The sequence below is a fragment of the Somniosus microcephalus genome, unplaced genomic scaffold (assembly GCF_052327205.1).
Source record: "Somniosus microcephalus isolate GS21.2 unplaced genomic scaffold, FLI_Smic_1.0 unresolved_chr1, whole genome shotgun sequence".
NCBI classification, from domain to species: domain Eukaryota; kingdom Metazoa; phylum Chordata; class Chondrichthyes; order Squaliformes; family Somniosidae; genus Somniosus; species Somniosus microcephalus.
In genome coordinates, this window is record NW_028225179.1 from 92,648,936 (window position 1) to 92,714,739 (window position 65,804).

The 65,804-nt window shown below is 45.1% G+C and overlaps 1 protein-coding gene across 1 annotated transcript; it reads right to left on the reverse strand.

Annotated features, from left to right (window-relative positions):
* Nucleotides 1–14,288: 14,288 nt before the first annotated feature.
* On the reverse strand, nucleotides 14,289–49,252 carry LOC147095596 (class I histocompatibility antigen, F10 alpha chain-like). The gene is made up of 9 exons (XM_085973668.1): nucleotides 49,217–49,252; nucleotides 44,104–44,362; nucleotides 32,754–33,029; nucleotides 32,260–32,526; nucleotides 29,581–29,688; nucleotides 28,377–28,381; nucleotides 25,035–25,147; nucleotides 16,080–16,225; nucleotides 14,289–14,413 (listed from the first exon to the last, which is right to left on the reverse strand). The coding sequence occupies exons 1-9, from the start codon at nucleotides 49,250–49,252 to the stop codon at nucleotides 14,289–14,291; spliced, it is 1,335 nt and encodes a 444-aa protein (XP_085829794.1).
* Between the last annotated feature and the right edge of the window lie 16,552 nt (nucleotides 49,253–65,804).

Genomic DNA, 65,804 nt, shown 5'->3' on the forward strand with positions numbered 1-65,804 from the left:
TTTTGTTCTTATAAATACTATAAGCCCCAAAACATAACTAAAACTTCAAATATTTTTTTTAAATCACATTTTTAAAATAACTATAAATTACATAAAATAACTATTTTAAACAAGAATTTAAATTTTTGAAAAAATTAATTACATTTTCTAACGGGGCTAAAAATAAACTTACCTTTCCTTAAAGTATTTAAAAATAATAAACCTGTGGAAAAAATGTTTTAATTTTAATTACTTCACCACTTACCTTGTTAAAAGCAGGCCTTGCACCTGCTTTTTAACAGTGTAACTCCTGAAGACTTACCCTCCCGGAGAAAGCTGCAAAGAATCCGAAAGTTCCAGGCAAATGCGCTGCCTCTCTGGCGCATGCCTTCGACCTCTGAACCCCTTCCTTTAAGGGAATGGAAGTTCCGGCTTCCCACGCATGTGCAGTGCATGCACGAAACCGGCACTTGTGTTGGGCCTACGGATGAGTACCCCGTGCATACTCACCCGTGGAGACCCAAATTTCTGGACCATTAAGAATAAAACCGGACGGACCACTTGGCATCAACCTCGGCAGCGGCTTCTGACATGGAAAAGGCACACCCAAACTAGTCGAATCAACATAAACCTGCTCACTGATACTCAGTTTGAGTTCAGCAAGGACCACGCTGCTTCAGACCTCCTTACAGCCTTAGTCCAAACATCGCTACAGGAATTCACTATTGAAACATTCCAGGTCCAATTATATTCAGCTGTTCCACCAATGACCTTCTCTCCATCATAAAATCGCAGTTCGGGCTGTTCACTGATGACTGCTCAGTATTCAGCTCCATTTTCAATTACTCCGATAATGAAGCAGTCTGTGTCCACATGCAGCAAGACCAGATGTGATGTCATGGGCTGAGAGGATTGGCCTCCTGCGACCAGATCCATCTTCTTTTCTGTTAGGTATGACAGCATCAAATGGACTTTTCCCCGATATCCCTATTGAATTCAATTTTACTAGGGCTCCTTGAGGCCACACTTAGTCAAATTCTGCCTTGATGTCAAGGACAGTCAGTCTCACCTCACCTCTGAATTCAGCCCTATTATCCATGTTTGGAATAACGCTGTAATGACGTCTAGAGCAGCGTGGTCCTTGCAGAACTCAAGGTTTAATCTGGTTAGTGGTAAGTAACCTTCGCACTAAACAACTGCCAGGCAGTGACTATCTACAAGAAGAGAGTGTAACCAAATCCCCATGAAACTCACTGGCATTACCAACGCCGTTACCCGCACCATCAACTTTCTGGGGGCTACCATTGACCAGAAACTCAACTGGGCCAGCCATATAAATTTAGTGGCTACGGCAGCAGCTCAGAGGCTGGGGATTCTGCAGCGAACGGGCAACCTCCTTACCCCCAAAGCCCCTCCACGAACTGAAAGGCAAAAGTCAGGACTTTGATGAACTACTCTCCTCTTGTCTGGATGTGTGCAGCTGCCAGAACACATAAGAAGATAGACGCCATCCAAGTCAAAGCAGTCCACTTGACTGACAGCCCCTCCACCACCTTAAGTATCAACCCCTTCACCACCAGCTCACCATGGTTGCTGTGTGTACTAACTACAGGATGCACTTGAGCAACTCGCCAAGACTTCTTCGACAGCACATCCCAAACTCCCAACTTCTACTTCGACAAACGACAAGGGCATTAGTTGTATAGGAAAACCATCACCTCCAAGTTCCCCTCCAAGTCACACACCATCACGACTTAGAAACATATCGCTGCCCCTACATCGTCGCTGTGTCAAAATCCTGGAACAACCTATCTAACAACATTGTGGGATTACCTGCACCACATGGACTGCAGTGCTTTAAGAAGGCTGATCACCACCTTCTCAATGGCAACTAGGGATCGGCAATAACTGTCGGCCTGGCTGGAGATGTCACATCCCGAGAATTAATTAAAAAATGAATTTTAATTCTGTTTGCTACTCGTCCCCTAATTCAACACCCGGTAATCTTTTCTCGTAATCTCCTGCGTGGCACCTTCTCAAAGACCTTCTCAAACTCACAGTATACCACATCCGCTGCATTCCCCCTCCGTGCCAGGTCTGTTACCTCCTCAAATTATTCTATGGGATTTGTCAAGCACAATCATCACTTTTGAAATAGTTGCTGGCTACTTCTAACTATGTTTCTTTATCTAGATACGTGACAATGTCATCATTAGGGAACGATTCTAAAATCTCCCTACCACAGATATTCGTCTAATAGGTTTGTAATTAGAATGATCACCTCTATGTCCTTTTAAAAAAAATTGGGTTCTACATTTATGACTTTCCAGTCATCGAACCCAAATCCATACTCAAAGTTGCCATGATGTAGAATGTCTAGGACGTCTGCAAAGACCTCCCTCATCTCATCAGAACAAAACAAAATAGGGACACAGGAACAGGAGTCGCCCATTCAGCTCCTTGCCCTTGATCCACCATTCAGTGAGATCGTGGCTGATCTGTACATCAACTCCATGTATCTGTCGTTGCTCCATATCCCTTAATACACTTATCCAACAAAAATCAATCGATCTCAGTCTTACAATTGTTAATTGACCCCCAGTATCTAGAGACTTTTGAGTGAGAGAGTTCCAGAGTTCCACTACCCTTTGTGTGAAATGTACATCCTGATTTCACCGGTGAATGGCCTAGTTCTAATTTGAGGATTCTGCGCCATAGCTTATCTTCCTTATGATCCGAGGATGGATGGTGGTGCCATTTCATTTAAACACCAGCAGTGATAACCCGCGTCACAATAGTCACATCATGAACGTTTTGCGAGGGGAAAATTCTGTTTGTGTGAAGAATATCAGTAAGCCGCCGATAAAAGTTTTGGTACTAACCGTCCCATTGGGGGTCGAGCCCATGGGTTTGTTTCTCTAACTGGTCCCCAGTTGCACTGCGGAGCAGATCAGTGCACCAGGCTCATTCAGCGTCCAGGTGTCTGACTGGTAGAGAAGTCAGGATCGAGGAGGCTCCCATCATGAGAATTGCCTCCCTCCATCGCACCTCCATCGGTGCCTCACGTCCTACTTGAGGCAGACAGAGTACTTGCCCCACTTAGGCCCACTGCGAAATACGCAGGCTAGTTATGGAGCCCCAGTAATTGGGTTACATCTAATTTTCCTAAGGCTGTACTGTAGTCTGGGATGACTTACGCCAAGGGGGTACAACTGGCCCGGTGAAAATTCAGGGCCGATGTATCTACAAACATTGCTAGTGCCAATCAAACCCTTATATCATCAATATCAAATATGTGTAATTGATAATATGAAAACATATGAATGAAAGTCTCGGCTTAGATTGATATGACCTATGACTCAGTAACTGCATCTTTCAAAATAGTAGAAAAAATCTAAAATAATTTTAAAAGATATTTTCCTGTTCGTGTTCCTCATTACCACTGAGATATGTGAATAACAAGGTTCTATTCCCACTGAGCAGTGGAGTAAAATCAGCTGTTTAATCATTGTTTTACGTGACTGTGACTAATATCAATTATTACCTGACCTAATTGCCACACGTGAGCTTTCTCAAAAGTAGAATTCGGTTTCATTTAAATACATCCCATCAGTGTAAGAATCACAACATGAGCTAACTTCGCCTCTAAGAAAATGGAACGAACTATAATTCCACAGATAGAAGAAATTTGCTATCCTATCCTTGCACTGGTTGGTTTTCCTGGTAAGTTACTTAAATCAGTTATTCCTTGCTTTCCAGAGTGTGACTCTATTACTGCTCTTGCTGCCGGTCTAATAATGTCATCTGTTCAGATGTATAGTTCTAATTACTGTCAGTGAAATAGTTTAATATAAAGTAATCGCTACGGCCTGATATATATGTAAACATAGTTTGATTAATGTGAAGCCGGTGCCACTCAGTGTGGGTCAGTAAACCTGTTACATAGGACCCAATGGTCGTCCCACAATCCTATTGCTGTATTAGTTATTCAGCATTAGAACTCAACTTCATTTCAATCTGTATTTATGTTTTGTTAACCCAGGTTATTACATCGTCAACAGTTTTGCATGTATTTAATGCCTTAACGTAGAAAAACATCCACAGCGCTTACAACATCCATGTTCCCAATACAAACTTTGAAATAATGTTTTATACGGTGCACACCTGGTACATCTTCGGGAATTCCTTTTCCAAAGTTGTGAACAGAATGATTTTCCATCGTTTGACGTTTCCCTTTAATGTAAATGACCCAGTGTGTTTGTAATCTTGGCTTTTTGCAAAGTGAAATGTTTTCACACATTCCTAACATTTGATGGAGGCGGTTCTTTCATCTAATGAGTGGGGATAGGAGAGCGGCCTCTCGAACCACACTTCTTCGAACAGCCTCATTCTGTAACAGCCAGTTCCATTCAAGGAACCCGAAATAGAGGAGCACACTCTCAATAATCAGTCAACAAACCCTCGCTTATCCTTGTGCCACGGCGATTATAAGCCTGCCCAGTAGGAAGCCCGATATATTAGGACTGTTTCCCCTGTTTGATCAGTTTGCACTGATCAGTATGACCCAGGGCAGTGCCGTGAGATTCCTTCAATGAACATGCGCTCCTGTTACATTCCTCAAACAGCTACTTAAATTATCTGCAAAAGCTCTAAGATCTGGGAAATTCCTTGCTATTTTAAGTAGTTTACTGTCGTGTAAAAGTTAACAATTTGAATTTATGTTCTCGGATATTCTTTATTGTTTCTCTAAAATTATGCACCTTGTAAATAACCTCAATTGAGAATGGTGGCCCGAGCTGTACAATTTGAAAAAGAGATGTAATCCGCCCCATACAGAGCACAGGACTGAGTGACGGACAGACTCCAGTATAAAACATCACAGTAAAAAGCGACTGCTAACAAACGATGGACTGAATATTCAAGACGGTTCAATGGCGAGATAAATTGGGAAACTAATAAAAATTAATCATCTACACTACAATTTCGACGTAGGCCATATATAGGAGGCGAGGGAAAACAAGAAAGTTTAGTCAAAGTCCCTTAATGTATTTAGGCTAACTGTGGGAATTTCAGACTGTAGAATCGCGCACACAAAGCATATTCAGCACCTGCATTAGCATTTTGCAATGTTCTGAACATTCTTTGAACGATTCAATAATTTATTAATTCATTCATTCATTGATCGTTGATTCTTGATTTTTTGATTCCGCAGATTCATTGATTCATTTGGGTCGTTGTCACTTTGGCCGACAGAGTAAAGCGAGCGATTTCGGATCTAGCGCCTGATATAAATCTCTCCCGATTTTTACTTCCGTTGACTTCAATGGAACTGAATATTGAGAGAGAATTATAAGGGGCAGCTGATCCGATATCGCATGTTTTACGCTATCACCCAGTTTTACATTTCTCCCGATTGTTATTTCCATTTGGAAAGGGTAATTGGGAGAGGTGTAAAATGGTTTGCCTGCTTGCTATCATCCCTTTACACTATTGCACAGAGTCAAGATCTACCCCCTGGTCATCTCAGCTCACTTCTTGTGTGGTCTCCTTAATTGTATGGACGGTGCACTAATGTGTCTGATCACCGCATTGTCTGCGGAACGCCGTGTTACCTGGGCAATGTCACTCCATTCTGCAGCAGTTACTGATTTTACAGTTAACATAAACTGGGTGCGGTGTGAAACCGGCTGCTGATTCGCTGTGAGCCGGTTTGGCGCTACCGCCCGAGACCAATTTCACCCCATTACTGAGTTAAGCGACTGCACAAAATATCCCGAGATAATTGACATAAAACATATTCTCAAACTGATTATTAATTGTGAATTGACTGTAATTAGTATGTTTCCCTTGTGATGTCTGTTTCTTGTAGGTAATCTAGTGGCAATTGTGATTCTCTCCCGTGGGAAATGCGGTCTTTCCAAATGTACCACTCGTTACCTGGTGGCCATGGCAGCGGCAGATCTACTGGTGATAATATTTGATGTAATATTGTATGAGATTAATGACATTTATTTCCCAAATTCTTTCTTGAACTGCACTCCCGTTTTCAGTCTCAATATCGACCTGGTTTTTGCAGCGATTGATTGTTCCGTCTGGTTAACTCTCGCCTTCATCTTTGATCGAGTCGCCGCCATTTGTTGCCAGAAGTTGAGAGGAAAATATTGCACTGAATGAACTGCGGCCATAGTAATACCGACTGTGTTTGGACTGAGTTTTGTAGAAAACATTCCCATTTACTTCGAAAATGAACACCTGGAAATTATTGACAATGTGGCGTGATTCTGCAGTGTAAAATCAAGCCTCTCTACTTTACCTATATGGGTAGCATACTTCTTTTTTGACATCATCGTAAGTCAATTTAGACGATTTGTGTTGATTGTGCCGTTCAATGCCGTGACCATCAGGCACATTGTCCGGGCCAGCAGAGTGAGCAGGGGACTCCGGGGAAACAACAATAGTGAGGATCACAATGATCCAGAGATGGAGAACCGAAGGAGATCGATCATATTACTGCTCGCCATCTCGAACTGTTTTATACTGTTATGGATGGTAACTTTTGTACATTTCATATGTACACAATTTGCAGACACTCAGTTTCTGCCACAGATTACAATGATCCATTCGCCATCAAGGAACAGACTGGATATATGCTTCAGTGTTTGAGTTCATGCACATACACATTTATCTATGCAGTGGCTCAGGCTAAGTTCAGAGAGGAACTGACGAATATCTTTAAATATCCCTTGACTCTAATTGTTAAGTTAGTGGCTTCACAAAAAGTGAAACTCAATGTCATCAAACCTCAGCCGGAAATTACCCAACATAGATCACAATATATTCTCTGAGTCAATTCATCATTATATGGTACATTGTTTTTCCCGCTTTCTTTCTCTTTCTATGCATATTTTCATGTAAGATAACAAATATACCGAAGACACCACATTTCAAAAGACCAATAGCACCAGTCCTCGGTTGGACAGGAGGCCGATAGCACAGGCCCAGAAATAAAGGGTAACATTCGAATCTCTACCATCTATGGCTCGATTGGCCAATAACAATCCCAATCCAACATTATGCAGCCCCTGTGGGGCCCACGCCCTGTTATCTCCATTTTAATTAAATAATCACTCTCCATGCATTTGGCCAGGATCACCATCAGGTGAAACGGCCAGTGACAGTACAACACTGCCACACTCCCAGTACTAATTTATTTACTGATTGGTTTCTTTCAGGGCGGCTGCTGAAGGCATTAACTGGAGTTCAGGTATTAAAGCTCTCGGCCATATCTCCATATTCATGGCATACCTTATTCCGATACAGCGGAGCGAGCAGATATTGCTGCCGCCCCACGGCCGCAACTGGTGGAAGCTCCATTCAAAGGGAAGCCCCGTGTGTCCTTTATGTGGTCAAGAGGATGGTGGCGCGATAGTGAATTACACTGTCCGCCATTTGGCTCCGATGTGTCTTCTGATACCCGCTCTTCATCAACTCATGGACCAAACGAGCGATCGGTTTTCCAATGAGCAACTGGGTTCGACTTTCGTTACGGGGAAGGTAGGTAGGATGTAATTCCAGGATGACATGCCTGAGTGGAGGTTCAGAATCACGTTATTGCTTTGTGATCTTTAGTATAATGGTACCTGGACCAGGTACGTGTGCTCTCCTCTGGTACTCTGTTGACGATTTGTCAGCTAATATGGATCACTGGTGGTCCCCTGATGGGTCGATGTGTTGTTGGAAGTCACGATTGTTCCTCAGTTGGCACCAGATCACCTGGCATTATAAAGTCCTAACAGGGGAGGATTTCATACTCTGACAGGCAGAAATAATATTGCTGCCTTGGTGCACTGATAAAATGCACGGATTTATTTGTTAAAATCCAGAAGTAACTCAGAAAGGCCTGTAAACCATGGCTCTACTCACTCTGTGCCTAACTTTTCTGAATTTGGGTCAGTCGGTGTGTTCCCGTGGGCAAACGTTGTGTAGGTTCTGTCAAGCAACCAGAAGTTCTGCAAGCATAGATATTTTAGTAAGTTGGTTTGGAGACACTTAGACATAATGATCGATTTTTGTGTTTGCCAATTGCGTTTCTACAGTAGTTAAGTATGGATCCAGTCTGGGTTCAGCAAGATCTCAATAACAGCAGTGTGATGCAGGACCGGTTAATCTGCTTTGGTGAGTTAGATTTAAGGACGTGTTTTGACCATGAAATGGAGAGAGCTCACCTCTCTTTTCATACTGTCAGACGGACTTTAACGTGACCCAGAACAGAAAGGTGGCTCCTGGGTCAATGTATCACTCCATCAATTTCCCCCGTGACAAAGTGGCGCTCCTTCAGTGAGATATCCGTTCAACTCCTGGGCCAAGTTTGAACCCACAGCCTTCGAAGCCTGTACTGAGTGTTCTACCGGTTGTACAATGCTGATTTATAAACAGACAAGATGTGAGAATTTACAGGATAATTTCAATGTTTAAGTATTCATTTTGTTCAACATTTTAATGATTAGGATAATCATAAACCCGCCCTGGTTACCTCCTATACTGAGGCACTGAGAAGAAAATGAACCTTTTATAATTCACAAGCAAAATACTGCGGATGCTGGAAATCTGAAATAAAAGCAGAAAATGCTGGAACTACTCAACAGGTCAGGCAGCCTCTGTGGAGAGAGAAACAGAGTTAAAGATTCAGGTCCGACAGAAGGTTATGGAGCTGTTGAGTATTTCCAGTATTTTCTGTTTATTTCAGTAATCACCTTATAATAGTTTATCAGCCCCGACTGTTCTTTAGCAGTGATAAATGGCCTGTAATTTCCAATAGGAGGCTGCCTGCGTGCGGATGCCTCCTATCGGGAAAAAATCCAAGCCCTTGCCTGAAGGCTCCCGCGGTCCGGCCATATGCGATCCTGGGCCTCTCCTGGTCCGCGCGCGCAGAGGCCCAGGTATCCCAGGGGCGCAGGCGGTTCACAAGGACCCTGGGATCACGTGGGCCAGGCGAGCCAATGGGAGAAGGGATATCCCCCTTCATACTTTTGACATCAAATACATTATTTTAAAAAATCACGTTTTTAAAATGAGTTAAAATTTACATTAAATTTAATATTTTAAACAATTTTTTGTTGAACAAAGCAATTAAAGTTTTTTACGCAGCTATAAATAAACTTGCCGCTTTTAAAATTATTTTTAAATTGTAAATGAGTGAAAAAAAATTTTTTAATTTTTTTTACGTTCTTATGCTGGTAAAAGCTGGCCTTGCATTACCAGGCATAAGATTTTTAAGGGATTTGAACGGGTGGAGGTTCTGCAGAAAGCGGAACACTCCACCCGCAGAGGCCCTTCTCCCAGGCAGGCATCTTGACAGATCGGAAATGCCGGTTTTCAGCGCATGCGCTTCGCATGCATGAAAGCGGCACTTGCGAGGTCCCTCCGGGTGTGTCCACAGCGCGTACACACCCGGAGAGATCGGAAAATAGGGCCAAATCGTTCCAGCTGTATTAGATCGATTTTAGCCAAATTGACCCTTTGAATAAAACCTGATGAAACGGGTCTGGTAACGGAATGTCCAGGCGTTTTTCAATTTTCCTTCATCAAATCTAATGTAAAACTGCACCTGTAGCCGCAGTAAACTTCACATTCTTCATAAGGAGTTGTATATTTCATTCCGTCTCGCAGGAAATATTAACCACCAGCTGATGTACTTTTGACATGGGAGAAATTGGGTGAGTAGCGCCACCTGTTAGCGCCTAAAGAGGCAGTCAGTGGCTGTAGCGCCACTGGTTGCGTCTCGGGCGATATTCAGTAGGGGCGCTAATGGTGGCGTTAGGCATTTGTGCTGTGCCACCACCGATGAAGTCATTGGTGTGCGCAGCACCCCATTCGTGCCCCGTTCACGATATTTGGTAGCGAACGCCACAGTTGCGCCGCTCGCTACCCACGCCCGGTTCACGGGGCCTTACTCTGCCGGCAGCGGCGCAAGTTAAGGTGGAGGTAAAGCGGCCGCCTGCCAGCACCTCCGTCCCCGGCCTCCTAAACAGCATTGCCGGCTGTTTCCCGAGAGCCGGGCACTTCTCCTTGATGCCGGGCTCATTTGCCGGCACTCGCGATCGGGGATCGCGCTGTTGCAGGCACCACCCCCTGAACAGTGGGAGGAAGGCCTGCACTACCGCAGCGTGCTGTGCCGCACATTGTGGCGCTGCGGCACGTTGCACTGCGATAATCAGTTTCAGTGCGCTAAGAGGGGCGTGGAGTTCCTCGAGCCTCGCCCCGTCTCCCTCGAGGGGCACTGAAACTGAATTTCTGGCAATCAGTATCACTCCGATCGCTGCGCTAAATCCTGCGCTCAGGCGACTTTTGCGCCACTTTGGCGCCCCAACCCAATTTCTAGGCGACAAATCTCCTCTAATTTCATTTCCCTGCTTGAGCCCATTCGGTTCAAATGTTCCCTTTTAACCAACGCAATTTCAAATGAATGATATATTGTGATTTATTTAAATGTTATATTCAATACAATTTACAAAAGTGAACGAAGCACGGATTTTACAACAGGTCTTATCATTTAATGATGCTTCTGATTTTAAAGCTGTGAGTTTCAATACGGACATAAGAATAAATACACCCATTGCAATCTCATCGATCTTTCTTTCAATATTTGGAAATCTGTAAATGAACTTGTCGTGATTTACAATCCCTAGCAGAGATTTGAATAGCCAGATTATAGTTCACTGGCCCAGTTTGATGACCGGCACACAGAAATACCCATAATCTGAAGATTCTCTCTCTTCCAGTGTAGTAACGCTTGTAAGTTGTAAGTTCCTGCCCGGTATAAATAAATACAAGAACTTGCATTGATACAGCGCCTCTAATGTAGGAAAACGTCACACGGCGCTATGCAAGAGCGTAATCAAACTAAAATTGACACTGTGTCAAAGAACGGGATATTAGGGAAGGTGACTAAAAGCTTGGTCAAAGAAGTAGGTTTCATGGTGTGTCTTAAAGGGCGAGAGAGAGGTGGGGTGGATTAAGGGGAAATTCCAGAGCTTAGGGCCTCTGTGGTCGAGGGCACAGCCGCCAATGGTGGAGCCAATGAAGGGTGGATGCGCAAGAGGCCAGCTTTGGAGGGAGAGAGTAAGGTCTTTACTTGTGACAAGACCATTAAAGGTGATGATATGGGTGTGACTGAGTTGATCAGTAGCTGCAGAAGCATTGTGATCAATGGAGGGTCAAAGGCCAGCCAGTGGGGAGATTGAAAGTGCGGTTGTAAGTGATTTTGGGGACAGTTTATTCCAGCGATGAACACAGAAAGAAGTGTGCTTGGAAGGGGAAGGTGGATGTGAGTGGTGAGTTATACAATGAAGTGATCAGAGATGGTCTTGTCTGTGATTGAGATGACAGGAATAGAGAGTTGGAAATTTCGAGGGAGTGGCTGTGAATATGCGTAGGAGAGTTTAAATGGAGGCAGAGGTTAAGGGAGGACAGGAGTGCAGTGAGCACCAGGGAGAGAGGGCAAGGTGAGTTGAGACGGAGCTTGAAATCAACAAGGATAAAAAGTCGCGCGGTGCCAATTCTGAGGGAGGAAAGCAATAAGGATAACGAAATGTGATTCTGGGCTTGTGTGGGCGGTAGAGAAGGCGGCTTTAAAACAAGAGGCGATAGGGCTGGACCAAGCTGAGCTGTTGAAAGGGGGAGATGGTGCTAGAGGAGTATCGGGAGAGATCAAGGTGAGATTTAATGAGAAGGACCACACCGCCCACAGCAGTTTGGGTGACACAGGTGTTGGAATGTATAGCCAGGCTGGAATGCCTTAATAAGGGAGGAGATGCCTTCAGCTATGAGCCAAGTTTCCATCAAGGTCATGATATCAATGCAATCATCCTCAATAAGGTCAAGGACATCAAGGGCCTTATTTTCAAGTGAATTAACATTCTGTAGGGAGATGCGGAGAGGGGCAGTGATAGTTGATCGACTGGCAGAGTTCACAGGGTCAGCGCTGCGAGGAGTGCGTGGGACGGGAAGGAGGTTGGGAAGATTAACCAGCAGCCAACATGCTGAATGAGAGGATCGAAGAGAGAAGAAGACGGGGGAGTTGGCGATGTGCTCATAAGGCAGAATCGAGTGCTTCGATGGGCCCTTCAGAGAATGTAGAGAGAGGCAAAGTGGGAAGCTTTCGGCTTATCCAAGAGGGTGTCCATCCTGGGGGGCAGCAGGAGAGAAGGAAGGTCCAGGAATAGGGAACGATGAGGGCAGTGGTTAGGGGGTGATGGGCAAAGTACCCGGAAGAGGAGAAATGAAAGGAAGCATGACTAGGTAACAAGAAAGGGAGGAGACAGGAGAGAAGAGTCCAAGAGACAGAGAGAAGAGAAAGAAAACGGGAGATAGAAATGATGGGCTCTGGGCCGGAGCAGCAGCCAAAATACTCAGTCACATGGACACAACTAAACTCAGGTTACACAGGCCTGCCAAAGGTTAGGATAGAAATGTCCTGATTGTAAATGTAGAATAGGGAGGAGACAATAAGAGAGAGTGCAAATTAAAGCCAGAGGTCCCATGGTTGTTGATGGGGTGGAATCACCGTGGAGGACCGACGAACTCACGTCCGGGTTCGGAGACAGGTGCGGAGGGCGAGTGAGTGTGTTTAACAGGCAATGTATCAGTGGGCGCACTGCTAGAGGTGCTGCTGTGGTATATGAAGCCAATGGCTGCAGCGATGGAGGACTCTCTGTCAGGACACGGTGCTGCAGATCACAAAGTCAATTTTTTAAAGCACATATTTTGCTCTGCTTCTGCCAATTGACTAAACAGTCTCCGACAGATTTATGCTTCCATGACTGTCGATTCATGCCTATTCTTTTTAAAATCCCGTCACAATTGAACGTCATTGATTGCTCTTCCGTAGAACAGATTTTACGTGTAATATTCAGTTTCCACAATTACCTAAATAATCGGAAGTGAACTTTCTCCGTTGTTAGTCAATAGTCCTTTAATTGAATACACGGCACCTTTCAATGTTATTTGTTTTCTAAGCCTATGTTTCACTAAAGACGTTTTGTCTCAGATTTACCAGTTTTCGTGGATTGTTGTCTGAAAGTGCAGAGATATTACTGTCATGCTTTACAACATAAGAGAAAGTAATTCCATTCCAATTGATTTAACACAGAGCACAAGCGTACTTACGTAATTTGCAGCTCCATTTAAGTCATACAATTATATTAAACAAATGAACAAAACAACTACTTTAGGTAATACAAAATATGATATAAAATAAAATTATGCATCACAACATCCCTGTCAATCCATACACGTGTCAGTAAAATGGCAGGTGCAGCACTGCAGGTGTCTATTCTTAGGCAGTCTCTCTCTCTCTCTCTCTTAGGCAGTCCCTCGGAACCGAGGATGACTTGCTTCCACATTAAAAATGAGTTCGCAGGTGACTGATTAGTCCAATGGGGGACCTATAGTCTCTGTCACATGTGGGGGAGATGGTGGTTGAAGGGGCGGGTGGGTGGGGTGCTTGGGTTGACGTGCGTTCCTTGCGCTGCATGCGCTTGGCTTCAACTTGCTCCCGGTGAAGAGACTTGAGGTGTTCGGCGCCTTCCCGGATGCTTCCCAGTGTAGTCTGTGGATGGCCCTTGTTAGGTTGCAGGTCACCAGATGAGAAGGCCACATCAGACAAAGCCACCAGTATTTGGAATGCGTATTCAGCCACCTCGAGCAAAACAGGCTTTTAGAAAGAAGAATGAGGTTCTAGCCAATAGAAAAGCAATTACAGCCACCAAGGGCAAGAACAGATTGTTTTTCACTATTGTGCTCAAAGAATATGGGGTGAATTTTCACTGGCAATTAAATTCGGGAGGTGTATAAAACAGGCGCATTATCCCCGGCGGTAAAAGTGACAAATCACGCCTAAATATTTAAAGATCTCTCGGAATCTGATGCTTCAGGCAGTGTTACTAATTGCTACTGTACATGTGTACAGCTTGGCGAATGGGGGCTCTGTGTGCACAGTGCAGCGAGTGCAGAGAAGGGTCATTTGATTTTAGAAACAGTGTCAAATATCTGTCAGTGTCTCAGTGGTATGTCAGATGCACTTTAAGAGAAGATATTGCTTTTTAGGTTACTTATTGGCGCAGAATTTGGAGTCAGCGGTGAAGCAAAGGCGTTCAACTCCGCCCCCAAAGAAAGCTGCCCACAAAGATCTAGTTATCTCTGCGGCGAGAAGTTTGGCTTTTTCGATGTGCAATTGAGATCAGTTCAGTGTAGTGGGGATCCCATAGTGCCATGCTGCTGTAACGTCAACAAACTGTCTCAGCAGTCAATCACAATGCAGAATTATCACAGACCTGGAACCAGGATGTGAACAATTTGCTTTCATTCTGACCTCTTAAAAATGTTACAGAGAGCAAAACAAGGATCGGGGCTCTCTCATAGGGGTAACGTAAACCTGAAATAAATATGAACAAACTTAGAATAATTTTTTTTTTTTAAATTTCTTAAAATTTTTAATTTCTAGTATAACGAAGAAATGTGTTGCTACATAAACTAAAGTTAGTTTTTAGGGCCATAACGTTTCTTTAACAGCCAATACGTTGTTTAAACACGAGTTACACCTAGTCCAACAAGGTCTAACGTTTAATGTAGTATTTAACGGCGATATTACCGCGGAAAAGCCCAAGTTTTCATCAGTTTCACTGATTTTCCCGGTTACACGGATTGCCGGTTGTGGGGGCAGGTTTGGCCGCACAGCGCAGCCAGTAAATGACTGACCGCAACTTCAGAATTTCTGCGTTAGGATGCGCACGTGTTTATTCCTGAAGCAGCGGTCACATTCAAAGTGATAATATGTTATTAAAAGGTCAGAATGAAAACAACTTGCTCACTTCCTGGTTCCCTGTCTGTGAGAATTCCGCATTGTGATTGGCTGCTTAGACCGCTGGTTGACGTCACAGCAGAGCCCACAATGAATTCCCCACTACACTGCACTGATCTCAACTGAACGGGGAAGACGCCAAACTTCCCCCCAAAGAGATCGGGAGATCTTTGTTGGCAGCTTTCTTTGGCGCCAGCGGTGAACGCCATTGCTTCGCAGCTGACCGCAAATTCTGGACCATTATGTTTCAGACTATGGAGGAGTCGTTGACATCAGGTTTTTGTTGGACTGCAAAAGGGAATCTTCTGCTTCTTCTTGTAAATAAATTTAAGTTCTCAATGGTGGCTTTCAACTAGGCCGAATGCACATCTAGAAAACCGAAGAGAAACAGAACCGACACCTACTCAGCTCAGGACAGCCCAGTTTCCCAGAATGGTCCTAAAACAGGCGTTGGGCCCTCATTAGCATATGTAAGCGACCGAAAGCCTGCTTTAACAGATAGGAGGCCTGAGAAACAGCGGATTCAATTTCAGGAACGACATCCTTGGGGCGCAGGCCGTTAGTTCCTGAGATTGGGCCATGTTGCACCTTTATTTTGCCCGTTAAATGCACACAACAAGATCTAATTGCTACACCTGGATCTATTTCTCGGCTGTAACTACTGACAACTGGATGTAGAACATCACAAATGTCGCCGATGTGGACCTGGAATGATTCAGAGCCATTATAAATACTCGCGATCATGCCTGTCACTGCTGCAGGAACTGTGGGGAGAGTTCAGAAGGTCAGGCGGAGGTTCTCAGGGAATATACAACAACCCACTTCCATTGTCTCTTTAGGGAAGTGAAGGCTCTAAACTCATTGTCCCGAGTCAGAGTCTGAAAGGGTCAACTTGTCAGGTATCATCTAGTGTCTGGCCACCGGCAGGTGGAGATTGGCTGTCTTCAGAGCAGCCGCACCCACCCTCTATTCCCTATTGCTCCTGGTCTTCACCCCATTGCCACCAAGTGCAGGGAGATGCTCGCAAAGAATGCAATATCTAGCTGGAAACTCCAGTGGGAGCTGGGATGGAAAACAATTGTCTCCATCAAACTCACGTTCCAAACCAAACTTCCAAAGTAGCTCAGAAACAATTTTCACACAGTTCTAAGTCTACCAAGAGCAGGCTGTCAAAATCAAGGCCTATAACTGCCCATAGTCACCAGCGGCGTTCCCTGCGGGCGGGGACACATCTTCTTACGGGTATCTCCAATATCAGGCACTAATTCCTGCATAAAGGCGGTCAAATGACCACTGTAATTTTCAGGCTGGGCTGTTTTGAATCCCACCGGCTGCCTCGGGAAGCAGTTCATTGGCTGCGGCACCAGTAGCCGCTGTAAGTAGGACCTAGAACATAAGAACATAAGAAATAGGAGCAGGAGTAGGCCAATCGGCCCCTCGAGCCTGCTCCGCCATTCAATAAGATCATGGCTGATCTGATCCTAACTGCCAATCCACTATCACAGAACCATCTCCTGCATCTAACAGAATTAGACACACGAAATAGGAGCAGGATCAGGCTACACGGCCCCTGGGCCCGCTCCGCTACCCACAGGACCATGACCGATCCGAACCTAGACTCATGTCCAAATTCCTGCCCACTCCCCGTAACCCTTAATTCCCTTTACTTCAAGGAAATTGTCTATTTCTGTTTTAAATTTATGTAATGATGTAGCTTCTACAGTTTTTTGGGGCAGCATATTCCATGGACCTACCACCCTCTGAGTGAAGTAGTTCCTCCTCATCTCAGTTTTGAAAGGGCAGCCCCTTATTCTAAGACTGTGCCCCCTAGTTTAGTTTCACCCATCATCGGGAACATCTTCCCTGCATCCACCCGATCCAACCCCTTCACAATCTTATATGTTTCAATAAGATCGCCTCTCATTCTTCTGAACTCCAATGAGTAGAGTCCCAATCTACTCAACCTCTCCTCATATGTCCATCCCCTCATCCCCGGGATTAACCGAGTGAACCTTCTTTGTACTGACTCGAGAGCAAGTATGTCCTTTCTTAAGTATGGTCACCAAAACTGTACGCAGTATTCCAGGTGCGGTCTCACCAATACCTTGTACAACTGAAGCAATACCTCCCTATTTTTATATTCTATCCCCCTAGCAATGAAAGCCAACATTCCATTGGCCTTCTTAATCACTTGCTGCACCTGCATACTAACCTTTTGAGTATCGTGCACCAGGACCCCCAGATCCCTTTGTACTTCAGTACTTTCCAGTTTCTTGCCATTAAGATAATAACTTGCTCTACGATTTTTCCTGCCAAAGTGCATAACTTCACACTTTCCAGTATTGTATTCCATCTGCCAAATCTCTGCCCACTTACTTAGCCTGTCTATGTCCCCTTGAAGGTTTTTTATGTCCTCCTCACTCACTACTTTACCCCCCATCTTAGTATCATCTGCAAACTTTGATATGTTACACTCGGTCCCCTCCTCCAAATCGTTAATATAGATTGTAAAGAGTTGGGGACCCAGCACTGACCCCTGCGGAACACCACTAGTTACTGATTGCCAGTCTGAGAATGAACCATTTATCCCAACTCTCTGCCTTTTGTTAGATAGCCAATCCTCTATCCATGCCAGAATATTACCCCCAATCCCGTGAATTTTATCTTAAGCAATAATCTTTTGTGTGGCACCTTGTCAAATGCCTTTTGGAAGTCTAAATACACTACATCCACTGGTTCCCCTTTATCCACCCTATATTTTACTTCCTCAAAGAAGTCCAGCAAATTTGTCAAACATGACTTCCCCTTCATAAAACCATGCTGACTTTGTCCTATTAAATTATGATTATCCAAATTTCCTGTTACTGTCTCCTTAACAATGGACTCCAAAATTTTACCTACCACAGATGTTAGGCTAACCGGTCTATAGTTTCCAGCCTTCTGTCTACTGCCCTTTTTAAATAAGGGTGTTACATTAGCAGTTTTCCAGTCTGCCGGGACCATTGCCGAGTCCAGGGAGTTTTGGAAAATTATTACCAATGCATCCACTATCCCTACCGCCACTTCCCTCAAGACCATAGGATGTAAGCCATCAGGTCCAGGTGATTTATCCGCCTTGAGTCCCATTATTTTACCGAGTACCACTTCCTTAGTGATTTAGATCGTGTTTAGCGCCTCCCCCCCTTTAGCCCCCTGTTTGTCCAGTGTTGGGATATTTTTAGTGTCTTCTACTGTAAAGACTGATGTAAAATATTCATTCAGTGTTTTTGCCATCTCCATATTTCCCACCATTAATTTCCCGGTCTCATCTTCTAAGGGACCAACATTTACTTTAGCCACCCTTTTTCTTTTTATATAACTATAAAAACTCTTACTATCTGTTTTTATATTTTTTGCTAATTTACTTTCATAATCTATCTTCCCTTTCTTAATCTATCTTTTTGTTATTTTTTGCTGTCTTTTAAAGTTTTCCCAATCCTCTATCGTCCCACTAGATTTGGCTACCTTATATGCCCTTGTTTTTAGTCGAATACTATCCTTAATTTCTTTACTTAGCCACGGATGGCTGTCTTATCTTTTACACCCTTTTCTTCTCAGTAGAATATATATTTTTTGGAAGTTGTAAAATAACTCCTTAAATGTACACCACTGATCATGTATCGTCTTACCCTTTTAATCTATCTTCCCAATCCACTCTACTCAATTCCGCTCTCATACCTTCATATTCTCCTTTATTCAAGCTTAGCATGCTTGTTTGAGATCTAACCTTCTCACCCTCTAATTGAATATGGAATTCAACCATGTTATGGTCACTCATTCCAAGGGGATCCTTTACTAGGTCATTTTTAGTTAATCCTGTCTCGTTACACAGGACCAGATCTAAGGTTGCCTGCCCCTGGTCGGTTCAGTTACATTCTGCTCAAGAAACCCATCCCTAATACATTCAATGAACTCATCCTCAAGGCAGCCCTGCCCAATTTGATTTGTCCAATTAATATGATAGTTAAAATCCCACATAATTATAGATGTTCCCTTATTACAAGCCTCAACAATTTCCTGATTGATACTCCGTCCAACAGAGTTGCCACAGTTCGGAGGCCTATAGAGTGCGCCCACTAGTGTTTTTTTTCCCTTATTATTGCTTACCTCCACCCAAACTGTTTCATTGTCCTGATCTTTTGACCCAATATCATTTCTCTGTATTACAGTGATTCCTTCCTTTATTGACATAGCCACCCCACCTCCCCTTCCTTCCTGCCTGTCCTTCCTGATCGTTAAATAACCTGGTATGTTTATTTCCCAGGCATTGTCACCCTGCAGCCATGTTTCTATAATGGCCACAAGATCAGACACATATGTAGTTATTTGTGCCATTAACTCATTTATTTTGTTACGAATGCTACGTGCATTCAGATAGAGAGCTTTCAAAGATGTTTTGTGACACTTAGTTCCTGCTTTTGCCCTTTTTATTACTTTACCTTTTACTCCATACCTTCTGCCCCTTCCTGACATGCTCTGGTTTTTAATTTCCCCACTGCTACCTAAATCTATGACCTTCTCTGTTGTCATTTGTATTATTTGCTCTCTGTGAAGTGTTTGAGGAGGCGAGGCCGAGGAGGGCCATTGCAGGCCGGCAGTACTTTTCTTACACCCAGAGGGTGCACTTTCTCCACAATGTGAAATGTTCCTTTCCGGGACCTCGTCCGCTCCAACACTGGTAGAACTGGTGGAAGTTGAGCGTCCAACTCTCGGACTAGTTCTCTCCAACAATGGCAATCGGGTCTCATGTACATCATAGGGCCCCAATGGTCAACCTAAATAAGCCTACCGCCTGACTCAGTGATCACTCTGGCCATCCAGCGTTGGCCCATGGAAACATTGCCACGGCCACAGTGACAGCGGTAATGAGCTGGTGGCTCATTCCCCATCATTTATGGGGTTCTTACTGTCTTATGTCAGCTGGGTGGTAGGCCTGAATACTGAACCCTATGCAGTCCATCTGGCATCTATCAAGAAACAAATGGCCATCAATTGCCTATCCCGCCGATATTTCTCCAAGTTTGTACATTCCTCCACAGAACCGAATACCATTACCTCCTTTAGCAATCTGTCCTATATGTTCACCCCACTGTTAAATATGTAAAACTAAAATTTGAGCGCAAATGTCCTCTTCAAACTGGTGCTGAAGTCAATGGAACGGAAAACTGCGTGTTGGGGTGGGAGGCGGATGTAAAATGGGCGACTGATCTGCTACAGACCGTTTTAAGCCACCGCTGATATAGACAGTACATATGGGGGCAGAAATTCATCTCAGTCCAAGCGCTAAACGGGTGAGATGATATCGGCCCGCTGTTATAGGCCCCGTTTGATATTCAGTTATAATGAAGGGAGCATTACTCTCAGACATATCTGTTCCAAACAGTCCATGTTCATGATAAAGATACTGTTTCATTTGGCAAGAATATTATGAACATTAGCTCCAAATGATGTTCCATGAAAATCGGATGTCATTGAAATACTGGATATTGCTGCTTGATATAAATGATGGAGTAAGTGGTGTCAGACCCAGTTCCGCTGGTGAGGCCTCTCAGCAGCTGGGCAATCTCCTGTCGGTTACAATTCTCGGGCAGTAAATGCCGCCTGTTGGTCTGCGGGTCTTTTTCCATCAGTTTGGTCTGAAACGCCGCGAACTGAGCAGGGTCTTGTCAAGTTTACTCCTGTCTTATGTCACAGGCAGAATCATACGCTCCTGCCATGTTTAGGAATCAGAAAAGGAAAAAGTGTAGGGAACTAAAAGGGTAGCGAATTGAGGAAAATCAAGACGGCTTAATTAAATTGCAGATTATTGATGTTGGTTGTGAGTATTAAAGTCCGCAATTTACTGAACAACACTCAATGATGAATTCATTATTAAACAGCGTCAATTATTCATATTTTATTCACACTATTTCATACTGTAAGTTCACAAAAAGGATCAATATATATATGAAGGAACAATTTCATTGCTACGTCTATAGGCGGTTGCTGCGATTTTAATCATCAGGAAGATGGTTATCGGCCTCAAAGATAAAAAAAAATACAGCTGGAGCAGATGGAGTTGCAGTGGTTTAGCACTGGCCAGTCACCTTGGGAACCTGGGTTTAATCAGCCCAGTCTAATGGGGTGAAATTCTCTGATGTGTGCTGGCTTCACGCGTTCTATGTGGAATGAGTCCATCAGGTTCCTCATGGGGTCGGGAATACAGCAGAAAGTTGATGCTAATGCATCGGCAATTCCACTCAAGGAATTGACCTGATGGCTGGACCAGGAAATGGGAATCTGCCACACTGGTGCTGCCAGGATACCCTCCTGTGGGGGGGGGCCTGTGTGTAATGCGGGGCTTTCCTCTGCACAAACCTGACCGGCGAGTGATTCGAGCTGACAATGGGTGCGTGAAATGAGAAGGGATCCACTCCCGAGCACCAATAGCCCTCACCTTGATTACGAAGAAGAAAACATCAAAACTTTAACGAACACATTCTATTCCAATATGGGTTTAACTGTCACTTTCAAGGCATGAAACAAAATGCAAAGCTTGTATTTATTAAAAACTAAGATAGACATACCATAAGAGAAACTCTGTGCTATAATGTTTAGTAAAGTGAAGCCCAGTTTAGGATTACTCTGTTTATTGGTCTGATGTGACGTCGACGCCGACGGCACCAATTATTACTGCACCACAAACAACAGCTGTGAATGCTTAAGTCCCAGAAGGATCTGCACCAGTTAATTTAGATATTTCAGAAATTATATTCTAAAAATGATCAACGTGACTTTCGAACTGTTTTTAATGTGATGTTTGCAATACCATTGGGATGCAAAGGATCGCCTAAACAGTATTGAACGAAGGGCATATTCTTATGCTTATTCAAATAGCTGTAACTAATGTCCATTACTGTGTGATGTAATTATGTCAGCAGATCTCTCTCAGATATATATGAGGGCTTCATTGAAGATATCTCGTCTGTGGGTCGTTAACACCAACAAGCTACGCTGCTTCTCATCGAAAATGGGACGTCCAATACTTGCAATGATAGAAGAAATTTACTACCCTATTCTCGCGCTGCTTGGTAAGTTCCTGGTAAGTCACTATTCTCAATTACCGTTTATCTTTCCCAGTGTTTAACTGCACTACTGCTCTTTCTGTATATGTGATGATGGCATCTGATCATTCTAACCTATTCGCTTTTTAGTTACTTTTAATGATATCAGATAGACGACAAACGTGCGTTCATGTTCCCACATATTTTTTTAAATTACTCACTAAGTAAGACTTGCTCTGATCTTTCAAAATCAGCATTCCTACCGATTTTATTCCCCTGCAATGTTGTGCTGAATAGTCCTCTTTTTGGCAGGTTCGAGGGAGGCAAGACTGGCGCCCGCCCACGGCACTCCCAACACTAACCCGCCGAAATTTCCTCCTGGAGTCCTCATTGGTGATATACTGTTTAGTGTGGCAACGCAGCTCCTTACTGGCTCACTGCTATTGGGATCGAGCGACATTTAGTGTTGATGCAATTTTAAAAGGTCGAAGCTAATTAAAGAGGGACATCACTTTTGGAGCTGCAGGAAGCATAACTGCCCGAGTGCCTTGAAGGGGCCAGAGGTGCTGGGCGTGGGATCAACAGCAGGAAGACGCTCAGATTTTTAAATTTGGCCCAGAAATTCGGGTCTCCATGGGTGAGAACGCACGGGGTACTCACCCGTAGGCCCATGGAAGTGTCGGTTTCCTACATGCACTGCGCAAGCGCGGGAAACCTGCACTTCCGTTCCTCTGAATGAAGAGGTTCAGAGGTTGAACGCGTGCGCGGGGGAGGCTGCGTGTGCGCTTTGAACTTCGTTTTTTTTCCCAGGTAAGTGGTGAATTAATTAAATTAAATTAAAATATTTTTTCCACTGCTTTATTATTTTTAAATACTTTAATGCAAGATAAGTTTATTTTTAGCCCCGTTAGAAAATAAAATTAATTTTTTCCATAATTTAAATTATTGTTTAAAATAGTTATTTCATTTAATTTATAGTTTATTGAAAAAATGTGATGTTTCTTTTAAATTTATTTGAAGATTTAGTGCTATTTTGGGGCCGTAGTATCTACAAGTCTTGACAGCACTTTCTGTCAGACTTATGAATGGAGCATTCCCTGCTCCGATTGGCCCCCCATGGCCCACATGATCCCAGGGGATGCATCAAACTAACTGCGCCCCTGGGATATACAAGTGCTGTGCACCGGCAGCTGGACCAGGCCCAGGATTGGAATTCCACGGGAGCCCACAGCTCAATGGCCAGCGCGCAAGGTAAGTGCAGGTCGGGGGCTTACACCCGCGGGAAGCCCCCGACCCAAACTTCTGGGCCAATGTCTAATTCCTGGAGACTTACCTTCCCGGGAAAACCTGCAAAACAAAACGTAAGTTCGGTGCGCACACGCAGCCTTTCCCGTGCACACGTTCGAACCCTGAACCCCTTCTTTCAGGGGAACGGAAGTGCCAGTTTCCCACGCATGCGCAGTGCATGCAGGAACCCGGCACTTCCATTGGGCTTACGGGTGAATACCCCATGCGTACTCACCCGTGGAGACCCGAATTTCTGGGCCATAGTTATGTGCCATACTCATGATTTCCACTTTAATGTGGCACAGACAGTGTATGAGTTGAGTGAATTGTAAATCAACATAAATTATCACATGACTTTGTTGTTCGAATTTCTATTGATTACCATAATCCTGATTTCTTGCAGCCCCCCACCCCCCAATGCTGGTAAAAGATGGCCATACACCTGCTTTTAAGAGTTTCATGGGCATTCGCTGCGCAAAAGTTGGGCAAATAGCCAACTCTCCGCCAACGAATGTGCATTTCCTGTGCATAATTCTTGACAAATCACATGTTCAGAGTTTTCACGCATGCGCAGCCCATGTGAAAACTTGGAACGTGCGAGACACTAATGGCCATGTACACACCATTTACGCAGTCTTCAGCGACAGAACATCCAGGCTAATGGCCCAGAAATTTGGGTCTCCACGGGTGAGTACGCATGTAGGCCTAATGGAAGTGCCGGTTTCCTGCATGCACTGCACATGCGCTGGAAACCGGCACTTCCGTTCCCCTGAAAGAAGGAGTTCGGAGGTCGAACGCATGCGCAGGACAGGCAGCGCATGCGCATCGAACTTACGTTTTTTATGCAGGTTTTCCCGGGTGGGTAAGTCTCCAGAAGTTAGGCATTTATAAAGCAGGCGTAAGGCCTGCTTTTTACAATGTAAGTGGTGAATTAATTAAAATTAAGACATTTTTTCCACAGGTTTATTATTTGTAAATACTTTAAAGCAAGGTAAGTTTATTTTTAGCCCCGTTAGAAAATAAAATTATTGTTTTCAAAAATTTAAATTATAGTTCAAAATAATTATTTCAAAAATATTTTTTTTTTCACAATTATTTGAAGATTTAGTGATGTTTTGGGGCTCATAGTATTTATAAGCTTCCTGTCAAACTTATGAATGGGCATTTCCCTGCTCCGATTGGCTCCTCATGGCCCACATGATCCCAGGGGACAACAAACTAAGCCCCTGGGATACGCAAGCACTGCGCACCGGCAGTTGGAGCAGACGCCGGATCGGAATTCCAAGCAGACCCACAGCTCAATGGCCAGCGCGCAAGGTAAGTGCAGGTCGGGGGCTTACACCCGCGGGAAGCCCCCGACCCGAATTTCTGGGCTATTATATTGGCCTCGCTCCCTTCAGTTACAGAGGGAGAAGTGGCCTCGTGATTTGCTCCGGACCCCTGCGTTGTCGATGCTGCTGGTGAAATGTGAGTGTGTGGACAGGATCGGCTTGGCTGTGTTTCCAGTAACTAAGCAGTGTTTCCATAATCGCTTTTTCTGCTCACAAGTGGAGACTGTTTACCTGAGGCCAATGTTGGAGCCAAGCCTTCAGGAGCTGAGGGTAGAAAATTGAAAATGAAATCAAGTTTGTGCTAATTAGGAAAGTATCAATATTGACAAAACTTCTTTTTAAAATCCCTTGCGTGCCTTTATTCCGCGCAGCTGTTAGGTAATGTCTAGAGCGCCAGCTTGTGCAATTGTAGATGTTCCTTCAATGTTAAGCAAGTTAGTAATCTTCTAATAGTGACTGAAACATAAGTCAGGGGTGAAATGTTTATGCAAATACAGTTGCATCAGTAATAAAACAATTGATTCACGATGATTATTCCAGCATCTTCTTGGATCCAATGCAAGTCTCGTGCTTGAAACTCTCAGGTTCTGATTAAACAACATTGTAATCTAGGGAGTGAAACACAAATGTTAGAAAATCTAGAGATGACAGTGCAGAGCTCAGAACAGAGAATGCACTGACTTGTTCATTAACTTTTCATGGTTCATCCCCTTACATGTAGCTCAGTGGCAGTTAGTTTAGCACACAGGAGTAGCGGGCCTAAAGGGCGGTCGATTCTCACTGCCTTCGCCCGGAGTAAATGGAGTAAATGGCTTCCAATTTGGGCCGGTAGCCTTAAGATAGAGGAACAGATATGTAGGCAAATCTCAGAGAAATGTGCAAATAATAGGGTAATAATAATGGGGGATGTCAACTTCCCCAATATTAACTGGGATAGTCAAAGTGTGAAAGGCTCAGAGGGTGTAGAATTCTTAAAGTGCATCCAGGAGAGCTTTTTGAGCCAGCATGTAGAAAGTCCTACAAGAGAGGGAGCGGTACTGGACCTAATTCTAGGGAATGTGGCCGGCCAAGTGGAAAAAGTGCTAGTAGGTGAGCACTTTGGTGACAGTGACCATAATATGGTGAGATTTAAGGTGGTCATGGAAAAGGACAGGGATGGGCCGGAAATAAAGGTTCTAAATTGGGGGAAGGCCGATTTTAATAGGATAAGACAGGATCTGGCCAAAATGGACTGGGATCAGCTACTTGTAGGAAAATCCACATCGGAGCAATGGGAGGCTTTCAGAAGGGAGATTGAGATCATACAATGGCCACATGTTCCCGTAAAGGTCAAGGGTGGTTCCAAAAACCACAGAGAACCTTGGATGTCAGGGGATATACGAGAATGGATTAGGAAAAAGAGGAGGGCTTTTGGCAGATACAAAAGGCTAAAGACGGAGGAAGCCCTAGAGGAGTACAAAAAGTGCAGGGGGATACTTAAAAAATAAATTAGGAGATCAAGGAGGGGCCATGAAATAACACTGGCGAGCAAAATAAAGGAAAATCCTAAGATGTTTTATAAGTATATTAAGGGTAAGAGGATAACTAGGGAAAAAATAGGGCCCATTAGGGACAAAAGTGGCAATCTGTGTGTGGAGCCGGAAGATGTAGGAGGGGTTCTAAATGAATTTTTTGCATCTGTTTTCACTATGGAGGAGGATGATGTAGACATAGAAATAGGGCGGGGGGTGGCTGTGATATGCTCGAACATATTAACATCGAGAGGGAGGAGGTATTGGCGGTTTTAGCAGGCCTAAAAATGGATAAATCCCCAGGCCAAGATGAAATGTATCCCAGGCTGCTGTGTGAGGCAAAGGAAGAGATTGCGGGGGCTCTAACACATATATTCAGGACCTCTCTGGCCACAGGGGATGTGCCAGAGGACTGGAGAACCGCTAATGTAGTACCATTATTCAAGAAGGGAAGTAGGGAAAAACCGAGGAACTACAGGCCAGTGAGCCTAACATCAGTGGTAGGAAAATTATTGGAAAAATTTCTGAGGGACAAAATTAGTCTCCACTTGGAGAGACAAGGATTAATCAGGGATAGTCAACATGGCTTTGTCAAGGGAAGATCATGTCTGACTAATTTGATTGAATTTTTTGAGCGGGTGACTAGGTGTGTGGATGAGGGTAACGCAGTGGATGTGGTATACATGGATTTCAGTAAGGCCTTCGATAAAGTCCCGCACAGGAGACTGTTCAAGAAGGTAAGAGCCCATGGAATCCAGGGTGCCTTGGCACATTGGATACAAAACTGGCTTAGTGGCAGAAGGCAGAGGGTGATGGTCGAAGGTTGTTTTTGTGACTGGAAGCCTGTGGCCAGTGGTGTGCCACAGGGATCGGTGCTGGGTCCCTTGCTGTTTGTGGTCTACATTAATGACTTGGATATGAATGTAAAAGGTATGATCAGTAAGTTCGCGGATGATACAAAAATTGGTCGGGTGGTAAATAGCGAGGAGGGTAGCCTCAGTCTGCAGGACGATATAGATGGGTTGGTCAGATGGGCGGAACAGTGGCAAATGGAATTTAACCCGGAAAAGTGCGAGGTGATGCACTTTGGGGGGACTAACAAGGCAAGGGAATACACAATGAATGGTAAGACCCTAGGCAAGACGGAGGGGCAGAGGGATCTGGGTGTGCAAGTACACAGATCCCTGAAGGCGGCGGAACAGGTGGATAAGGTGGTAAAAAAAGCATATGGGATACTTGCCTTCATTAGCCGAGGCATAGAATATAAGAGCAAGGAGGTTATGATGGAGCTGTATAAAACACTGGTTAGGCCACAGCTGGAATACTGTGTGCAGTTCTGGTCGCCACACTACAGGAAGGATGTGATCGCTTTGGAGAGGGTGCAGGGGAGATTCACCAGGATGTTACCAGGGCTGAAGCGCTTCAGCTATGAAGAAAGACTGGGCAGATTGGGTTTGTTTTCCTTGGAGCAGAGGAGGCTGAGGGGGGACATGATTGAGGTGTACAAAATTATGAGGGGCATAGATAGGATGGATACTGAGGAGCTTTTTCCCTTAGTAGAAGGGTCAATAACTAGGGGGCATAGATTCAAGGTAAAGGGCGGGAGGTTTAGAGGGGATTTGAGAAAGAACTTTTTCACCCAGAGGGTGGTTGGAGTCTGGAACTCACTGCCTGAAAGGGTTGTGGAGGCAGGAACCCTCACAACATTTAAGAAGCATTTGGATGAGCACTTGAAATGCCATAACATACAAGGCTACGGACCAAATGCTGGAATATGGGATTAGATTATACAGGGCTTGATGGCCGGCACGGACATGATGGGCCGAAGGGCCTCTATTCGTGCTGTATAACTCTATGACTCTATGAGTCTATGACAAATTTATACCCCCATAGGTGCCAGTGTGATTGTTGGCGTTAATGTAAACAGGCGATATCGGATCGGGTATCTGTTCTAAACCTCCCAAATTGTCCTTTCCGTGAAGTCAATGGAAAGGAAAGTTGGGAGAGGTGTGTAACGGGAAGCTGATCCAATAATGCCTGTTTTACACAATCTCCAAATCTGAAACTGACTCCCAATGTCTCTCCACCCTGTCTTGCCCCTATGAAGGTGCCATGACCGCAGTAGACATGGGCAATAATTGCCCTAATGATGCAATCTGGGAACTCAAATCTGACGGACGGTGTTTAACACCTGGGAGTTCCAGTCAACTTTGTAAACTTCTTTTTATATTTCCACCTTTTACCTTAATGCCACTCGGAAACTATTAATGTCACAACCTTAGATTTGGTTTGAAGGAATATTCTGGAGGAGGCAGTCTCCCTCTACTTCACCTGGTAGTCAGGTGGGGTCCTGAGTCGGGATTTACACAAAAACATCCGGCGTTAAGCCAAACCAGCCCTCAGGGATCCTGAGGCTGCAGTTTGAATGTGGCTTATTGGAAGAGAAAGTAAATGCTCTGATGCAAAATCAGGAAGGTTATTAAACCTTTACCACTGGAAGCAGATTCTGCAGCCTCACAACCCTCTGTGAAAAGAATCGTCACCTACCCTCTTTTCTATCTCTCTACCATTTACCCTGGTATCTATAACCCTGCATGCTTGATCCTCAACTAATGGAAACAGTCTGCTTCTATCTACCCTGAGCCATCATTCATCATTTTAAACACTTTTATTATATCACCCGTAATATGCATTCTTCTAATAAAAATGCGCATTTTCCAAGTCTTTCCTTCTATTTGTTTTTCTTTCTATCGGGCAGCATCTTAGTGAATCCACCTTGTAGCTTCCCGAAAGCTCAAGAGCCCACCTATCTTGTGAAATTCAATACTGCACACAGTGCTCTAACTCAGGGCATTTTAAGGTTTTATAGAGGCTCATAGTTACTTCTTGGCTCTTATGTTCTGTACCTCTTGTGATTAAACCTAGAATTCCATTAGTAAACTTTCCCTCTATAAAATCCCAGTTGTTCTTACACAAGTCAATAAATGAATCAATTTAATCCCACTCCAGAGACTTGAGCACAAAAATCTAGACTGACACTCCAGTGCAGTACTGAGGGAGTGCCGCACTCTCGGAGGTGCCGTCTTTCAGATGAGATGTTAAATCGAGGCTCCATCTGCCCTCTCAGGTGCATGTAAAAGATGCCATGACACTATCTCGAAGAAGAGCAGGGGAGTTCTCTCCGGTTTCCTGGTCATTAATTATCCCTCATTCAACATCATTAAAAACAGATTATCTGGTCATTATCACACAGCTCTTTGTGGGAGCTTGCTGTGCGCAAATTGGCTGCCGCATTTCCTACATTACAACAGTGACTACACTTAAAAAGATAGCACTTAATTGGCTGTGAAGCACTTTGGGACGTCCTGAGGTCGTGATAGGCGCGGTATAAACACAAGCTTTTCTTTTACTTTCTTTATAACAGATATTTAAAATTCAAATATAATCCTGGGGCAGGACAAAGGATTTTCTGCAAAGCCGCTGTGTCATACTTCTACAAACAGGAGTGTGACATTATTCCCTCTCCTTACCTTTCCGTTTTCTCCTCCACATATAGATTAAAACTATAACGATAGCCAGCGATACCAGTACACACACGGCAATCAGCCCCACATGCTTGTCTTTCTCTACTTTTCCATCTGAAAAATATGAGCAAGAGTTGTATGCGCAGATTGACGGTTATATATATAATCAGTGGAAACCTATGGCCCTGCTCCTGGTAAGTAGGATGTGGCGCTGTTTTATATGGACAGTATCCCCACACCATATAGTGCACACAGTATTATTTCACTGAGGTGGAACCAGGTTTCTTTAAAGCTACAACGTTCACTTTTTGTGAATAAACACAGGTTCTGGTCAACGAGAGGTGGGCAGGCTGTAAAGGTGACTGGGGTGGTGGGGGAAGAAGCAATGGCTGTGAAGAGTGAAGCATGGTTTCTAGACAGATCGGGGCTGGGCCAGCGATAAGAATGTGCTGCTGGGAGGCCAATGGAAAAGGGTTTTGGTCGTGGTGCCCAGCGAGGCAGGGGGAAAGCTAGCAGTCCCCTCCACCACAACCCCCCATGGATCGCTGGGTGAGGGGAGCCAGGTAGGAAAGCGGCAGAGGCCTGTGTCTGCGGGCCTGGTGAATGGGCCAATATGAGGGGTAAGTAATGGCAGCTAAATAGATGATGTCACTGTGCCAGATCCCAGGGCTGGGGAATCGAGCTTCTGACCATCCCCACAGCTTCGTGTGATGGGAGGTCCTTGGATCGGAGCACAAGGTTGCAGCTCGTGAGAATTGTAAATAACTAAACGATATAGATAAACGTTTACATTTAATTCAGATAGTTAGATGTTTACTTTCTTTTCGTTATCGATAACAACATGGCTGCTGTCTCCATAGCCCAGTCTGCTCCACAGTGACACTCAGTGGTCAGAGTCTGTAACTGCACTCAGACGCCGTTTCTTTAATGCTAATTCTCAGTGTACTGCAAGGGAAGCTGTGGCTCAACAATACGCGGCACCCTATCATTTTCAACCTGTCACGTAATGTTATGTTATGTTGACAACGCTCATCGCTGGTGCAGCAGCTTTGAAATCATGACCGCCCTCAACGAACATCCAGACAGACAGACCTGATTATATGAAGCTGTGTATATGCAGTCAATGAAACATACCGTTAATGAACCGATGGTCAAATTGAAGGGATTGTGTTAAACAACTGGGACCTGCTCAGATTGGGCCACAACGTCTGGAAATTGCCCTCAGCAGAGGATCAGCGCAGTAACCGACCAGAAACACATTTCCAGATCATAAGGATCATCGTACCTGTTCCCTTGAGGGAGGCACCTTTACATAGAGAGACCTGAATGAGCAGCACCGTTATCTATTAAACAATTTGTGGTAGATTTTCACCGTGCCGCTCGGGTGTGAACCTGCCGCTGTCGATCAGCCGCCTGTCACAGAAACTGCTCGTTTTCATTCTCATTGGAGGCAACTCCGGTCTTAAACCTGGACAGCAGGTTGGAAATGCACCCCGCTGTGTCGAAACCAATAGCAGGAGGTTCCCCTGGAGGTATTTGGTGACGCTGTTAATCACCAACAGCAATTTCTAGGCTGATTTCCTGGGGTTCCGCCCCCCCTCCCCCCACCCAACCCAGCCGCCCCGATCTTTATTCTTGCTGCAGATTCTTGCTTTCTGGGCAAAGCCCACCGCCCCCACCTTCCCAACCAGCAGCTCCCAGTGCCCGTCGGCCCATCCCTGCCTCAGGAGCCCAGCCTCAGACTCACCCTTACCGCCAGGCCGCACTATTTTATCACCCCTCCACCCACTGCACTACATTTAAATGAACTTTCCTCACAACACTTCCCCTCTCCTCCTCTAATATCCCAAAGTGACTCGTCCCCTCATTCCCCACCAGAGGAAAGAGACAAGTGAAGCAAAACCACACTGAAGCTGAGAGTGAAATAGCTCAGCACAGTGCAAAAGGTTCAAGTTCAGAAACCGAGCAGCTCCATCACCACAGTGAAAGGGAACAACAATGAGAAATCAGAAACAAAGTGTGAAGCAACAGCAAGTCGAACAAATAACGAGTCTGATGTCTGAGAGTGGGTGGTGAACGTAGATTCATCCATTCTCTAACCCAGATAGACTATGAACAGGGATTCATTTGTTATCTAACTCTGAGATTGTGCGGTGTGTGTGGGGTGTGGGTATAGCGTGGCGATAGACAGCAAGAAGCAATGGGAAAGGTATACAGAGAAAGTAAGTGTGTGAGAAGCACACAAGGGGGGGGGGGGTGAAGATTATGGAAGAGTCAGAGAATAACAGGAATGGACTAAGAGAGAGAGAAAGAATGAGGAACAGTCACAGGCAGCCTGACGTACAGCGATAACAAAAGTGTGGTCTGATTTATAATTAACAGAGAGAAAGAGCAAGACAGAGAAAAGTGATGGACAAGAAAAAACAGTTACTGGGAGTGAAAGATTTCAGTTTTCCTGTTCTTGTCCATCAGCAACAGCACAGAAGACCCAATAGTAACCAATAAAAATTACCGGGAGACAGAGTATCCGGTTCATTTCTGGAGGATTAGAATAGAAAAGCAGGGTGGTAATGTACAATTTGTTTTAGTCATTCATTTCATTGATCTCTTTCTGCTTTCTATCTCTGTATGGGTGAGTGTTGCTATTATTGATGGATTGTTCAGTATCGCTGCTCATGTCCTTACCCCAGGAGACAGCCTTCCCACCCGGCAAGCTGCTGTGCTCAATATGACAGGAGTATTGTTCCCCATCATACGGATCAAATTCAAGGGTTGTTGTCAGTTGATACGTCCCATCTTCATTGGGTAATAACCCAGTAGAGTTGGTCTCAGGCGCATGTTCTCCATTCTTCAACCAGGTCACGCTGATGGACTGCGGGTAAAATTCAGTCACAATGCAGTGGAGAAACCAACGATCAGCAGCCCGGGCAATAACTGAGACCTCGGGGGAAACTACATGATAGAACGACAGTTATTTTCAACTTCAATAAAAGTCACACATTTCACAATAGAATGAATGAAGTCATTTTAACTTTTGCCACTAGTGTAAAACAAGTGATATCGGATCAGCTGCCTGGAAAAGGTGAATGGGGAGCGTGTATAACGGAAACTGATCCAATATCACCAGTTCTACACTGTCGCCAAACTTTAAAATTACCCCTAGGTTGTTCTGAACTTACCTTTTCTGGTTAGTGATGCGTTTCCAAGTGAATAGTATGTCCTCCATAAATCCACACAGTCCTTTTCTAACAAGCTCTTGAAATAAAGGTTCATCTTTGTTTCCTTATCCCATTTCACTTTGAAGGTCTGAGCTACTGGATCATGTACAGTCCAAACCAATTTGTCTTTATCAAAACTAAATGCGTATCTTCCATCAAAAGCCAACTTCAAAACCCCGACACTAGGATTGGTATCATTCAGCTCACAGCCAAACAGTCCTTGAATGTAGTGAGTACCTAGAACAGTAATTGAATCGATCAATAGCTACATAATTATCGAATCTATTCACACAAAGTCTGAGAAGTTCAGTTATTTTTTAGTCCCTTCACATCCAGTCACTCTTTCCATTACTAAGGGTAGAAATGGAGTTCAGTTTCGAAAACAAGCATCATCACACAGGGACATAAAATTCACAGCCCAGAAAGAGAACAATTGGCTCCAAAGTTAAATGGCAGCTCTCTGCTTTAAACCCATTTCCCTGCCAATGCACATTTCCTTCCATAATCCTCCTTTTCATATATTTATCGAGTTCCTTTTTAATTATGTTGTTGTAGCTGCCTCAGTAACATTCCATATTCTAATGGCGAAAATCCTAATTTTTACCGTTGTTCTTCTAGTGACTGTGTGCCCCTTATTAACAATTCACCAGCCAGGGGATCAATCATTCATTGTTCACCCTCTCAAATACCTACGTAACTGCGAAAACCTTTCACATCCGCCACTAATCTTGTCTATTTCTGTGAAAATACACCATTTTCAAGTCTTTCTTTATAATTACAATCATTCGTTCTAATGAAGCACTTTTCCATGGTTTTAATATTCTTGCTATAATATTTGCTCAGAACTGCATGTAAAATTCCAACAGTGTCCTAACCAATGTCGTCTGTAAATCAACATCAAGTCCATGATATTACATACAATGCCCCTATAAATGGGCTCAGAGCGAGTCAGCAGCCCGGTTTACACTGCACCCATTTTTCTCTATTGATTTCAAAGATGTAAAATGGGCTGTCAATTCACTATGGCCCCAATGGAAGGGAAGATTGGGCGGGATGTGTAATGGGTGACGGATGCAATATTGCTCATTTTACACTGTCACAAAAAGTTAAATTACCCCTCACCTATGCAACGCCACAGCAAATTGAGTATAAAATTAAACAAAGTTAGATGTGTGTGCAATTCCTGTCCACAAAAGTATACTTCCTGTTGTCGTATTTCTGTTACATTTGTGCTAACATTTCCCTTTATAAATTCCTGTGACCACCTTTATAATGGAAGCTGCCACACAAGCTGGTCATGCTGTAATTACACCCTCCCACCGGTGGTGGCACTGTCGGACTTAGCTTTGCATTTCCCAGGGAAGCTGCTGTGCTCCAACCAGTTCTACTGCTCTGATTCCCAAATTGAATAAATGTTGCTGTTTAACTATAAATCTATTAGAAGGCCTTTGTATTGCCTGTCCAGACAGCCTTACATGCTGTTGTCACATTTTATACCAATTTTGTCCATTATCAATTCCTATCAATTCTAAGTGCTCTAAGTGTGGTCGAACCAAGGTTCGATACAGGTTTAGCATAACTTCCCTACTTTTCAATTCTATCCCTTTAGAAATAAATCCTAGTGCTTGGTTTGCTTTTTTAATGGCCTTGCTAGCCTATGGCGCAACTTTTAATGATTTGTGTATTTGTACTCCGAGATCCCATTGTTCCTCTACTCCACCTAGACTCACACCCTCCAAGTGATAAGTGACCTCCCTATTCTTCCTACCAAAATGCAATCCCTCACATTTATCTGTGTTGAACTTCATTTGCCAATTATTTGCCCATTCTGCAACTTTATTAATCTCCTCCAGTAATTCTTTGCAGTCCTCCTCAGTATTGACTATCCCTCCCCAATTTGGTATCATCCGCAAATTTAGAAATTGTTTGTTTGATTCCAAATTCTAAATTATTAATGTAAATTGTGAACAGCAGTAGTCCCAGCACTGATCCTTGTGGAACACCACTACCCACCTTCTGCCACCGTGAATAGCTACCCTTTACCTATACTCTCTGTTATAAATCTCATCATTCATCAAGAAACTACTCATGAAATAATGCTGGATGGCCAGCTGGTGACACCGTCCAAGGAGTATAAATACTCCGGCGTGGGCCCAGCTTGCAGGGACATTTTGTAAGACAAGGAACTAGTGAAGTACAACTAGACCTTCATGTTCTGAAACAAGTTGATTAAAGCCTTGCTTTATGCTCAAACCAAGTGCGTAGTGAGTTTTATTATGTCAATTTAATCAACTTGATATCGACTCCACGCTTTGGGTGATTTCGGGAACAGTCAGCTATGACTTGAACCGTAGAAGGGAACTCAGACAAGTAATCGATCCATCATGGAGAAGCTACTCAGACCTGCACATCTCGACCCGGACCCGAATTCACTTACAGCCGCTAAGGTATGGAAACACTGGTATCGTACTTTCAGCAACTTCCTCAGGGTGTGTGGTGAGAATGTTCCTGATAAATTAGAGATACTTGCTAATTATGTATCCTCTCATGTGTTTGATTATATCGAAGACTGTGTAGACTATGACACCGCTATCCAAATACTACAGCAGCTATATGTCTAGTCCGCAAATGAAATTTTTGCTCGGCATCTACTGGCCACAACTCCACAACAACCCGGGGAATCACTTGACGAATTCCTTCCGAAACTTTGCAGGTTCAGCAAGGACTGTAATGTTAAAGCTGTTACAGCTGAGCAGTACCAGGAGGACTTAATTTGTGATTCCTTTATTAATGGTATTGCATCTCCCTTCATACGTCAGTGTCTGTTGGAGAATAAAACCCTCAAGTTATAGGCTGCCTATGGCCAGGCATGTTCTCTGGACTTAGCAAAGAGGAATGCAGATACCTATCTTTCACCATGTGCACGGGCTGCTGCTATCACTTTTGGTGACTCCTTCGATAGGCCTCGGGCGGAAGCCCTCACCGATGATGACACCCCTGCCCTAGAAACCTACACTGATGATGACCTCGCCCTAGTGGCATCCTAGCAATCTGGAAGGAAGTGTTTCTTCTGTGGAGGTGCATTCCATTATAGGACATTTTGTCCTGCTCATAACGCAACCTGCAATCATTGCAGCAAGAAAGGTCACTTTTCTAAGGTATGCCAGTCAAGAGCCGCTGTTAGTAAGAAAGGCCTAACCTCCTGTTAGTTTTGCAGCTACTATCTATAAAACTGCTCCTCCCCCAAGAGCCACTACTAAGGTTACAGCTGCAATCTATAAAACTGCTCCTCCCCCGAGAAACACTACTAAGGTTACAGCTGTCAAGAGTAAAACTGCCCCTCCTCCCATCACAGCTGTTTTTCCCCAAAGTCTGCCCCATGCAGCCACGATGGTTTCGGTAAATGGACACATTTTCAGTGCACTAATTGACTCATGCAGCTCTGACAGCTTCATTAGTGAGTGGGCTTTCAGTAAGTTTAAACTGCGTATTTACCCCTCGGACAGGGAAATTGCAATGGCTCTGATGACACTGACCAGCAATTCTTCCGGCTTTTGTCTTGTCGACCTTATTCTCAATGGCCGGACTTATTTCTCCACCCGGCTCAGGGTGCTCAAGGACCTATGCAGTGATGTGCTCCTGGGACAGTATTTCCAGAAACAACACAAAAGACTCACTTTCGAGTTTGGAGGGTCAAAGCCGGAGCTTTCGATTTCCAAAGTACCGTTTTGTGCACTTTCGGCGGCTTCGCTCAATGAGCCCTCCTTGTTTGCCAATCTTTCCCCCCGATGTAAGCCCATAGTCACTAAATCAAGACGTTTCAGCCAAGATGATCGATCCTTTATCGAGGCAGAAATCTCTCGCATTCTAGCTGATGGTATCATTGAGCCATGTTCATCTTCCTGGCAAGCTCAAGTCGTCATTGTTAAAAATCCTCTGAAGCAACACAAGAAATGTTTTGCCTTGATTACTCGCAAACTATTAACCAGTATACCGACCTGGATGCCTACCCACTACCATGCATCGATGACATGGTCAATAACTTTGCCAACTACAAGGTATTTTCAACTTTTGATTTAAAGAGTGCATATCATCAAGTACCATTAAAGGACTATGACAAAATGTATACGGCCTTTGAGGCCAATGGTCGGCTTTACCAGTTTTGGGGTCACCAATGGGGTAGCCATCTTTCAATGGGCAATGGATAGCCTAGTCAAACAGGAGAACTTAATGGACACTTTTCCATATCTGGATAATATCACCATTGCTGGTCATGACCAGAAGGAGCATGATGCCAACCTCCAGAATTTTGTTGACGTTCTCCGTCATCGCAACTTAACCTTAAATGAGTCCAAACCTGTGAAATCAGTACCATCAGTCAACATCCTTGGCTACTGGGTGGGCAATGGTGTCATCAAACTGGATCCGGAGCGACTTTGTCTGCTTCAGGAGCTCCCTCCCCATATGAATCTCGGCTCTCTTCGTTGGGCACTCGGCATGTTCACCTATTATGCAAAATGGATACCCCACTTCTCCGACAAGATCCAGCCCTGGCTTCACACAAAGTCATTTCCATTGGAGGCAACGGCTATTTCAGCTTTCAACATCCTCAAGCGACAACTTGAAAAAGCTATGGATCGTTCCATTGATGAAAATCTTCCTTTCGTGGTCAAGTGCAATGCATCAGATGTGGTGATCTCTGCTACCTTGAATCAAGGTGGTCGACCCATTGCATTTCTGTCCAGAACTTGGCAGGGTAGCTAGCTCCATTATCCTCCTGTCGAGAAGGAGGCTACGGCCATCATCGAAGCGGTACGTAAATGGAGTAATTTTCTCGCTCATCGCCATTTCACACTTATAACTGATCAGCGCTCTGTGGCCTTTATGCTGGATAACTGGAAATGCACTAAGATCAAGAATAACAAAATACAACTCTGGAGGATGGAATTGGTTGCATTTGGATACACCATACATTATCGACCAGACAAAGAGAATGTGGCCCCGGATACCCTTACGCGGGCATTCTGCTCTTCTATGTCAACTTGGACTCTGGCAGATCTTCATACTGATTTATGCCATTCTGGCGTTACCCATATGTTGCACTTTGTGCTATCTAAAAATCTCCCATTTTCTATGGAAGATGTGAAAAGAAGATGCTCCTCCTGTAGAATTTGTATGGAATTAAAATGGCAATTCTTCTGTCCATTGCATGGCTCGCTCATACACACTATGCAGCCTATGCAGTGACTCAGCATTGATTTTAAAGGGCCATTGCCTTCCACAACGCGAAACACCTACTTATTGACTATGGTGGACGAATATTCACGCTTTCCCTTTGCTTTCCTCTGTCCCAATATGCTTACTTCCACAGTGATCAAATGCCTTGATCAAGTCTTTTCCCTTTGCCAATTTCATCCGCACTGATCGGAGTCCCTCCTTCATGTCAAGTGAACTCAAAAGTTACCTCTCCCAATGGGGAATCACCACAAGTAAAATGACACCGTACCATCCCATTGGTAACGGGCAGGTTGAGAGATAAAATGCTATCATTTGGAATGCTGTTCATCTTGCGCTGAGGTCATGCAACCTACCAGACCTGCAGTGGGAAACTATGCTCCCTGACATGTTGCATTCCATCAGGTCTCTCCTTTCTACATCTACCAAAGTCACACCTCACGAGTGATTCTTCAGCTTCCAGCGTCACTCCACCCATGGGACGTCTTTACCATCATGGTTGGCAGCTCCCGGCCCCGTGCTGCTCCGAAGATTCGTCCGATCATCTAGATTTCCCTCTAATCCCTTCACATTCTCTCTTACCATGCACTCCTCAGCTGTCTATGTACTTAATATATACCTGTTTCCTATACTCAATTGTTTCCTTATGTCTGTTCATCCATGGTGTCTCATTAGTGTTTAGTTTGTTCTTTCCGTTTAGCAGAATATATTTTTGCTGCACTCTGTTGAACACCATTTTAAATGTTTCCCATTGTCGTTCTACATTGTTGTTTGCCAATATTGTTGCCCATTTTATCTTCCCAAGTTCTATTCTCAGCACCTCAAAATCAGCTTTTCTCTGAACTGTTTTCTGTCATACTTGTGTCCTTCTGTATTATTATCTTAAAGCGTATTATATTATGGTCACTATTGCCTATATGCTCCCCTATTTAATTCTCTTATCTGCTCTGGCTCATTTCCCATAACTAGATCCAATAATGAATCATCCCTTGTTGGACTTTTTACATATTGGGTTAGAAAGGAGTCCCATAGATATTGTAGGAACTCCATTCCCTTATCCCCTTTACCTACTGCTTATGCCCAATTAATATCGGGGTTGTTGAAATCCCCCATGGTTATTATTCTATGTTTTTAACTCATTTCTTTGATTTGTCTGTGTATTTCTTCTGCCCCCTCCCTTCCACTATTAGGTGGTCTGTAGACTACGCCTATTAGTGTGATTGATCCTTTATTATCTTTTATCTCTAACAATGTGAATTCTATTTTTGTCTTGCTGAAAGCTACGTGTCTTTTTTCTACTGACATTATGTTATCCATTATGAGTACAGCAACTCCACCTCCCCCTTTTCCCTTTCTATCTTTTCTAAATATGTCATACCCTGCAATGTTTAATTCCCAGTCCTGATTTTTCTATAGCCATGTCTCAGTAATCCCTTCTATATCTGGTTCCTCCCAATGCATCAGTTCCTCCAAATCGCCTGTTTTATTACAAACACTGTGTGCATTGCTGGACAGAGAGATTAACTCATTTTCAAAAGGATTTCCTCTCACTTTTTGTTTAACGAACTTTTTAGACTCCTGTTCTATAACTCTATTTATTCCCTTCCTGCTTATGTCCTCCGTTACTTTATTTTTTTCCTATGCTCACTTCTCTTGTTTTGTTTATGTTTAGGCTGTTTACGTTTCTGGTAGATCCCTCCCCTCTTCTTACTTGTTTAAAGCCTTTGCCACCTCCCTATTTACACTTTCTGCTAGGACACTGGTCCCATCCCAGTTCAGGTGGAGCCCATCCCATCGGTACAGCTCCTTCCTGCCACAGAACTGGTGCTAATGTCCATGAAAAGGAACCACTCTTTCCCACACCAGCCCTTTAGTCCCGTGTTAATTCTCCTGATCTGTCTGCTTCGATGACAATTTGCACGTGGCTCGGGCAATAATCCAGAAATTATTACCCTCGAGGTCCTGGGTTTTAATTAGAGCCTAACTGCTGAACTCAGAGAATGCGGAATCAGGGTACTAGATGCAGAATGGATTGATAGCTGGCTTCAATACAGAACGCAGAGAATTGGAATAAAGGGTAGCTTTTCACAGAAGGTGGATAGTGGTGTTCCACAAGGATCAGTGCTGGGACCACTGCTGTTCACAATTTACATTACCGATTTAGACTGTGGAATCAAAAGCATAATTTCAAAATTTGCAGAATATACCAAATTGGGGTGGGGAGATAATCAATACTGAGGAGGTCCACAACAAATTACAGGAGGACTTTAATAAACTTGCAGAATGGGCAAATATTTGGCAAATGAAGCTCAATGCAGATAAATGTGAGGTTGTGGCGGTACCACTGGTTGTCCCTTACATTGAGACACATAATTCCCTTTAACTTACCTTACTGTATGTTTAACTTATCTTTTGGGGGCGTTGCCCTTTTAACTTACCTGTTGGGGCCATTGCCCCTTTAAGACGCACCCTAGCGCGCTGACATCACGTCACATACAACGTGATGTGCGTGCGCCAGCACAGCCCGGCCTAGCATCTTCGGCATCAACAGCCAGCCGACGGGAGCAATGCGATCTTCCGCTCCCGCGGCAAGCACCGGCACAGCCCGGCCTAACGTCTTCGGCCTCAACGGCCAGCCGACGGGAGCGACGCAATCTTCTGCTCCCGCGGCAAGCACCGGCACAGCCCGGTCTCCCGACTTCGGCCTCAATGGCCAGCGACGCAATGACGCACATCACGTGATGCCCTAAGCGCGGGAACGCGACCAACGTGATGGCGTCACAACACAAACGCGATGACGTCATCACGTTCCCCACAGGACTGTGAACTCAGTCCTCGTGGAGTCCCTGCTGGGACAAGACCTACACCACGATGCTCCTACAGTCAGCCATCTTACCTGCTATCTTACCTGCTGTAATTAGTCTGTTCCTGTAAATAAAGTCGAAGTCAAACTCTCTTATTTAGTGGCGACCTACACGAACCGCTGCAAGGTATTACATTTTGGTAGGCAGAACAGGGAGGTCACTTATCACTTACAAGGTGTGAGTCTAGGTGAGGTAGAGGAACAAAGGGATCTCAGAGTACAAATACACAAAACGCTATAAGTTGTGCCACAGGTTAGCAAGGCCAAAAAAAACTAAACACTAGGGTTTATTTCTAGAGGTATAGAATTGAAAAGTAGTGAAGTTATGCTAAACCTTGGTTACACCACACTTATAGTACTGCGTGCAGTTCTGGCAGCCATAACATAAAAAGGATATTGAGGCACTGGAGAAGGTGCAGAGAAGATTTACAAGGATGATACCAGAAATGCGAGAGTATACATATCAGGAGAGGATGAACAGGTGGGGTCTCTTTGTTCTTGAAAAAAGAAGGCTGAGGGGTGGCCTAATAGTGGTCTTTAAAGTTATGAAAAGTTATGATAGATTGGATACAGAGACAATCTCTCCACTTGTGGGGAAGAGCATAACTAGAGGCCATCAATATAAGATAGTCATCAAGAAATCCTATGTTGAATAAAGAAGAAACCTCTTTACCCAAAGAGTATTGAGAATGTGGAACTCGCTACCACAGGGAGTGGTTGAAGCGAATAGTATAGATGCATTTAAGGGGAGGCTGGTCAAGCATATGAGGGAGAAGGGAATAAAGGGTTATGCTGATAGATTTAGATGAGGAAAGATGGGAGGAGGCTCCAGTGGAGCATAAACTGGTTGGGCAGAATGACCTGTTTCTGTCCCATATATCCTATGTAACCCTATGTGACTTTATATTCAAAATCATAAAGGGCTTGGATAGAGTGAATAAGGAGCAACTGTTTCCAGTGGAAGAGAGGTCAGTAACCAGAGGACAAAGAGTTAATGTAATTGGAAAAAGAACCAGAGGCGATATGAGGATAATTTTTTTTATGCAACAACTTGTGATCTGGAATGCCCTGCCTGAAGGTCGCTGGAAGCAGATTTAATAGTAACTTTCAAAAGGGAATTGGATAAATATTTGAAGGGTGAAATTTGTAGGGCTATGCGGAAAGGGCAGGGGAGTTCATCTCATTGGATAGCTCTTTAAAATACCTGGCACAGGCACGATGGGCCGAATGGCCTCTTTCTGTGCTGTATAATTTTATGATTCTATTTGCCAACATTTAAAATGGGAGTTGACGATGTAAACTTAGCAGGCTGTAATTGCAGCCTCCCTCCGTTGGTGGCGCTGTAATGCCTCAGCTTAAACTGCCCAACTCCTCAGCCTGTACTTCTGGAAAACTCCGGTGTGTAAAACAACTCAACTTCGCACCTTCACAGTTTTCTATCAACTTTGCTTCTTAGCTAAAAATAACATAACATGCCAAAAAGTATAAATTGAGGCAAAAGCAAAATACTGCAGATGCTGGAAATCTAAAATAAAAACAGAAAATGCTGGCAATACTCAGCAGGTCAGGCAGCATCTGTGGAGAGAGAAACAGAGTTAACGTTTCAGTTCGATGACCTGTAATTGCACCCTCCCTCCGGTGGTGGTGCTGTAGTGCCTCAGTTTAAATTGCCCAAATCTTCAGCCTCTACTTCTGGAAAACTCCAATGCATAAAACAACTCTGGTTCTGACGATGGGTCATCGACCTGAAACGTTAACTCTGTTTCTCTCTCCACAGATGCTGCCTGACCTGCTGAGTATTTCCAGCATTTTCTGTTTTTATTTTAGTATAAATTAGGGCCTGAAAAATGTTTCCATGGTGTGGGCTAACATTCACTGTCCTCCGCCCTTGTTACAATGGACGTGACTCCATGCGGGTAATTTTGACTCTGGGTGAGAGTGTAAAATGGGAGATATTGGACCGGCCGCCCATTACACACCCAGCCTGATTTTCATGTCCATTGAGGTCAATGAAAGGGAATATCCAGCAAGGTGTATATTGGGCAGTCAGCTCGATATTGCTCATTTTACACTATTGCCCAAGAACCAAATTTACTCCGAATGAATAGAAAACTGCAGGTCGGGCAACATGACTTTCTGATAAACCACCTACTGGATATAAGACGGCATTGGAGCCTCAAACTTACACATCGACATTACATATATATGTGCTCACCAATGTCATTCAACAAATGAATAAAACGAATACAAACTTAAATTTAAGATTGACAATATAATTCAATGAAAACAATATTTCCAATATGATTCAATAAATGTGATATTTCCAAAGTCATTCAATAAATATTTTACTAATATCATACACTAAAAGTAATATTACCATGAATTGGGTGGGTAATTTTAAGCTGTGGCCATAGTGTAAAGCGGGTAATATCGGGTCAGCGGCCTGTTATAAACCTCGCCCAATGGAAAGGGAATCCGAGCGAGGTTTAGAACGGGTGGCCGGTCCAATATTGACTTTTTTACATTTTTGCCTGAAGATTTAAAAATTACTCCAATAAATAAATATGATTCGTTACATGTAAAACAACCAGCAAAATCATTCAATAAATACAATATTGTGAATACAATTAATTAAATGTAATAATACAAATGTCATTCAATAAACACTGGTGGTTTTTGGGGGGTGGGGGGTTTATCTTTTATCACCAGGTGATATGTGGCCAATGGTGAATCGGCCGCCCACATTACACAATGTTCCATTTTCAGAAAATCGATTGAGGTGAAAAACAACAGCTGATTCACAGGCGCCCGGATTTTACCTGGCGATGAAAGTCAAATTCAACTTCAGCAGGGTTGCTAAACGGGCGATAGCGGAAAACCGCCTGTTATACACCCCGGCCCATTTTACAGTGAAGGCAATGGAAAGGTACATCAGGGAACATGAATAAACGGCAGCCTCACTGCTACTGCCCATTTGACACGACCAATATTGAATTTCACCCGCAGTATTACCGATATTGTTCATTGGGTTAATGTTACCTTCCAGAGACGGTATAAAATGGGCGATATCCAATTAGTTGCCCATTATATACCTCGCCTGATGTTCCCTTCTACCAAAGGCGATGGAAGGGTCAATATCGCTGATGCTACACTATCCCCCAAGTGAAAATGACCCCTGTCATTCGCTGCATTCATTCAAACGAATATACTCACTTGATGTTTGGTTGTTCTGCTGCAACCATTTATCAACCTGTCCCTTGATGAGCCCGTGGAAACCAGCTTCAGTGATTGTGTATCCTTCCCAGTAACTCTTGTCAAATGCTTCAGCCATCCATTGCTGTCTTGGAACAGTTATTTTCATATTTTTGTCATAATAGTCTATCTCACAGCCATCCAAAAGCCCCAGAACACTATACTCCGGCAGATCAGTACTCCCATGGTTCAGGGTATAGTAATATAGCAGAGAGTGAGACTCTAGGACATAATAAAAAAAATAATTGGCATATCAAATATTAGAAATGTCAGTTTGCTAAACAACTTGGGAAAAAATAATTTATTCAGAAAAATGCGAGATCACTGAATATATTGCCATTGCTCCCATGTTAAAACATTGCAGAGAAGGCAAAATGAGCCTTAATATTAAATCTTATCCATTTACAAGAATATTCCCATTTCGAAATAAATGAAAAATGTTATGGTTCAAATAAATTACATCATCTCATTTCATTTGTAAATCGTAAGTTTAAGATTATAGTTCCATGTCTGACCTGGGGATTCTTTGGTGAGTTAGAGAGGAAGTTCACCCAGAATTATGATACTAAGCCATGCAGAATCCATCCCTGGTGTGTGGGCAGTGATCTGTTCCCAGCCCGCTGGTTGTTGTGACAATAAAATTGGCCTCAGATTTGCTGAGCGAAAGAAGGGAAAAACAGCTTGAATATACGTAAGTTGGGGTTAAAGGAAGTTATCAAGGCCCTCAACAACATTTCCCTCTCTGCCCACATTGTTAACCCTAGTTCCTGATCCTGCCCGAAAACTGGAACCAATCGGAAGGCAGATATTAAAGGGATCCTCAGTTGGTCTCAAATAAAATCCTGGAATATTTGGGAGACATTTTTCTTCTATTATGTTGTGGGATTTCATTACTTAAACTGTTTAAAATGCATGTACTGGCTGCTGAATATTTTGACCTGTTAATTCTACTTCTGGTAATTCCACTCTGGAATGTAGTGAAGGGTCTGTTGTGACTGGAGGAGAGCCATGGGAAATGTGGAGGAAAGGATTAGTAGTGCAGCAGCTAACTTCAGGCGGTATGAGGCTGTGCAGACTGAAAGAGAGATGTGAAGCCGAGTCTGACCTTGGCAGTCCTGGTGAGGTCATTAAGTTTCTTCCTGCAATGCAGACAGGTTCATGGGAAAATGGAGTATAAATTTGTCTTGGGCGGCGGCACAGAATGGGCGATAGCGAATCAGCAGCCAGCTTTGCCCGCCTTCTGAATTTCTATTGGATTGAAGTCATTGGAAAGAAAATTGGATGATAGACCAAAACAGGCTGTCGCTAGCCTTCAGCTGCTTTCGGGTACCATGCACTTTATAGCCATTGTTGCTGCCACTGGCTTGCTCATCCACCTCCCGCCGTTACTGCTGATTAAGTTGACGGGCCTATCATTGCCTATTAGAGGAGACGAGGACCTCAATACCGGTGCTAACTTGCTCTACAAGCGCTTCCACGGCTGCCCCAGAGAATCGGAGGACTCCTGACCATGTCATGCAGGCTGATGCTCCAGTAAGGTCGCACTGCACCAACCACCCTTGAAAAGTGCACCGTCCCTTTAAAGGACTGCAGGCTAAATCAAAGAATTGGCGCTCCTTTCATGTTTCTGAAGCCGGGTCACGAAAATTATACAGTGCCCACCAACTTTATCAATCGGATGGGTGGAGCATAGCTTGCCAACCCACCAGAACAATCCCGGAGTCTCTAGGAATTAAATATTAATCTCCTGGACACCGCTACAAGAAACTCGGGAGAAAGAAAACGATAACATTAAAAAAGTCACAATTATATAACAATATTGGAACTGGGGAATAAAGGCGGGTTCACTGGGCTGGAGGTCATGTGATGAATGCTCCTGGAATGGTCCAACCAGAGTTGTCAACACGTCGGCCTGATTCATCGCACAAATCCCCATCCACGATTGAGGGACATTACTTCAGTCCTGCAGTAAATCTCTGGCAAGCATGTAGCGCCACACGAGCCCCTATTGTCACCTCGCCAATCCATCCAGCCCAGGAGCTCCCCCAGGGCATCCGCAAGGTCCGAGGCAGCCAGTGTAACCCGGACTAAACACGGGGGCAGTCAGTGTAACCCGGACTAAACACGGGGGCAGTCAGTGTAACCCGGACTAAACACGGGGGCAGTCAGTGTAACCCGGACTAAACACGGGGGCAGTCAGTGAATCCCGGACTAAACACGGGGCAGTTAGTGAATCCCGAACTAAACACGGGGCAGTCAGCGTATCCTGGACTAAACACGGGGCAGTCGATGTAACCCGATATAAACAAGAGGGCAATCGGTGTAACCCAGACTAAACAAGAGGATAGTACACCCGGACAAAATACGGGACAGTCAGTGTATCCCGGACTAAGCAAGAGGGCAGTCGGTGTAAACCGGACTAAACACGGGACAGACATTGTATCCCGAACTAAACACGGGGCAGTCGTTGTATCCCGGACTAAACACGGGGCAGTCGGTGTATCCCGGACTAAACACGGGGGCAGTCGTTATATCCTGGACTAAATGCAGGCCCAATACATTGTTCCTGATGGCGGTCATGTCGTGTAATAAAGAATATAACCGCACAAGTCCGGTCATTTGTCATTACAGGAACCATCCTTTTAAAAAAGTAAAGGCTCAGTAAAGCAAAGAGGAAAATGGTTCAGGGAGTCGCTCAGTTAAAACCCTGCACAGCGAGACGGGAAGGTTTTGTAGATGTCCGAACCCCTCCCACATTATTCTGCTTATCTCATTCAGTGAAACTCATTCTATCCAATGAGAAATAAATCACCTCCCATCACTTGGGAGGGAATCTCTGGCTCTATTCCCAGCATTAGGAACTGCAGGCGGAATTGGATTAGAAAAGAACACACTGGTCAATGGGAAAGACTTGAAACTGGAGGAAGACTGTGACACAAATTGAAAGCACCGGCGAGAATATTTCCCACTGAAACTGAACAGTAGCAATTATAGAGCTGGCTGTTGAAAGCAGCAGCAATCTCCAATCCTGTGTTTGCACCTTATCAGAACAGGGGCAAACCTCACTGGCAAATACAGCCTCGCCTTGTTAGGTCAATGAAAGGCCAATCACAGGCTGATCACTTTCAGTGTGTCTGCTGGGTGATAGAAAGTTTACAAGCAACACAACCTGAAAATTCAACCCTCCTCCCTTCCAGTGGCGGTGTAAATCTATCTGCTGTGAACAGATTGAGGCTCTGCTAAAATAGTGAAAAGAGGAATTTTAGAGCAAGCAACAAATACACTTGTTCATTGACTCTTATCACTCGCTGTACCGCTGTACATTTTCACCCTAAAATTACTGTTGGCAATATTAGTGAGACCTGTTATTGTCCACTGCTGCAACAAAGGTGATATCCCAGTTGTTTTAAGCAGGCTGCACCATTAAAATAACAGGCAAAGGAATGTTATACCAATATGGTAAGCATTTCACCTCCAATATCACCAATATTGATTTAGGACAGGAGGAGGCCATTCAGTCCCTCGAGCCTTTTCCCGTCATTCCATTAGATCATGGCTGATCTGTATTTTAACTCCATCCAATCATGGAATGATACAGCACAGACGGAGGCCATTCGGCCCATTGTGCCTGTGTCGGCTCTTTGGTAGAACGAGCCAATTATTCCCACTCACCTGTTCTTTCCCCAAAGCCCTGTAATTTTGTTTTCCCTCTAAGTATTTATCCAATTCCAATTTCAAAGTTCCTATTAAATCTGCTTCCACCACACTTTCATTCAGTGAATTCCAGATCACAACAACTCGCTGTAAATAGTGTTTCCTCATGTTGACTATGGTTCTTTTGCCAATCACCTTAAACCTGTGTCCTCTGGTTACCGACCCTTCTGCCACTGGAAACAGTTTCTCCTGATTAACCGTACATGATTTTGAACACCTCTATCAAATCTCCTCTGAAACTTTTATGCTCTAAGGAGAACAACCCCAGCTTTTCCAGTCTCCCAACATAACTAAAGTCCCTCATCCCTGGTACCATTCTAGTAAATCTCTTCTGCCCCCTCTCCAAGGCCCTGACATTCTTCCTAAAGTGTGGTGCCCAGAATTGAAAACAATATTCCAGCTGAGGCGCAATCAGTGTTCTATAAATGTTTCACATACCTTCCTTGCTTTTGTTCCTCGATTAATAAAGCCAATGATCCCATCTTTTTAACAGCATTCTCAACTTGTCCTGCCACCTTCAAAGATGTGTGTACATACACCTCATGTTCTCTGTCCCTGCTGCCCCTTTAAATTGTACCATTTAGTTTATATTGCCTCTCCTCATTCTTCCTACCAAAATGTATCACTTCTGTGCTTCAAATTTAATCTGCTATGTGTCTGCCCATTTCACCAGCCTGTCTATGTCCTCCAGAAGTCTGTTACTATCCTCCTCATTGTTCACTACATTTCCGAGTTTCGTATCATCTGCAAACTTTGAAATTCTGCTCTGTATAACCAAGTCATTAATATACATCAAAAAGCGCAGTGGTCCTAATACTGTCCCCTGGGGGACACCACTGTATACTTTCCTCCAGTCTGAAAAGCAACCATTCAGCACCCTGCTTCATATCCCTTAGACTATTTTGTATCCATGCTGGACTTTAAATTTGGTAACAAGTCTATTATGAGCTATTTTGTCAAACACCATTAGAAAATTCATATACACAACAGCAACCCTCATTAACCCTCTCCAATATTTGCTCAAATAACTCAATCAAGTTAGTCAAACACGAGTTGCCTATAAAAATCTGTGCTGCCTTTCATTAATTAGCCCATACTTTTCCAAATCCCATTTAATGGTGTCCCAGATTATTGTCTCTAAAAGTTTCCCCACCACCGTTAGGCAGACTGGCCTTTTGTTGCCAGGTTTATCCTCCCCCCCTTTTTCAACAGCGGTGTAACATTTGCACTCCTCCACTGCTCTAGCACCACCCCCATACCTAATGATTGTGTCCAGGGCCTCCGCAATTTCCACCCTTACTTCCCTCAGTAACCTAGGATGAATCCCATCTGGGCCAGGTGACTTTTCTACTTTAAGCACTGCCAACCTTTTAATTACATAGAAACATAGAAACATAGAAGATAGGAGCAGGAGTAAGCCATTCGGCCCCTTGAGCCTGCTCCATCATTCAATGTGATCATGGCTGATCATCCAAATTCAGTACCTTGTCCCTGCTTTCTCCCCATATCCCTTGATCCCCTGAGCCTTAAGAAATATATCCAACTCCTTCTTGAATATATTTAATGAATTGGCCTCAACTGCCTTCTGTGGTAGAGAATTGCACAGGTTCACCACTCTCTGGGTGAAGAAATTCCTCCTCATATCAGTCCTAAATGGCTTACCCCTTATCCTTAGACTGTGACCCCTGGTTCTGGACTCCCCCGCTATCGGGAACAGCCTCCCTGCATCTAGTCTGTCTAGTCCTGTTAGAATTTTATAAGTTTCAATGAGATCCCCTCTCGTTCTTCTAAACTCCAGCGAGTATAAGCCCAATCGACCCAATCTCTCTTCATATGTCATTCCCGCCATCCCAGGTATCAGTCTGGTGAATCTTCGCTGCAATCCCGCCATGGCAAGAACATCCTTCCTCAGATAAGGCGACCAAATCTGCACACAATACTCAAGGTGTGGTCTCACCAAGGCCCTTTACAACTCCAGCAAGACATCCTTGCTCCTGTACTCAAATCCTCTCCGTTTGAAGGCCAGCATACCATTTGTCTTCTTAACTGCCTGCTGCACCTGCATGCTTACCTTCAGCGACTGGTGCACAAGGACACCCAGGTCTCGTTGCACTTCCCCTTTTCCCAATCTATTGCCGTTCTGATAATAATCTGCCTTCCTGTTTTTGCCACCAAAGTGGATAACCTCGCTTTTATCCACATTATACTGCATCTGCCATGCATCTGCCCAGTTGCCCAACCTGTCCAAATCGTATAGGAGTTCATCTGCATCCTCCTCACAGCACACACACCCACCCAGCTTTGTGTCGTCTGCAAACTTGGAGATTTTACATCTACTTCCCTCGTCTAGATCATTAATATATATTGTGAATAACTGGGGTCCTAGCACTGATCCCTGCAGTACCCCACTAGTCACTGCCTTCCACTCGGAACAATACCCATTTATTCCAACTCTTTGCTTCCTGCCTGCCAACCAGTTTTCTATCCAAGTCAGTCTCTTACCCCCAATCCCATGTGCTTTAACTTTGCATGCTATTCTCTTATGCGGGACCTTATCGAAAGCCTTCTGAAAGTCCAAATACACCACATCCACTGGTTCTCCCTTATCTATTCCACTAGTTACATCCTCAGAAAATTCCAGTAGATTAGTCAAGCACGATTTACCTTTTGTAAATCCATGCTGACTTTGTCCGATCCTGTCACTGTTTTCCAAGTGCTCTGCTATTACATCTTTTATAGTGGACTCTAGCATATTCCCCACTACCGATGTCAGGCTTACCGGTCTATAACTCCCCGTTTTTTCTCCTCTTTACCTCCTCTTTAACTATGTTTTATCTTTTCCAATAATACTACTGCCTCCTCCTTCACTGCTACATTGGCAGCATCCTCTTCTCTAGTGAAGACAGATGCAAAGTAGTCATTTATTATCTCAATTATGTCCCTGCCTCCAGAAGAATATCTCCTTTGTTGTTCCTTCCTTTGACTACCCTTTGATTCTTTATATTTTTAGAAAATACTTTTGGGTTCCCTTTTATGTTAGCTGCTAATCTATTCTCATGCTCTCCCTTTGCCCTTCTTATTCCTTATTTAGATCTCCTGTGTACTATTTGCATTCAGCTTGGTTCCCTACTGTATTATGAACCTGGCATTTGTCATCGGCTGCTTTTGATGTCTCATTTTAATCTCTATATCTGTAGTCATCCAGGGAGCTCGAACTTTGGATGCCATTCCTTTCTCCCTTTCTGGAATGTTTCGAACCTGTACCGGAACCATCCCCTCTTTGAAGACCTCCCAATGTTTAATTACTGTTTTGCCTGCAATTTTTTGATCCCAATACACCTGGATGAGATCCCTTTCCAACTCACTGAGGTTACCCCTCCTCCAGTTAAATATTTGTATGCTAGATTGTTCATTTTCCATTGCCATAACTACTCTAAAGCTAATGATATTATGATCACTGTTCCCCAAGTACTCCCCCACTGAAACATTCTCCACTTGCCCCACTTCATTCCCCAGAACTAGATCCAGCTTTCTTCCTTGTTGGACTGGAAACACACTGATTAATAAAGTTCCTTTGTATAGGTTTCAGTAATTCCCACCACCTTTTTGCCCTTTGTCTTTTACTATCCCAATCTATATTAGGAAAATTGAAGTCGCCCTTTATCACTACTCTATAGTTCTTTCATTTTTCTGCAATTTGCCTGAAGATTTGCCCTTCAATCTCCTTACCACTACTTGGTGGCCTATAATATACACCCAATAGCATAATAGGTCATCTTCTTTAACGCTAACCCAATAGATTCTGTCTTTGACCCCTCAACTACATCACACCTCTCCAGTGCTACAATAGTTTATTTGACCAATACTACCACCCCTACTTTTTTTCCTTCCCTATCTTTTCTGAATCCCATGTGGTGGCTTGTGCCTGCAGTTCACCAACTTTATTTACCACCTTGGTTATTCTTGCGCATGCATTCCAAACCCATCTTAGCCTGCTTCGCATTTGCTCTGTCTTAGCCCCCTATTTGTGAATTACCCTTTATTCTAGTGTTATTAGTCTCTCCCAGTCCTCTGTGCACCTTGTTTCTCCTCTCTTATTTTTCCCCCAGGTGCCCATCCTCCTGCCGACTTAGTTTAAACCCTCTTCCACAGAACTAGTTATCCTTCCCACGAGGACATTGATCCCAGCACTGTGAGCTGCAACCCGTCCACCTTAAATAGGCTCCTCCTGCTTCAGACCTGATTCAATTGCCCCAGAAATCTGAGGTCCTCCCTCGAGCAGCATTTCTCAAGCCATGTGTTAACCTGTCTTATCCTACTATTCCTATACTCACTAGCACTGTGTCACTGGAGGAATGCAGAGATAACTACCTTTCAGTTCCTGCTCTTTAATTTTCTTCTGAGCTCTGAAACTCGGACTGCAGGACGTCAGCCCTTTTCCTTCAGGTGTCATTGGTTCCCACATGACCACAACATCTGGCTGTTCCCCTTCCCTGCTCAAAATGTTCTGCAGCCTCTCAGTGATGTACCCGCCTTGGTTCCATAACCGTTAATAACATTGCCTAACAAAGATCTATCAATCTCAGTTTTGTCATTTTCAATTGATCTAGCCTCAACAGCAATGTTGTGGAGAGAGTTCCAGATTGCCACTAACCCTCATGTGATGAAATGCTCTCTGAACATCGCCCCTGTAAATTCTAGCTCTAATTTTAACGTTATGCCACCTTGTTGTGGACTCCCACCAGGTGAAATACTTTCTCTTTATCTATCCTGTCAAATCATTTAATCATCTTAAACACCACAGTTAGATCACCCGTTAATATTTTATAGTCAAGTGAACACAAACTGAGTCTATGCTACCTGTCCTCATAATTTAATCCTTTTTTGCTTTGGTATCATTCTGGAGAGTCTGCATTGCATCCCCACCAAGGCCAAGATATCCTTTCTGAGGTGCGGTGCCCAGCAGTGAACGCAATATTCCAGATGGGGTCTAACCAGAGCTCTGTACAGCTGTAACATAACTTCCACCCCTTTCTATTCCATCCTGTTGAGATAAATGCCAACATTCAATTCGCTTTTAAAATATTTGTTTCTACCTGTCCATTAGCTTGTAGTCATTTCAGTTCTTGGACCCCTAAATGTCTCTGCTCATCCACAGTTCCTAGCTTCTCGATCTCTGACCTCTCTTACTTATGTCCAAGGTGGATGACCTCACATTTCCCCAAATTGAAGTCCACCTGCCACAGTTTTTCCCACTAACTTAATCTCTCAATGTCCCTTTGCAAATTTCTGCTTTCATCTTCACTATTTACTGTGTCATCAGCAAGCATGGATATATCGCTCTCTATTCATTCATTCAAGTCATTTATAATTATAATGAAAATCTAAAGCCCCACTAGTCACATCCTGCCAATCTGAGTACATACCCAATATCTCTAGTCTCTGTCTCCTACCTCCTAATCAATTCTCTATCCAACCCAATAGTTTGCCTCCAATTCTGCGCACTCTCATTTTTGATACCAGTCTCCTTTGTTGAACCTTGTCGAATGCCTTCTGGAAGTCCATATAAATAACATACATATACAATGCCTTAGCAACCTTGTTAGTTACCTCCTCACAAAATTCAACTAGTTTCATTAGATATGACTTACCATTTACAAATCCACGCTGGCTCTCCCTGATCAGCTCATATTAGTCCAAATTCTCAATCAGTCTGTATCCTAATAACAAATTCCTGGACGTAGCTTTCAAAATATTCACTGAAAATGCAATTCTATAGAATAAAAATGGGTGTTCACTGCAAGAACTACCAGCTAGCCTTAGAGTCTTCATCAGAAGGTGGCTGCTCACATCATCTCGGCCCTGTGTAATTTGCCACAGTATGTTTTTGAGCCATGACCTTACCTATACTCCAGCAAATCCTTCATCATACCATTAGATGAGTGAAGGAGGGTCTTTCTATATCAGTTGAGAACCATTGTTGCAGATGATATCTCCGATTGTAATGTTCTCTGAACATGGCCAGGTGAGGCCAAAGGAACTGAGGGTCACGCGTGATGTCGTGGCTAATGCTGGATTGTGTCTCTTGGAGGATGAGGACAGTTATGTCCCTGAGCAGGGCAGGAATAGGAAACGCAGTTTCGCCAGCTTTTATTCAGAAATGTGCTCAGGCAGAATTTGCAGAACTGGTGTTTAACAAGGCCTTAACAGGGCAAACACAATTTACACACAAATTGGGATTCCTGCAGTCAACAGCAAAGAGACTTTCATCCCATTAACTTAACTGGATATCAACTGAGCACCATGGGATAAAAAGAAACTGTAACACTCACTATTCCTGCATACATACATTTGTATTTCATAACTGCAATTTATGGCCATTTTCTGCATATGATTCTACAGGGAGGCATCTGGAACTCTACAAAACAACACGATAAAATCTAATTGGAAACAGTACTTTTATCAGTCATGAATCAGTTAAACTTTTTATGGTACAGTGCTATCAGTCAATGTATTGGTTTTGTTTATCAGGACCCACATGATTTCACTGATTAACCAGTGCTGGCTGTTGGACTTTGTACCAAGAAATCTTTACCTCACTGTGATATTTCCTTGACAGGAACATTGAATTGTTTGCATTTGCTTACCCAAATAAACTAATATTTAAATTATATTTCCATTCTGATTCTTACAGGTTTAGAATTTGATAAAATCACTTCCATTTGAATCCAGGAACAACTTTTTCTCACAAAGTATTATGAGAATGTGGAACACTGTGCCCAGAAATTCACTGATACAGAATTAAGTGAGGTGCTTAGAAAAAAGGAATGGCGACTTCATCTCCCCCCATCAGTATATCCTTCCATTCCTGCCCATGTGCTTATTTAACTTCCCCTTTAAGAGTTCAATGCTATTCGCCTCAACTATTCCACGTGGCAGCAAGTTCCACATTCTAACCACTCCTTGGGTAAAAAGGTTTCTCCTGAATGCTTTACTGGGTTTACTAGTGACTGGGTTTACTAGTGACTGGGTTTACTAGTGACTATCTCATATTTATGGGCCCTGGTTTTGGACTCCTCCACAAGTGGAAACATCTTCACTTCCTCTACCCCATTAAATCCCTTCATAATTTTGAAGACCTCTATCAGGTCACCTCTCAGCCTTCTCTTTTCTAGAGAAAAGAGCCCCAGCCTGTTCAGTCTGTCCTGACAGAATTAACCTCTCAGTTCTGGTAACATCCTTGTCAATCTTTTTTGCAGCTTCTCCAGTGCCACTATATCCTTTCTGTAATATGGAGACCAGAAGTGTACACAGTACTCTGTGTGTGATCAAACCAACGGTTCTGTACAAGTATAACATAAAGTCCCTGCTTTTCAATTATACGCCTCTAGAAATTAACTCCAGTGCTTTGTTTTCATTTTTATGGCCTTATTAACTTGCACTGCTCTTTTAATGATTTGTGAATGTTTACCCCATGTCCCTTTGCTCCTCTACCCATTTAGATTTTTATTTTCCAAAGAGAATCTCGCCTCCTTATTCTCCTACCAACATGGACCGCCTTACACTTATCTACATCAAAATTCAGTAACCATTTACACACCCAATCTACAAGTTTATGAACATGTTCTTGTTTTATGTCGTGGTCTTCCTCAGTAATAACTATGACCCAAATTTAGTGTCATCCGCAAGTTTGAAATTGTACAAATTGTTTATGTAAATGGTGAACAGCATTGGTCTCAGCACCGATCCCAGTGGATCACCACTTCCCACCTTCCAACAGTCTGATTAACTACCTTTAACAACTATTAACTGTGTTCTGTTTTGTAGCCAGTTTGCTATCCATTCTGCTACTTGTCCCTTGACTCCTTAAGCTCCGACCTTTCTCTTGCCTTTGTCACTGTTTCTTTCTCACTGTCCCCATTTTTTTCTCGTTCTATCTCTCTCTCTTTACCCTTCTGTCTCTATCCTTGTCTTTTCGGTTCCCTTTTGTCACTCTCTCTTTTCTCTCTCTGTGTCTATCCCTATTATTTTATCTTTCTATCTCTGCCTCTGTACCAACCTCTCTCCTACTCTGTCCCTATTTCTCTCTCCCTCTCTCTCTCTGTCACTGTCTCGCTCTCCATCCCCTTGTCTCTTTCAACCCCCCCTCTCTTTCCCTCTTTCTTTCTTTCTTTCTATCCCAGTCCCTATCTTTTTCTTTCTCTTTGTCTCTATCTTTTGCTCTCCCTCTCTCTCTCTTTCTGTTTGTACCCACATCTCTCTCTCTCTCTCTGTTGTCTCTCTGATTTAGTATTCATTGAAATGTATCCTGAAATATTTCAGACTCACAGGAGGGGGTGGAAGAGAGTGGAGGGAGAGTGGGAGCGGAGGGGAGGGGGAGTGAGAGAGTGGAGGGTAGGGGAGGGACAGAATGGAGAGCAGAGGGAGGGGGAGGGAAGAGAGTGGAAGTTGGGAGAGAGTGGAGGGGAGGGAGGGGAAATTGCAGAAAGCAACGTGGAGATTGGAAGGGAGGGAGAGAGTAGAGGGATGGGAGAGACTCGAGGGGGAGAGTGGCGGGGAGGGAGAGAGAGGAGAGGAGGGGGAGAGCAGAGACGTTGAGTGGAGAATGAAGTGGACGAGCGAGTGGAGGGTAGATTGGAGAGGTTGAGTGGGAGAATGGAGGGGAGGGGAGAGTGGAGAATGGAGTGAGAAGTGGAGAGGTGGGGTGGGAGAGTGGAGGCGAGGGGAGAGGGGTGGGAGGTATAGGGTAAGGAAGGGGAGAGTGGAGGTAAGGGAGAGAATGGTGGGTGAGGAAAGAGAGTGCAGTGTAGGGGAGGGGAGAACGGTGGGAGAGTGGGGGGAGGAAGAGAGTCGATAGGGAGAGAGAGAGTGGGGTGAGGGAGATGGTGGAGCGAGAGGGACTGGATGGGGAGGGGGCAGAGTTGAGGGGAAGGGAGTGGAGTGGAGGTGGAGAGAATGGAGGGGAGGGGGAGGCAAAGAGACGACATGGAGGAGAGGGGGTGTGTCGAGGGAGGGGCAGGGAGTGGATGGAATGCCGCTCAAGGGGCCGAATGGCCTACTCCTGCTCCTATCTTCTATGTTTCACCAGACAGGGCCGCTTGTAGGCGGGAGAAACTCAGTACAAGTGACAGGAAGATGCCATCCCGTCCATCCGCCCGCCCGCCGTCTCTCCCAGTGACAGAGCAAGACTGAGCACCTTGAATGGAACTGAGCCCAGCTTCACTCACAAGTGGGCAGTACGGGAGCTCACCGTCCAATCGCAGTAAAGATCTGTCACTGGTTGTCCAGGGCTGTCCCTGAACCGTGAGCATTGAGTCACAGAATGGCAGACAATAGAATGGTTACAGCACAGAAGGAGGCCATTTGGCCCATCGAGCCCATGCCGGCTCTCTGCAAGAGCACTTCAACTGGTCCCACTCCCCGGCCCTTTCCTGTTAACCTACGGTCACCCACTCCCTCTCTGTCTGCACACTCTAACGCTGCGGGCTGACCAGCTCCTGAAAGGTGCTGTCCATGAAGCTCTCAGCCTTGCGCCGTGATGCCAGCTGCCACTCAGGCTCTGAAAAACGGAGTTTGAGCTCCTCCAGCTGACGTCACTTCCTGCATATGTGGTTGTCCAGGACAGGGGAAGCATCCTGGAGTGACCACATGGCACAAGATGTGCATTCCACAGGACTGAGGTACCCTGCCATTCATCTACTTAATAGACTATTAATTAACTTACCAGAAAAAAACAGCTACTCACCAATCAGCCCTTTCCCTTGTGCTGATATCACTTACCTTGCTCCCTCATGCTTGCGCTCCCTCCGGGCTCTGGACTCCAGGCTCGCGGGCCTACTTTTATCTGCGCCTGCTCCTCTCGCTCACCCACAGTTCCACTCTTGTGTCAATTAACTTAGTGACCTTGGGTTCTGTGGCTCCACTCCTCCTTTTCAGTCAGGCGTCTCCACTGCCTCCCTCCTCTCCACTGAATTCCTGCACTCACCAAATTGTTCTACTCCGCTTACGATCCACTCCTTTTGCATTTTCCAAGCTCTGTTCTCAAGCACCGAAACTGACTCACACTCTAAGACCTGTGCCATGTGGCCATGGACAACACATGGCAGGAGCTTAGAAATATGTTTAAAACAGCACCCCGGGGGTTATGTCTAAAATTGATAACAATGAATATATTGCCCGAATCTAGCAGGAAACGCCCTCGTTGCCGCAGATAGTCGAGTCATAAACTATTCAGCTTCTTGAACCACAATTCATGAACGACTGAAGTTCATATCACGGCAATTACACCCTTTCTTACTCCATGGGGCAATTTTAACCCAACCCGCCCAAACAACTTATGGGATCGGGGGCAATGCTGGTTTTACACTGCGCCCAATTTTATTTTCCATTAAAGTCAGTGGAGAGTAATATTGCGTGGGAGTGGGAAAGCAGGCCGGAATTTTCTGGGGTGGTAGCGGGTGCAATCAGAGGCGAGTCGGGTGGGACAGTTGTTATTTTTGTGAGTGGGTCGGGAACCCGCTGTCATCCCGCACCCAAGTGCGTTTCCCCGAGGCGCGTCTGTCAGCGTGGAGCCGACCCAGCCGGCAGAGGCGGGGAACCCAGTTTAAAGTGTCAGTAATTGTTCTCAGACCCTGAAGAGTGGTTTTAACCTTAGCTTTTAAATTTAGCTGGATGGCCACGGAAACACGCTGCTCAGGAACCACGTCTGTCAACCTGAGGCAGAAGTTCAGTGGCCATTGCTCCAGCTGATCAGTTGGCAGCATGAATTGTACTATAAAATGCTCCCACCTGACAGATGATCACTTTCCTCAGCTGAAGTTGTTTCTCACTGCATTCCAAGCACAGATTCTGCAGGCTGCAGTCTTTCCAGAAAAGTCTCCATCCAGGGTCACCTCATTGGAAGAACCTCTCTCATCACTGACAGATTGCTCTGTCATCTCTACTTCACTTGCCATCTATTCCATCAGCATGGATGCCATTTATACTGTCTCACCTTGGTCCTCAGAATCTGACCACGATGAGCCCCAAGACCAGCAGTACCAGGCACACCAACAGCACTAACAACAACTCCACCAACCTTAAAGAATCGTAGAATGAAAGACTGGTTACAGCACAGAAGGAGTCCATTCGGCCCGTCGAGCCAATGCCAGCTCTCTGCAAGAGCACTTCAGCTAGTCCCACTCCCTCGCCCTTTCCCATTAACCCTGAATTTTTTTACTTCAGGAACTTATCCAACTCCCCTTTGAATGCTGTGATTGGATCTGTCTCCACCACCCTTTCAGGTAGTGAATACCAGATCCTAACCACTCGCTGCGTAAGAAAGTCTTTCCTCATGTCGCCTTTGGTTCTTCTGCCAATCACCTTAAATGTTTGTCCTCTGGTTCTCGACCCTTCCACCAATGGGAACAGTTTCTCTCTATCTACTCTGTCTAGACCCCTCAAGATTTTGAACACCTCTATCAAATCTCCTCTCAGCCTTCTCTGCTCTAAGGAGAAAAATCCCAGCTTCACCAGCCTATCCAGGTAACTGATGTCCCTCATCCCTGGAACCATTCTTGTAAATATTTTCTACACCCTTTCTAAAGCCTTCACATCCTTCCTAAAGTGCAGTTCCCAGAATTGGACACAATACTCCAGTTGAGGCCGAACCAGTGTTTTATAAATGTTCATCATAACTTCCTTGCTTTTGTACTCTGTGCCTCTATTTTCAAAGCCCAGGATCCCGTATGTTTTTTAACTGCTTTCTCAACCTGCCCTGCCACATTCAAGGAATTGTGCACATATACCCCCAGGTCTCACTGTTCATGCACCCCCTTTAGAATTTGACCTTTTAGTTTATATTGCCTCTCCTCGTTCTTCCTTCTTTCTCTGTAATCACTTGATGTTGCACAGGACAGGGGGCATCATCACCCGAGCACAGTGCTGCCCGTTAGGCCAGGGATGGCCTCATCTTGGCCAGATTTACTTCAATTGACGCTGTACGCCCTGGCTGCCACATGATGCGCCAAGTTGGCACCACCCCACAGCAACACCATAAAGCATCCCTCCAATTTCCAAGCCATTCCTTTCACACTCATCACCATTGCGGGGGGCACCTTTATGCCTCACCATTCACTGCGACTCACTAAGCCACTTCTAAAGGTTCACACAAATCTGTCCAAGAAAGCAAAGTGCTGAACATAAATATTTCAATGCCTGACAGCACATTAACTTAAACTTTACATGAACATTGGATAAAACACCCAAGTGGCTGCCCATGTGTGTTGTTAGGATTGCATTGCACTAGCATTGCACTAGGATGAGGGTGAGTGTGAGGGGTGGCTAGTGAGATGGTGATGTGATAATGTAGATAGAGACAGAGAAGGATAGGTGGAGGTGCAAAGTAAGTTTGGTGCGAGTAAGGATGTGCAGGAGTAGAGTAGGGAAGGCAGAGTGATGGGGATGTGGTAAGAGACACAGCAGGATGAAGGTGAGTGTGGCTTTGTACTAACGTTTCCTGATCTAATGAGATCATTGAAAGGTTTGCGCCACTGAACCCAGGTCCTCCTGACCACACCCCTGCTTGTGCCCTCCTGTGCAATGTGCAACCAGGCTGTCTTGGTCCCCTGGGAAGGTGTCTTCCGCCTTTCGGAAGGGAAGAGGACCTCCCTGCGTGCTGTGCTTATGGAGGGAGTCATGGGAGAACCTGGGTGCAGCTCTGCACCCTCTGTGCGGTGTTTGTCAGTGTTTGCAGCACCTCAATGCTGCAGAGAACTGACAGCAAAACTGTCAATATAAAGTTGGCCATGGTCCCTTTAATGAAACCGACTAATGAAACCGCGTCATCAAATGGTGTCGCCAAATCCGCTTCCTCTAATTTTGGCCGGGAAATGGACTGGGCGGGGCTTAACACGCCCAATCAGTGGAAAGTCAAGTCACAGAGTGGAATGGAGCCAGAGGCGGGGTCGGGACCCACCACCAAGGTCAGTAAAATTGCCGCCAAAGTAACTATTTAATTAGTCTGCCATTGCCTTTCTTTCATTTGCAATATTACCCCCATCCATTTTTAAAGGGCCCATATTAACCTTGATGACCCTTTCCTCCTAATCTAATTGAAAAAAACCCTTGTGTTAATCTTAATATCCCTCAAATTGTGCATAATTCTGATGTTCACCTTGAGAAAACGGATACTTTCTTGCTGCTTGATGTCTTGGTGAAGAAGCTGGGGGAAGGGGAGCGGCTCCAGGGGGGTTTAGGGGCTGGGGGGTAGGGGAATGGAGCCAGGGGGGTTTAGGGGCCAGGGGGAAGGGGAGCGGGGCCGGAGGGTGGGGGAGCGGGGCCAGGGCGGGTTTAGGGGCCGGGGGGAAGGGGAGCGGGGCCAGGGGGGGTTTAGGGGCTGGGGGGAATGGGAGCGGGGCCAGAGAATGGGAGCTGCTCCGCGGGGAAGGGGAGCAGCTCCAGGGGTGAGTTTAGGGGCCAGGGGAAGGGGAGCGGGGCCAGGGAAGGGGAGCGGCTCCGAGGGGAAGGGGAGCAGCTCCAGGGGTGGGTTTTGGGGCCGGGGGAAGGGGACCGGCTCCGGGGTGGGTTTAGGGGCCGGTGGGAAGGGGAGCGGCTCCGGGGCAGGTTTAGGGGCTGGGGGAAAGGGGAGCAGGGCCGGGGCGGGTTTAGGGGCTAGGGGAAGGGGAGCGGGGGAAGGGGAGCAGCTCCGGGGTCAGAGGTCTGGGCTCGGGGTCAGTCAGGGATCAGTGAGGGCGGGGCTCGGGGTCAGTGTGGGATCAGTGAGGGTGGGGCTAGGAGTCAGTGAGGGCGGGTCTCGGGGTCAGTGCGGGGTCAGTGAGGGTGGGTCTCGGGGTCAGTGCGGGGTCATTCAGGGCGGGGCACGGGGTCAGTGAGGGTGGGGCTCGGGGTCACTGCGGGGTCAGTGAGGGTGGGGCTCGGGGACAGTGTGAGGTCAGTGAGGGCGGGGCTCAGGGTCAGTGCGGGTTGAGTGAGGGCGGGGCTCGGGGTCAGTGAGGGCAGGTCTCGGGGTCAGTGTAGGGCCAGTGAGAGCACGGCTCGGGGACAGTGTGGGATCAGTGAGGGTGGTGCTCGGGGTCAGAGCGGGGTCAGTGAGGGCGGGGCTCGGGGTCAGTGAGGGCGGGGCTCGGCGTCAGAGCGGGGTCAGTGAGGGCAGGGCTCGGGGATAGTGTGGGGTCAGTGGGCGGGGCTGGGGTCAGTGAGTGCGGGGCTCGGGGGGTCAGTGCCGGGTCAGTGAGGGCGGGGCTCAGGGGTCAGTGCGGGGTCAGTGAGGGCGGGGATCCGGGTCAGTCACGGCTGGGCTCGGGGTCAGTGAGGGCGGGGCTCAGGATAAGTGCAGGGTCAGTGAGGGCGGGGCTCGGGGGTCAGTGAGGGCGTGGCACGGGGTCAGTGTGGGCAGGGCTTGGGCTCAGTGCAGGCGGGGCTCGGGGTCAGTGAGGGCAGGGCTTGGGGTCAGTGCGGTGTCAGTGAGGGCGGGGCTCGGGGTCAGTGAGGGTGGGGTTCAGGGTCAGTGCGGGGTTAGTGAGGGCGGGTCTCGGTGTCCGTGAGGGCGGGGCTCAGGGGTCAGTGAGGGCGGGGCACGGGGTCAGTGAGGGCGGAGCTCGGGGTCATTGTGGGGTCTGTGAGGGCGGGGCTCGGGCTCAGTGCAGGGTCAGTGAGGGCGGGGCTCGGGGTCAGTGATGGTGGGGCTTGGGTCAGTGCGGGGTCAGTGAGGGCAGCGTTCGGTGTCAGTGAGACATCAGAGGTCTGTGAAGTGGCCGGGCTGGTTCTATATCCCGAGAGCCAATGGTCAGGGTTCGGAGCTGGAGGATGGGACAACCAAGGACAGGGAGGCTGTGAAATGGAGGCGATTGTTGAAGGAATCCAAGAAAGTGGGGATGTGAATGGAGTATGGTTGGAAAGTGTAGAGCAAGAGGTGACACTGGTCAATGTTTTACATTAACAGCCTCTGAAATTGCCCAGGATATAACATTGGCTAAAGGCTTCAGGCGGTGTCCAATAAAGCAGATGGATGCACGAAAGAAAGAATGTGATTTTACAGCACTTCTTCCACGACCCTGTGACAAAATGTAGGACAGATCCAAGGTCCACTCTGAATTCCAGCTCTCCCGCACACCCGCCCCTCCTCCACCCCTCACCTCCCGCCACCGCCCCCCCCCCGGACTGGTAATCCGCTTGCGATATGCACCATCTCAGGAATTTGGGGCACCAAAAATCTACTTCAAAGGCAAGAGTGCCACCGATTGGGCCAAGGTGGCCCTCTAGAGTGAGATTGGTGCCAATTTCGGCCACTTGGTTGCTGAGGTCAAAACCAGGAAGAGCCTCTCTCCCCTGAACCAAAGGAATCAGGGGAAATACTAATGAATGTTGGAGCTGGGAACTGAGTTTGAGTTGTTAGTGAATCACTTCCACCTCTGAATTTTAAAGCACTGAAAATGACTTAAACATACAATGCTGACCCATACTCTCTGTCCTACTCCCACTCTGACTTCGGCCTCCTACACTGATCTAATGAAGCTCAACATAAGCTCGAGGAACAGCACCTCATCTTTCAATTAGGCCATTTACAGCCTTCTGGACTCAACATCGACTTCAACAATTTCAGACCATAACCACTGCTGGCATTTTTTTGGACAGCCGTTGCTGGTAATTATTCTGCTTTTGTCATTTGCACCTCCTCTAGACCCTTCCTTTGTTTCTGTACTTGTCCCATTACCATCTCCTTTTGCCTCGCACCATCATCCCTTTTGTCATAAATCACTGCTGCCCTCCACCCTATCACAGACCTTCCCTTTTGTTCTTTCCTCCCCTCTTGCTTTTCCCTGCCTCTGTACTTGCTTAAAGCCTGTTACATTTGTAACTTATTTCCAGTTCTGACGAAGGGTCATCGACCTGAAACGTTAACTCTGATTCTCTCTCCACAGATGCTGCCTGACCTGCTGAGTATTTCCAGTTATTATACTGAACCATTTACTCATTTCATTGGTGTACACCTTCCAGTTTATTGGTAATTTAAATATTATTTTATGTGTAAAAGCTTCTAAAACATGCTTGTGCAACTGAGAAAAGCTCAATTCGAAGACATTCCTTCAACGGACGCCATGGGCAGAAACTCGCCAGGCTCATTATTTCTATCTGGGGCATGGCCGGCTTTGGGCAAAATGACTTTTAAACCAATGTTAAAGATCGCGGAAAGTCTGTTTATGCTGACGTAACTCACGCTTGAGTTTCCACGAGCTTTTGCGCTGGTTCAGCTGATTTCACCCGGATTATACTGATGAACTTGCAGAAATTCTATCCCTTTATGTTTAATTCAGTGGGTCTTTTTGCTAATGAGAAACTGCAGGCATAAGCCATGGCTTCATAAAGAAAAGCTCATTTATTATCAAGCAGAAAAATACCACTTCAGAATTAACCAATATCTACAATTGCTGCACGATTTAGAATTGATTTAACAACACAAAGAAAACCGTCTGACTCCCAAAATGCGTTCCCCTATCTGCAAACAAAGCCCCATCCTAGATTAACCCCTCAACGAATGTGGTTCGTCTACTCTTGATTGGCTCAGTCTTGCCAAGGCCTCTAAATATCTCAGTGCCCCTGGGTTGTGGTGCAACACGTAGTCTGGAGCCAGGTTATGGAGATCCTCAGCTGGTCTGGAGCCAGGTTATGGAGATCTTCCGCTGGTCTGTGGCCAGGTTATGGAGATCTTCAGCTGGTCTGGAGCCAGGTTATGGAGATTTTTAGCTGGTCTGGAGCCAGGTTATGGAGATCTTCAGCTGGACTGGAGCCAGGTTATGGAGATCTTCAGCTGGACTGGAGCCAGGTTATGAAGATCTTCAGCTGGTCTGGAGCCAGGTTATGGAGATTTTCAGCTGGTCTGGAGCCAGTTTATGGAGATCTTCAGCTGGTCTGGAGCCAGGTTACGGAGATCTTCAGCAGGACTGGAGCCAGGTTATGGAGATCTTCAGCTGGTCTGTGGCCAGGTTATGGAGATCTTCAGCTGGTCTGGAGCCAGGTTATGGAGATCTTCAGCTGGTCTGGAGCCAGTTTATGGAGATCTTCAGCTGGTCTGGAGCCAGGTTATGGAGATCTTCAGCTGGTCTGGAGCCAGGTTATGGAGATCTTCAGCTGGTCTGGAGCCAGGTTATGGAGATCTTCAACTGGTCTGTGGCCAGGTTAAGGAGATCTTCAGCTGGTCTGGAGCCAGTTTATGGAGATCTTCAGCTGGTCTGGAGCCTGGTTATGGAGACCTTCAACTGGTCTGGAGCCGGGTTATGGAGATCTTCAGCTGGTCTGGAGCCAGATTATGGAGATCTTCAGCTGGTTTGTGGCCAGGTTATGGAGATGTTCAGATTGTCTGTGGCCAGGTTATGGGGATCTTCAGCTGGTCTGGAGCCAGGTTATGGAGATCTTCAGCTGGTCTGGAGCCAGGTTCTGGAGATCTTCAACTGGTCTGGAGCCAGGTTACGGAGATCTTCAGCTGGTCTGGAGCCAGGTTATGGAGATCTTCAGCTGGTCTGTAGCCAGGTTATGGAGATCTTCATCTGGTCTGGAGCCAGGTTCTGGAGATCTTCAGCTGGACTGGACTCAGGTTATACAAGTTCCTATGATGATCTGTTCTTCTCTTACTACAACCACGAGGTGTAACTCAGCGAACCCATTGTTGCTTCAGCACGTCCGGAGCCAATTTTACCCATTTATATAAAACTGTTGTATATTTTATGTCTTTTTACTCTGCTAGCCCCTGGGTATGTGTGAACACTGCAATGCGACTCTGGGATCCCGTTACTCTGGTTTACTGATGGTGAGCGGCACTGCTGGAATTTGTAGCACAAACCCCGGATTCACAAAGAGCAGCAGGGCCTCTCACGGTGGAATGACCAGGAGTGAAGAGCTCCAGATTGGACAGCTGGTGCGAGCGGCCAGGAGCTCACGTTGGGACCTCTTCA

Excerpts from the sequence above, each read along its gene's own strand:
- LOC147095596 (XM_085973668.1), bottom strand. The coding sequence starts at position 49,252 with ATGTTTCTATGTTTCTATGTAATTAAAAGGTTGGCA. Across the intron at positions 32,527-32,753 it reads CGCATCACTAACCAGAAAAG|TTTCCCCCGAGGTCTCAGTT; the intron begins GTAAGTTCAGAA and ends TCTATCATGTAG. Across the intron at positions 14,414-16,079 it reads GCCTGATATTGGAGATACCC|GTTTACGTTACCCCTATGAG; the intron begins GTAAGAAGATGT and ends TATTTATTTCAG.